The following is a 72,089-nucleotide window of genomic DNA, read 5'->3' as shown; positions in this document are numbered from 1 at the left end:
AAATAATAAAAAATGGTTACTACCTTAAAAGCTCCAAAAAAATATCAAACCGCCCAAGCCGGGACTCGAACCCGAGACCTCTCGTTAATAGACACAAAACCCCTAACCATTGAGCTGCCATGTTACTTCTGTTTTAATAAGGAACTTAAATTCTTTTAATCTATATATGTGACTGCCTTATAACCCAATTACAACATCGTTATCTCCTCATTATCTGTATCATTCATCCTACATAATCATCATCATCAAAGTTCAGTTGGGTTTCGGTCCAACTAATTAGTCCAAGAAAATAGATAGCTCGGCCCAAGAACTCTCGGTCTAGTTGAATAAGTATACGGCCCAACACTCCAACTGAATTATCTCGGCCCAATAAACAATTACGCCCCAACAGAAATACTGAAACATACCGACCCTTCTACAATTAATTCAAACCCGTTAAAGTAGGTGAAAAGGGTTCGGTTAAATAAAGGGACATAATAGAGTTAATCCACTTGTAGCAGCCATATACGACTCCCATTATTTTAATAGCCACAGCCATCATCATCGATATACAGTTGTTCATCATCATTTTCGCTGTATATCATCACTTGTCATTGTAGCAGGAACACAGAAAGGGAAACAAAGGAGCAGCAGCGAGAAGAAAAAAAATGATGTTGCTTGATAGTTTAAACAGACGCATACATTAAAACAGGAAAGAATAAATGGCGGTTTAGAGAAATTTTCGAACAGAACAGTACCAGGTTTAAAAGGTGGTTGATTCTTGGATGTTTCCCGATAATTAGCTGTAAACGGAAACAGGTTCACAAGTAACATAGGGTTCATATTAATGGTGATCCAGTCGGTTTACAGTTAGAAGTCGAAGGATTTTTGAGTGAGTGGGTTTTCGATGGTTCATGTTATGATTGTGAACGGGAGTAGTAGCAGAAAGAGAGTTTAAATGTTTGGTGATATTGGGGCTGTACAGGTAGTAATAACACAAGCAAGGGTCTCGATCATTGCCTTGTTGGGTCAAATAAATACAATAATAAATAAGATAAACGAGTAGTAACAGTTGAGTTTATAGGGAGGGGTATTGGATTGTGGTGTTGATCATGGATGATGGTTGAGGTTTGTGGGTTTCGTGATAGTTTGCAAGGGTGAACAGAAAAGTAACAGAAAAATAACGTAGAAGAGTGTTGGTTTGGTGAAGAAGTTGATGGAGGGTTGTGGTGGAAGCTCACGGTGGTTTCAATGATGGTTGGTGATCGGTGGCGAGGATTCTCGATGTCTGATTGTTGAAGATGAAGGTGGTATGGTTGATCTTGAATGTGTGGATATGTATATATATCTATATGTATATAATCAATACATCTATATATGGTTACGTATATATATATATATATATATATATATATATATATATATATATATATATATATATATATATATATATATATATATATATATATATATATATATATGTATAAAGAGTTTCTTTTAGATAGATAAGAGAAGAAGGAATTGTTGATGTTTGACAATCATAAAAAGAAGTTAAAAGCATAAAAACAAAATGTGGATGTCGATATATAGAAAAGAAATAAAGGAACGCAAGTGGGGTGGTGGGTTTGATTGTTGTCACATGTATATGTATATCTAATGTATATATAAAAAAAATGTGATATCATGAAATAACTAAAGATGTATAGATTCGGTGATGATAACATACAAACACATACACTAACTCAATAATGATAATTATCAAACACATATAAATCTTGATTTCAATCTTTTGAATATTATTAATAATATTTAAATCCATTGCTTCTATACTTGCAAGAAAGGTGTCAGCGTATAGACATAGTAATATTGTAAATAATTTAATAATAATAATAAAATAATAATACCAATCTACTCACTGAAAGAAATGGAACGTGAAGAAACAGTATTCGAAGTAGTGGAGCTTACCTTTACAACTCACATTCAACATTGTTGTCTCAATATCACGAATAGACAGGAAACGTAATCAGATAAAGATATGTAACAACCTACAACTCATTATTTATTTATTTTATTTTTTAATAATCAGTAAATATAGATATAGATATAGATATATTAATAATAATAATACAACAAATTAATATATAACACATATCTATTAACAATTAATTGTTAGTGAATCGTCGGAAATAGACAAAGGTCAAATGACTTCATGAATATAATTCTCAACTATTGAGATTCAATTAAATAGACTTTGCTTATCGTGTCGAAACCATATAAGATTCAAGTTTAAATTTGATCGGAAATTCTCGGGTCATCACAGTACCTACCCGTTAAAGAAATTTCGCCCCGAAATTTGAGTGAGGTCGTCATAGCAAACAATAAGAATGTTTTCATGATCAATATGAGTTGATAACTTGACTTTTATCATCGTTGAGTAATATGGATAAAAATAATTCGATTATTTGAAGAGTACGAATGAAACTATCATGAGAGAGGTCCCAACGGGCATCGTCCACCTTCGCCCAAAAAAACTTGCCCAAATTTTTAGCCGTTAAAAAAAATATATATATAAAAATTTCCAACGGCTATCCCAACGGTCACTTTTACACTATAAAAAAACCAACCATATACTTCTTTTTATACACTCAAACATATATTTCTTTTATATTTCCACTTTTCTCAAAATCAAAATCAAACACTCCCAAATTGCAAAAATGTTAACACTTCCCCCAATGATTGTTTCATTCAATGTTCATTACGGAGGTGATTTCCGTAATAAAAATGAAGGAATATAAGTGGGGCGACAGTATTTCGTTTGAAGATATCAACATTCGTGATGTTGGTTTACAAGACTTGCTATCCTTTCTGAAGGAAAAAGTTCCGTGTGAATTCACGTCTGTGTTCTTTTATAAAGACGATTATGATGCGGATTGTAGGGCAAGTTTTCTGTGTACCGATGATCAATGGTACTTTATAAAAGATACCATTGAAGATCGCGGTAAACGCATTTCTTTGTATGCGGCTCTTGAAGATGAAGAGACGTTGGGTTATCGTTACCTCGATGAATCAGCTGAAGCAGCAGTTGAGTCATCAAGAGAAATACCAATGTCTACAGAGTACCTCACGGATGGTGAAATGACTGGTGAACGCTACTTTGCAGATGACAATTGACGACGACGAGTAGTTTGATTGAAATCTTTTAATTTTTAATTGTCGTGATGTTTTAATTTTTAATTATTGTAATTTCAGTGTTGTTGTCGAGTTTTATATCTTCCTTTATGTTTCGGAGCTCTTCGTCTTTTTAATCTCCTCTCGATCTCTAGTAAAACAAGTAATGGTCTAGAATTTGTAAGTATGGAGTTTCGAATGAATTTAATGTTATAATCAAGAAAGAACATAATAGCACGATTTGATTCGTCAAATTACCAGAATCATTGAGAATAGAGCTATCAAGAATATACTTTCTTGATATGTTCAGAAGTTAATTAGAATGAAAGAGTTATGTAACATGACACATGATGGTGGTATGATCTACTGTGAACCATCATGTCCCATTAGAATTCAGCATGACTTACTATAATATAATCACGTTGATCAAGTGTCATTATATTATACTAACTCATGCATCAGTTCCCAACATTACTTCAATAACATTCATATTTTAAGCTCGAAAGTTTACAGAATATAGAAACTAACAGTTTCTATATGATGTAACACTGATAGTACGAAGAGATTAATGATTTCAGACAAGAGTAGTTATAAAAATATCTTCAGAAATATGGAGGATATTTATAATGAAAGATACGATAATATCTCGGAATATCTAAGATCAGCGGATGATAGAAACTATTGTCTGCAAGGGTTTAGAGTAAGGAGCAAGATATTCACTAAAGACTTTAGCAGACATTGAATCATTTGGATTCTTTGAAGTCAAATTTATTCTTTGTGATTTGTCCACGACTTTCTTCATAGTTTCGCATAATCTGCTTTTCGGTACTAAATTTTCTCTTGAATGTTTCCAATATAATGATACACAGGAAGCACGAAGAGGTATATAATTTCGGACAAGAATATTTATGAAAACATCCTCAGAAATATCGAAGATATTGATGATGATATTTTGGAATTTCTAGGTTCGATGGTTGATGGAGAAAGATTTTCCGCAATATTTTAACATGTCTTCGGAGCAAGATATTCTCTAAAGATTTCAACGGATCCATAATTACCTGAATCCTTTGAATATAGGGTATGATCCTTGTATTTGTCCTTGGTCTCCTTCGTGGTTAGCTCAATCCGTTTTCCAGTTCCAACTTTTCTGAGCTTTTCCAACATACTATTCTTTATCATCAAACTTCCGATGATTAAGGGCGTTTATAGTTGTCTATGGTTTCTGCTGCTTCATTCAGCTTTTTCAACATTCAGAGTATTGATTTGTGACTGAGTGCTTTTCAGAATTTCAGAATGAAAGATCATAATTCTAAGAGATAAATGTTATACATATAACTGTTGATGTAGATATGCTGTGAGTTTTCAAAGTACTGATTGCTAATTCCCGGTAATTGGTATGGCAGTTCTCGTTACAAGATGCGGATGATTATATGATAGGGTTTCAATGAATAAATATAGTGATTTATCAGAGAGAGATTTAAGCAAAGAAGCAACGAGGTTACTGGTACGTCTGCTGGTAATATGGCGGAATATAAAAGAATTCTCCGGTATCAAAAGGGTAATTGTATATATCAGGATTATAGTAAGGCTACTTCGAATGAAAAGTCGAAGTTGACTTGTTGGAGCTGTGACAAAATTTGCTACTTTGAAAGGGATTGCCAAATTATTTTGGGTAATAATAACACTAAAGAAATTAGCGCAACTACGTGTTAGACGTTTACTCAAGTTCCGAATGTTTTCAAGTGCATAACTATATGCATAAATCTTTTCTTCCGTAGATGGAGTGCGGTTGATTCATCCTCCCGATTGAGGTGTTTTCAAGAATCATGAAAGGTTTGAACGCTGATTGTAATCGTCAAGATACAAATGAAGTTTAAGATGAAATCAAGTGGCAAACTTGAAGAATTATTTAGTTTCATATGTTATAATCAATATGTTAATTCATTTTAATTGTCCAATGTTATTAGTTCACAGTTGATAGTCCATAGTTAGCAATTCAATAATTTATATATAGTTTAATATATAATATTCGAATTAATTAATACTTATCGTGACCCGTGTACATGTCTCAGACTCTATCACAACTCAAATTATATATATTATTGTAGAATCAACCTCAACCCTGTATAGAGAACTCGTTTATTACTGCATATAGAGTGTCTATGGTTATTCCAAATAATATATATAAATGCGTCGATATGATATGTCAAAACTTTGTATACGTGTCCCGTTATTTAAAGTGCATAAAATAAATAATAGAAATTAAATAACGATAAATAAAGTGCGTAAAGTAAATAACAGAAATTAAATGACGATAAATAAAATTGCGAGAATTAAAATTGCGATAAATAATTGTTATAAGGGATTAACAGTTAGCTAAGAACAGTTAGCTAGGATTTTGTTAGCGTGGATTCTTAACAAAATTTCTCATAGTTAATTTGTTTGTTTCTAACAAATTTTATTATGTCAAATGTTTTCTTCATTATGCCACTTGTTGGATTCTGGTAAGTCAAAATCCAAATATGAAATTGAATTTGAATGAAAATAGTTATTCTTTGGTGAACGGATACGTATATCGGTGGTTGTAAATAGGATAGTAAATGATCATTGAATCAAATTCGAAGTATGTACAGTGTAACTTATTAATGTGAAATCTAAATATTCCTTGGGTATTACCTACCCGTTAAAAATATTTTCATCATTAACAGTTTTGTACGAAAGAATTTTTAATTACAATCTTTATGAAAAGATATATAGATATATATTTCCTTCAGATGTAATCATGGATTTAATGAGTCAATATGATATTAAAATCATTTGATTTACCATTAGAACAAGAATATATAATCTCTAAAACAATAGAGATTACATAATCGCCATGTCGAACGAAGATAAAATAGATAGAACGATACATAGTACGATGTTTATACTCGAGGTACAGAATGAGATGTTGAGACATGAATTGTTAATGGTACTAGTGCTGTTATTGATGGTATTGTTGGTGCCGGTGATGTTGCCGAAGCTGGTACATTTTGCACCATATTCTCCGAATTGATTATTCGAGCGCGAAGTTCGTTGACTTATTACTCCAGGATGATTGTCGGTCGGAACGAGCGGATGAATAAGGTTCAGAATGGTGGATAGAATATAATCTTGTCGAGTTACCCTGAAAATGAGACTGAAAATGGTGTCTCGAACAGGTTCGCCGGTAAACGCTTCAGGTTCATTGTCAAGAGGTGAATTCGGTTGGTGGAAGGGATTGCCTTCTGCGCGTTTCCATTAATTAAGTCAACTACGAACCCATCAGATGAATTGATAATGGCTGATTGGTTGATTCATGCCGATGACGCTGTTTTCGGAGCTTAGGTGAACATCTATGTCGGAATAGCTGTCGGAATAACTATCGGAATAGTTATCGGAATCTGAGGGACTCGAACTGGTTGAGGGATTCATCTCGTACGATCAGATGAAGGATTTTCGATAAGAAAAAGAATAGGATGTAGATTAGTACCCTGCAATATATAATTTTACATATGCATATTTAATACTAAAATCCCATAAATTACGGAGGAATCTACGGAAGCTGTCAAACAAAGTCTACAGTAACAGCTACGCTAAGATGTGAATTTTGTCTATACACTATTCATGCAATCAATGCAGTAAGATGTGTCTAGACTAAGAGTGATAAGCATGTAATTTCCTAAGGATGAATAGCAGATAATTTCAGACGAAAATGATAAGCAAAACTTTTGACATGCAGACACGGTCGAAGTCCAGACTCACTAATGCATCCTAACGACTATCAGTTAGACATACTAATGCAAGACCTGGTTCGCTAAGACCACCGCTCTAATACCAACTGAAAGGACCCGTCCTAATCCATCTGGACGAAGTCTTCAACAGTTGGTCCCATTGCGAGGTTCTGGCCTCTATATGCCATGAACGACTCCATGTAATATGAGCAAATGCACAGCGGAAGATTTCTTTCGTACCTGAGAATAAACATGCTTTCAAGTGTCAACCAAAAGGTTGGTGAGTTCATTAGTTTAACATAAATAATCATTTCATAATTTTTAATAGACCACATGATTTCATATATCCCTTTCTCATAAACATACGTCCCATGCATAGAGACAAAAATATCATTCATATGGATTGAACACCTGGTAACCGACATTCACAATATGTATATTAGAATATCCCCATCATTCCGGGATCCTCCTTCGGACATGATATAAATTTCGAAGTACTAAAGCATCCGGTACTTTGGATGGGGCTTGTTGGGCCCGATAGATCTATCTTTAGAGTTCGCGTCAATTAGGGTGTCTGTTCCCTAATTCTTAGATTACCAGACTTAATAAAAAGGGCATATTCGATTTCGATAATTCAACCATAGAATGTAGTTTCACGTACTTGTGTCTATTTCGTAAAACATTTATAAAAGCAGCGCATGTATTCTCAGTCCCAAAAATATATATTGCAAAAGCATTTAAAAGGGAGTAATGAAACTCACGCATATAAATATTGTAAAACAGTTAATAAAGCATTTGCATGTATTCTCAGCCCAAAATGTATATAAAAAGTGAATAATGAAACTCACCTAATGTATTTTGTAGTAAAAATACATATGACGAAACTGAACAATGTAGGGGTGACCTCGGATTCACGAACCTATATCATGTATATATATTAACATCTATACTCGTAGTCGAACAATTTCATATATTATAACTTTATATATTATTTATTTAGTTTGCATATATATTTGAAAATGATTATTATTTATATAATTTTATATAACTATTATTTATCTTTAATAATAATAGAATTGTATATTAAGGTTTATATATGATACAAATATATATTCATATTTTAATTGATATCTTTTATATATAGCTTAATTTTTATCTTTTTAATAATAAAAATATAGTGTTATATATTTTTATAAAAATCTATTTGTAGTAGTTTTGATAATGATACAAATGATAGTAATAATATTGATAGTAATAATAGTAATAATAATGATAATGTTAACTTTTGAAAATAAAAATTTTAATAAGGATAATAACTTTACTACTAATACTAAAAATGATATTTTTACTAATAAAGATAACCATGGTAATAATAATAATAATAATGATAACTTTAACAATAATAATTATGTTGATGATAAAAATAATAATAATAGTATTAATAAAAATAATGAAATAATAATAAATAAATAAAAAATGGTTACTACCTTAAAAGCTCCAAAAAAAATATCAAACCGCCCAAGCCGGGACTCGAACCCGAGACCTCTCGTTAATAGACACAACACCCCTAACCATTGAGCTGCCATGTTACTTCTGTTTTAATAAGGAACTTAAATTCTTTTAATCTATATATGTGACTGCCTTATAACCCAATTACAACATCGTTATCTCCTCATTATCTGTATCATTCATCCTACATAATCATCATCATCAAAGTTCAGTTGGGTTTCGGTCCAACTAATTAGTCCAAGAAAATAGATAGCTCGGCCCAAGAACTCTCGGTCTAGTTGAATAAGTATACGGCCCAACACTCCAACTGAATTATCTCGGCCCAATAAACAATTACGGCCCAACAGAAATAAACATACCGAACCTTCTACAATTAATTCAAACCCGTTAAAGTAGGTGAAAAGGGTTCGGTTAAATAAAGGGACGTAATAGAGTTAATCCACTTGTAGCAGCCATATACGACTCCCATTATTTTAATAGCCACAACCATCATCATCGATATACAGTTGTTCATCATCATTTTCGCTGTATATCATCACTTGTCATTGTAGCAGGAACACAGAAAGGGAAACAAAGGAGCAGCAGCGAGAAGAAAAAAAATGATGTTGCTTGATAGTTTAAACAGACGCATACATTAAAACAGGAAAGAATAAATGGCGGTTTAGAGAAATTTTCGAATAGAACAGTACCAGGTTTAAAAGGTGGTTGATTCTTGGGTGTTTCACGATAATTAGTTGTAAACGGAAACAGGTTCACAAGTAACATAGGGTTCATATTGATGGTGATCCAGTCGCTTTACAGTTAGAAGTCGAAGGATTTTCGAGTGAGTGGGTTTTCGATGGTTCATGTTATGATTGTCAACGGGAGTAGTAGCAGAAAGAGAGTTTAAATGTTTGGTGATATTGGGGCTGTACAGGTAGTAATAACACAAGCAAGGGTCTCGATCATTGCCTTGTTGGGTCAAATAATACAATAATAAATAAGATAAACGAGTAGTAACAGTTGAGTTTATAGGGAGGGGTATTGGATTGTGGTGTTGATCATGGATGATGGTTGAGGTTTGTGGGTTTCGTGATAGTTTGCAAGGGTGAACAGAAAAGTAACAGAAAAATAACGTAGAAGAGTGTTGGTTTGGTGAAGAAGTTGATGGAGGGTTGTGGTGGAAGCTCACGGTGGTTTCAATGATGGTTGGTGATCGGTGGCGAGGATTCTCGGTGTCCGATTGTTGAAGATGAAGGTGGTATGGTTGATCTTGAATGTGTGGATATGTATATATATCTATATGTATATAATCTATACATCTATATATGGTTACGTATATATATATATATATATATATATATGTATAAAGAGTTTCTTTTAGATAGATAAGAGAAGAAGGAATTGTTGATGTTTGACAATCATAAAAAGAAGTTAAAAGCATAAAAACAAAATGTGGATGTCGATACATAGAAAAGAAATAAAGGAACGCAAGTGGGGTGGTAGGTTTGATTGTTGTCACATGTATATGTATATCTAATGTATATATAAAAAAAATGTGATATCATGAAATAACTAAAGATGTATAGATTCGGTGATGATAACATACAAACACATACACTAACTCAATAATGATAATTATCAAACACATATAAATCTTGATTTCAATCTTTTGAATATTATTAATAATATTTAAATCCATTGCTTCTATACTTGCAAGAAAGGTGTCAGCATATAGACATAGTAATATTGTAAATAATTTAATAATAATATTAAAATAATAATACCAATCTACTCACTGAAAGAAATGGAATGTGAAGAAACAGTATTCGAAGTAGTGGAGCTTACCTTTACAACTCACATTCAACATTGTTGTCTCAATATCACGAATAGACAGGAAACGTAATCAGATAAAGATATGTAACAACCTACAACTCATTATTTATTTTATTTTTTTTTATTTTTTTATTTTTTTTTAATAATCAGTAAATATAGATATAGATATATTAATAATAATAATACAACAAATTAATATATAACACATATCTATTAACAATTAATTGTTCGTGAATCGTCGGAAATAGACAAAGGTCAAATGACTTCATGAATATAATTCTCAACTATTGAGATTCAATTAAATAGACTTTGCTTATCGTGTCGAAACCATATAAGATTCAAGTTTAAATTTGATCGAAAATTCTCGGGTCATCACATTTGGTTCATACTTCTTTTGGCAAATCGTTCTCTGGTAAATTAATTTACAATTCTTCCTCAATCTCAAGTTCTAAATTATCTCCTATTTGGAAAGAATTGTTAAAAATTTACAATGATGAGGCATATATTAATGTTGTGGGAAAAAAATTCTTGGACTTGGAAATTAAGGGATGGCTCTTTAATATCCTTTTGGCATGATCATTGGGTCGGTAATTATTCGCTTCGGGTTCAATTTCCCAATCTTTTCAGAATTTGTTCATGCCAGTCAGGTTCTGTTGCTGCTTTTCGTGGGCCTGGTGGGCCTGGTAACAGCAGTTCAGCCCAAAACTGCTGGAATTTACAGCTTTATGGCCCGTTGACCGAGTTTGACTGGTTGACCACGGTTGACCTGCAGTCTGTTTTGTGCAATTTCAATCTTATCAATGGTGAGGACCTTGTTGTTTGGTCCCCTGATGTTAATGGTCAATACTCTGTATCCGAAGCAATGAGATTGTTAGCGGTTTCTTCTAATTCTCATGTTACAAAATGGAGACAGTTAATATGGAATAATAGGGGCCCTTCAAAAATTGCAATTTTCCATTGGCTTGCTTGTAAACGAAGCATTCCGGTAAGAGATGTTCTTATTCGAAGACACATTCTTCCTTCTAATCAGTCGGCACTTTGTGTTTGGTGTGAAGAGGCTACCGAATCAATTGAACATCTTTTAATTCATTGTCCGTGGTCTTTTAAAATTTGGACCGCCCTTTTTAAATGGTGGAGTATTAGGTGGGTTATTCCGGGTTCGATCTTGCAGTTCTCGGCCGATTGGTACTACGGGATGGGCATTGGTGATAGAAAGTTTTGGAGGCTCATCGGGCCGGCTACTATTTGGGCAATTTGGTTTGCAAGAAATGATTTCATCTTTAATGGCAATTACACTTGTTGGTCTTCTATTGTTCGTCAAATTAAAATCAAAGTCTTCAATTGGGCGACCACTTTCAAACTTTGTTATAGTCATCAATCTTATGTATGGGATTCAAATCCCGGACTTTTGTGTCGTTCGATTTAAATTCATTTGTAATAGGGTTCTGTTAGTTTATCGAACGATTCTTCTTTTGTAATTGTTGTGGTTTATTCATCGTTTTGATGAAATACCACCTTGTTAATGAATATCTTCCTTTAATTTTAATTTTTCACTCCTCTTTAATAAACGAACTAAAGTCCAAAATTACCGCAGATTTGAACCCCCAAAAAAAAAGAAAAAAAGAATTTCCATTGTTATAATCTTCTTTCTTCTTCTCTTTAAAATTGCATTCCGAAATCTCTCTAGGGTTTTAGTTTCCTACAGAATATAGATATAGATACATACATACAGATCTCTACTGCTTCTTGCACCGTTTTTAGGCATTTTCTTCGTCTCGCATCAATTTTTTCAAATATGTTTTGGCGTATGACCGGTTTATCCACCGAATCTCCTGTAAGTTCATGATTTATCTTTTCTTTTAATTAATTAATATTAAGTTGATTTTAAATTTTAATAATCATAATCATCTTAATTAATGACAAGTAGTTTTAGATTTATCAGCATTTGTAACTATCGGAGTAGTAAGTTTCTGCAAATGCTCATATTCAACTACCGAATCTTGTTCTCGTATTAAATGTGTTGAATATTAAACTATTTTTATGTTTTCAGGTACTTATGATGAATGTTTGATTGATATAAAAGATTTCAGTCATTATTATTTTTATTATTATTTATTATTTATTATGTATTTTATCCGTTAACTGTTAATTCACAAATGCTCATATTCAACTACCGAATCTTGTATTCGTATTCAATGTATACATGTAGATTGAATATTAAACTTTTATTATGTTTTCAGGTACTTATGATGAATGTTTGATTGATATAAAAGATTTCAGTCATTATTATTTTTATTATTTATTATTATTATTATTATTATTATTATTATTATTATTATTATTATTATTTATTCTATCTGTTAACTGTTGATTCACAAATGCAATATCTGTTCATGAGCAGTTTAAAATATCTAGGGTTATTAGTTTACAATATTGTTGAGTGATGCCTAGAATGATCAGTATGTGTCGAATTTAGTTCACCACTCGTTATGTGAGTATACTTCTTTTCTTGTAGTTAATGACAATGAATGAAATAGTATAAAATTAAGTTTATCATTGTTTTAGTCGTTTTGAGAGAACTGAAGAAATTTAACGATTTGTGATCTGTTACTGGTTTCTTAAGTATCAATAAGTGTGAATCCACATGTTTAACATCAATAAAATTCGAGCCGCTTTTACATCAATTGTTTAACGTGTATCATATAGTTCATTGAATGAAAACAAATTATATAAGATGCTGCTCTTATCTGCTTAATGTACTTGAAATTATGTCCATATAGTTGTTCGTGCAGTTGTTTATGTGAACGCTTGCGTCTTTATTGTGTCCTTTTGGTAAGAGGCTGATGTAATAGTGCAAGTAGGAACAAATAATAACGCCTGAATTTTGTTCAAATCAGAAGATTTAATTGGATTGAACTGAGTTAGAATAGGAACAAATGAAATTTGGATTGAACTGAAAAAAGAAGAAATCCTGTTATCTTTTGTTCCTTATTTATGTTCCAGGTTATCATATCAGAAGATTAAATTTGACTATCACTTCATCTTTAAATGGTAAAATGTAACTAACTTTTAATCAATCCAGGTGGATACGATCTTGGACAAGGAAAACTTCACATTAGAGGAGCTTCTTGTTGATGATGAAATAATCCAGGAATGTAAAGCTGCTAATAGCCGGCTTATTAATTTGTAAGCCCCGTGACTATAGTTAAATTTGTTTCTTATGTTTATAGATAGTTGTTCATATGGCATTAAACTTCAATGGTGAATTTGTTAAGCTTTAATCCTCTGCACTTAATGGTAGTTTGAAGGAAAGGGCTCAAGTTGAACAGCTTGTGCGGTACATAGTAGAAGAACCTCCTGAAGATGCTGTAGAAGGACGAAGGATTAAGTACGTGCGTTTATGATATTATTCTATATTTTCATATGGTTTTTTTTCCTATGCTTTAATCTTCAATTTCCTTCATATCTTACCTTAATGTAAAATGTAATTCTTATGTATTTCTGTACCAGGTTCCCTTTTATTGCGTGTGAGCTATTCACCTGTGAAGTTGATACCATACTTATAGCCTTGGTAGAGGATGAGGAGGTGAGAAATCAGATTTTTGTGTGTGTGTGTATTAATTTGGTTATCTGAATTATTTGGAGTTTAAATTTATTACTGGTTGCAGATGATGAACTTGCTGTTTTCCTTCTTGGAACCCGAACACCCTCACAATGCTCTACTGGCTGGTTACTTCAGTAAGGTAAAATTTATGTAGTTTTAGTTTTTGATCTTTATACGCGTTTTGTATATGGGTACATAATTGTACTTGTATGGTTCCAATATAATGTTTCTTTAGGGTTCATATTGATATTGATTTTGCTTGTTTAGATACTTGATGAAGGTTTGTTTTCATATATAGGTTGTTGTGTCCTTGTTGTTGCGACAGTCGGCTTCTTTAATGAGCTATATTCAAGTAAGTTTCTATATAAGTTGGATTTTTTGGTATTTATAGTAATTGGTATTTATAATTTTATCCTTTTGCGTGCATGCATGTTTAATGAATATTTATTTCTACATAATTACATAACTGAGTTGTTAATGGTTTGATAATCAGGCACATCCAGACATAATCCAAAAGCTGGTTGACCTAATAGGAGTTACATCTATCATGGAGGTATATTTTTTTAAATTCCCTGTACGTGTATTTATTTCTTTATTTAATTGTATCCATTGTTAATTATATCTTTCCTGAACAGGTGCTGATTCGTCTAATTGGTGCTGATGAATATCTTCATGCGAGTTATGAAGACTCAATGCAGTGGTTAGAAGATATCGATGTGTTAGAGATGATCGTTAATAAATTCAGCTCATCGGTATGTTGCACTATCTATTACAGATCATACTTTATCTAGTGTTGCAGAACTCGGAATTACTCGGCTGGTACTCGGTTTTAGGAACTCGGTCAAACTCAGTCAAAACTCAGCCAAAACTAGGGATTACTCGGAAAATCAGTCAAAATTGGTTAGAAACTAGGCCAAAATCGGTCAAAGTCAAACTTGGTCAACATCTGAGTACTCCCTAAAAAGTCCCGAGTAGCGTTTTTTGCAACTTTGACTGTATAAATGGAACAAAAATATTGCCTAAAATTAAAATTGTATTCAACTTTTTATAGGATTCACCTGAAGTGCATGCTAATGCAGCTGAAACACTTTGTGCTATAGTTAGATATGCTCCCCCAGTACTATCTGCTAAAATATCTAGCCAAAGGTTAGTATCAATTATACACTATTTTCTATTGACCATTTACAGTTCATCGTCCACTTGTCACATTTTTTTTTTTTTTTTTTTGCAGTTTTATTGCAAGGTTATTTCATCATGCGTTGGAGGATTCACGGCCTCGATCGGTTTTAGTTAACTCGTTGACTGTGTGTATATCTTTGCTAGACCCAAAGAGGCAAACTTCTGGGTCATATTACATGTATAATCAGCAAATGACTCATGAGTCATCAGTAAAAGCAAATCCTGAGATAGTGGAAATCATGTTGGAGAGCCTAGGTATTTATGTTATGAATAAGTTTACGGTTATATCCTCATTTGCAAAAAAAAAAAATTTTAAATACTTTTATCATCCCGTGATTATATGAAAGTTACAAGAAAAATCTAAAAGTTTAGAAACTTGTTAAACTAGAGCTTTGGTCCGAAAGTTGAACCGGGGATATTTTGTGTTAACTGCACATCACCTGTATGACATGTGTGATGTCCTTAGGAATATTATCATCCTAATCCACTTATTTCCTTTTTTAGAAAAAATAAAAATCATACAACTCAATAGCACATTCAAGTTAACAAATTAGAACCATCTTTTAACTTCGTTGTATTCAGGTAACTTGTTAAAGGTGTTGGATGTTGCGGCAGATAAAAATGTATTACCAACACCATATGGCAAGGTGCATCCGCCTCTTGGGAAACATCGTCTAATGGTATCTTTCGTCTCTTTTCATTTTATATAAGATTTGATGTTCTTTTCTTTACTATATTAGTTTAGATAAATATTTATTCCAAAGTAATATCTTTAAATTAGAAAACATTTGGTAAATATAACTTCATGGCACTTTGTTCTTTAAATCTTATTGCTTTGAGACTTGGAATTTCAGATTGTTGAATTCATCTCGGTGCTAATGAATGTTAGAAGTGGAGCTGCTGAAAAGGAGTTGATACGACTCGGTGTTTTAAGACGTATACTGGAATTATTCTTTGAGTAAGTTCATTTTTTATTTATTACTGTATAATATTTATTTATATATAATGATATTTATTATATGTATATATAATATATAATGATTATTTATTTTGATAAATTCAGGTATCCGTTCAATAACTTCCTTCATCACTACGTAGAACAAATAGTAGTTTCTTCCCTTGAGAGTGAGAATGCTTCACTAGTTGAGCATATACTTGAAGATTGTAATCTTGTCAAGAGTATAATTCATGCTGAAAGGAACAACACAATAAACACTGACAACAACAGTAATATGGTATGTATATGTATATGTATATATATGTTTCAGTAATGTATGTATAGATATACATGTAAGTATTTACTGTATAGTTGAATTTTGGTGTATGCATGTTGTAGCCAACTGTGTCTGCTGAAGGAAGAATGCCACCTAGGATTGGAAATGTTGGACACATGACACGTATAGCCAACAAACTCGTTAAACTGATGGATCATAACAGCTATATAAATGCACATTTGAAGGTCTCATCGTTTAGAAATTGAGTATTTTCTACCATCTTAGCAGTCTTTTTAATCGCTAATCTGTGAAGTTGTTACTTTTTTGATAGGGTAATAGCGAATGGGTCGAGTGGCATGCAAATGTACTTCAGGAACGCAATGCAGTTGAAAATGTTTCTGACTGGGTATGCGGGTATGTATTATTTATCTATTTATTTACTTTTTTGGTGAAATAACTAAACAAAAGGATAACTTTCATTATTGTTGCATCACAATGACATTAATATCAGGCCAACATTCATATTAAAATTAAAATTAAAATATACTTTAATTTAAATGCAGTTGACTACTTACTACTCCGTAGTATTTAATTTTCGGGTCAACAATGTCAAACTATACTTGTAGATACTGTTGAATTCTCATCATGTTAAACTATACCTGTGGATTATGCTGTTCAATATCATTATATTGACTTCTCGTCATATACTTTTAAAATTTGTTACCATAAAATATTAATTTAAATAATCATTGTTGTAAGTTGCTGTAATTTCAGTATTTCTTCAAATTTACAGGAGACCTGCTGTACTCAATGATCGGGCTATGTATAGTGATGATGATGATGATGATTATGTAGACAGAGACTATGATGTGGCAGCTTTAGCTAATAATCTGAGCCAGACATTTAGATATGGCATCTTTGAAAATGATGATAACAATGAGGTATCCAAATACTTTTATGTTTATCATGCTTGCTCAATTGTTCACTACATGTTTTATATGATGTTATTTGTTAGTGGAACTTTGTTGCAGGTAATATCAATATCAATAATCATAATAATCAGTATTTCAGTAATGATAATAACAAAATAAGTTTTTTGAACCATTATAATAAGTTTGTTAGCTTATATGTTGATTGTTATCTTTGAAGAAGGATCTCTTTAAGGCATTTGTTGATTATTATTTAGTTATACTTAAACTGTTACACTGTTATTTGTTGTTGATCTTTATATATGCTTATATGGTTCTTATAGAGTACATTTATTATTCTTCACAATGGATTATGATTATTCATGTAAAATTTTGTTTTTCTATGTCCAGGCACGTGGCTCACAGGAAATAGATGATGAGGTATGCGGTTAATCACCTATTTCACACCCCCAAAAAATAGTTATAGTTAATAAAAACTAAAAGAGAAGAAATTGAAAAGGAGTGAAATTTTGTGAATAAATGTATAATACATGGTATAATTAAGTTGCAAATATTAAGGGCTGGGATATGATAATAATTTATGTTAATTAGTAAATAATGTAAATGTGAATATGAAAGTTTACCTGATCACTTTTGCAGGATATGTATTTTGATGATGCTTCTGCTGAAGCAGTTGTATCTTCACTTCAATTAGGAGAGGATGATGAGCAACCAAGGTTTGTTACATATCTTACTCTTTTAGTTTATTATATTATATTATTAATAATTAATAATGATGAGCAATTGGGCAATCACCTTTAAAATGAAACAGAACATGCCAAAAAGTGAAATTCTTTTTTTTATTACCTATTAGTTAATTGAATTAATAGTTGAGTTAAAAGCATTTAACTAATCTTTCACACAGAATGAAAAGGTTCACACAATTATTAAACGGAAAGTTAATGCAGCAAAGTGGATTATTTTTTTCAAAAAGTTAATTCATATCAGCTCTAGCTTTTTGAATGCACCATAACGTTTTTATAAGTTTATCTGGCATTCTTATATGTTTCTTGTTGCTTGAAATGCATACAACTTGTATGATACAAGGTTTAAAAATTTTAAATTTTCATGTAATTCTTATTGTTGCAGTACGTCCTTTTTTGTAAATCCAAGTTGGAGTAGATATGAGCTAGAGAAATCTGTTGATGAACTATTATCTGATCAAGCCCCCAACACTGACATCACCAGTGAAGATGGTGATAATGAGTTTTCAGATGCTGCTACATTTCAAGTGCCCGATCCGCAAACTAGTTCAACTAATACTACTTCTGTAGTTAACTCAGCTGATAATAATTCAAAACGTGTAACCGATAAGCCACTTGAAGCCCCTTATTCTACTGAACCATTTGATGATACGGTTACAGAAGCTGCTGGACCATCTAAACCGTCATCAGATGACCTCCCAACCTTTGAGTCTGAACTCGAACCTAAACCTGAGCAAGAGGATGATACTGTAGGCAAACATGATGCAACCAGTGATGTGAAAGATGCTTTAAGTGATGGGACTGAAAAAGATTCGGTTGGTTCAGTTGACCATGAAGGTGAAAAGTAAACGGCGGTTTCGATTTTGAGATTAGTCTTGTGTACATTGCTGCTAACTGAGATAGGGATGTCGATTCTTTACTTGATATGCGTAAAGAGGTAGGTTTTTACTTAGGTGAAAAAGGTATGATGTTGATGGTAGTTTAATCGTTGGTGTAGTTTTTTTTTTTTTTTACATGAGAAATTGGTTTACTTTCGTTTGAGTCAAATTCATTGTTACAACGATGAAGAGATTTTGAGGTGATACGTTTACGTTAAAATGTACAATGAAGCGATCTTGTTATTTTTTGAAATGAGTAGGTGCTCTTAGAAGTTTAATGTTTGTTGGGAATGCTATGTTTCATTGTTTTGTGTTCCAGGCATTTGTTTAAAGTTGAGTTTTGAGTATCCTTCAAAACTATGAAATAGATTAGTAATCTGTTTAAAAGGAGTTTTGAATGAGTATCAAATTTAGTATCATATTTTCTTTAATAATCACTAGTCGAAAGCAAATGCCATCCTTAATGTTGTTTGTAAAGATTAAAATTTATGTTGTTTATATAATGAGGAAAATTATGAATTAAATGTCTTTATTTTCATTTTAATGTGTATATAGTTAACTGCTATAGTAAACTAGGATGCTACTATAGACGATGCAAGTTCTTCGATTTTGGATTTGGATGTTGCGGTGGAGGATACTTTTGTTTCACTTTCACAAGAGGAAAAGGGTTCGTTATTCGGATCAAGTTGTGGATCGTGAGCCTAAGCCTAAGGCTACTTATTCATCCGGTTTCTTTGAATCGGCCATGAAAGACTTGGGATGCGACCGGGTTGAAGCAAAACTCATCCATATAATGCCCGCCGACTAAGTCAAAAAAACCTAAGATGAAAAAGATCGTTCAAGGCGCCGAATTGAAGAACATCTCGGCTTTTGTGAAGGGTACTTGATTGGCTCCATAAACTCTCATCATCAATCTTAATCCCACCTCCCAAAACCCTAATCAAACCCCAACAAACAAAACCCAAAATTATTTATTCGCCTCTGCCCAACATCAGTGGGGCCTACTGATGTGATTTCCGGAAACCAATTTTTTCAACCTGCACTTATGGGTTTCACATCTTCAGTTGATGATGTTGGATATTTGCGTGATATATATAATTCTTAGATTTATAAATGTTAGCCTTTTGATTTCCAATATAAAAAACTTCAAGAAGTCGAAAGTTGGTCTTGAAATTGTTTTGTGCTACCAATGACAGAATGTTCTAGATAATGCAAGACATTTTTTGTAATGGCTATACAATCCCTAGTAGTTTATCCAAATAACATTACATAACGACTTCATTATCCCACAAATATGATCCAAACAAACATATGTAATTAACTTAGTATGCTAATTTGAACATTTACACATAAGAACCATTTGCAAAAACAGACCATTCTCAAGACTCAAAAACTGACATCCGAATCAGAAAAGAGTGCATCCCTAGACGTTAGTAATTTAATAAGCAGTTGGTCGTTGTAATTCATACTTGCCCCTTATTGGGACTTCAGCATCATCGTTGTAATCTGTTTGCTGTTGGTAGCAAGAAAACTGCTGATGATCGTCGATTTCCTCAATATCAGACTTGTGAAACATCAGATTGGCTACTGCTCGGTCGATAACGTTTGTTTTTGATTCTGTATCTTCTGTTTCTCCACCCCTAAATGTCATAAAACAAGATCTCAATTATTAGCAACCGTAGATTTTAATCTTTAGTGGTTTGTGTTCTTAACTTAGCGGTACTAAAAAGGTTAATGTGAATTGCGTTTTGCTATATAGATCTTTTTAGAAAGATTCCTCATTTAATCTATAGTTCTATTAAAATCTTATAATCTTATAATGATGATGTTATTATTATGCTAATTCTTTTGTTGAAAAATACCTAAAAACAAAAGAAAAAAATCTAAACATGGTGGGTGATGTCATTAATTTAAATAATTTTGAATTAAAATTAAATCTTATTAATTAATTAATTATTAATTATTATTATTAAATCCTATTAATAATTATTTTAATTATTAATATTAAATAATTTTGAATTATTTTAATTAATTATTTTAAATTGAGTACGAGAAGGTATAAAAGCTAAATAGAAGGAAACCAATTCTAAATTTATATTTTAATTTACACTTTTAAAATAGAATAACAACCAATATTATCTCTTATGATTGGATGTGGATTGTTTAATATGCATTTTAAGTGTTTGATGAAATGTTAAGCTGACGAGTTTCTTAGTCGAACTATGTGGTTCCACGGGTCATTAAACTAAATGACTTTAGCATTTACGTTCACTTAATACCTTAAACATATCACTAAACTGTTTCGTTTAAACAAACTCGTGGTTAACCGGGTCATTTCACTAGTAGAAAGAATAAAACTCTAAACGAAATGCTATGTTTTCAACATCATAGACTTTGTAATATAAATACACAAATTGTCTATTTAAAAACATAACTGTGAAGAATACAATGTTTAGACGTACCTTAATGTATCATCATTAGAAGTCATCATAGGTTCACCATCTTGGCATGAGTTTATTGACTCTTTCGAGCTTTCTGCAAGGCGATAGAAAGCATCTCGAAAACAGATTCGGGTTTTGTCTGTGAACTGTTAAATTTAAAACAACGAAAAATTATTAAGTAAAGGTATTCTTAAAATCACAAGTTTTAAAATTCCAATAATACCACCCCTATAAGTCTCACCTGCGCAGTGACCCTTTCAAGATCATTCAATACTGACTCCTCCATTGAGTTTTCATTGGTTGTATATTGCTAAGATTAAAAAAAAAATATATCAGGCACTATATAACAATTATTACACACAAAATAATGATGTAAACTTGATTGTAGAAGTCAAACAAACCACAAATCAACAGTTAACTAAATCAGAATATTCATCTCACCATTGGCATTTGATAAGTTGTTGAAACTTCTTCATTACCCCAATTAGTTGATGGAGAAAAGGCATGTGTTTTGAGATATTTTGAGCTCCCCATGCTCTGTCCATGATCGTAGATGTTATCATTGGGCTCATTTGAACGTTTAGTTGGATCTTCTTCAAGTAACGAGCTACTGCAAAAGTGACATGAGAATGCAAAAATTAGAAGCAAAAACTTACATTTCTTGAAGCAAATAGAAGATTCAATTTCAATGATCTGTTTGGATTTGCAATTTCAAATTTTAAACCAGAAATAGAATAGATACTCAGTTTAAAGGCGCATACAAATGCCCTACCAATTGGCATTCTTCTAAGTGATTATAGGTGACAAGTTCAACCCATTTACATGAGTTCAAAGGTGTCCAAAGTGAATTTTGAAGAATAAACTTGCTCAAAATATATTTGTTGACATATTAGATGTATTTAAGAAAAGAACCAATTTGACCTAGCTCATTTCACAAGCACCAAAAAACCACCCATTTCGACTGTGACCCACCCAATTTGCCTACTCTAATTATCATGAACAAAAAAAGTTCTGGTATTTTTTAAAATGGATCGGGTCACCAAATCCGTTTCATTTCTTACCATCCAAAAGACTGAATCTTGAGAACAAAATGGAGAACTTGATCCATTGTGTCACTCCAAAAATTCCCCTTCTTTTTCTTTAAATTAGTACATGTAATTAGATATTAAATCAAGAATCTTAATCCCAAAATTAGAACATGTACAAGAAAATGTCATCCATGTGATTGATCCTCGCTTCTTCTTCGGTAAATTGTTGAAAATCGGCTTGATCATTCCACAAAAGCGATCCACCATTATTGTAAAGTTCCTGGCTCATACTTGAATTGTTGGATTTCGATCTTTCGTTATTTGAATCATCAGCCATATCAATTGAAGTGTAAAAGTTTTTGCCTCCATTAAAAGTAAGTTCTTCACGGGTCATATTTGCGTTTGGATATAAACTTTTTTTGGGATAATATGACCCCCCAAAACCTGTCATCCCCCATTGTGACCAACTTTCGGGTGACGATATCATATCTTGTTGTTCGTAATCTTTTGGAACAACAAGATCATCAACTTCTTTACCGAAATACCACTCCATTGTTTCGATCACTACAAAACCATATATCAAAACAAAAAAAATTAAGATCAATTATTTTCTACCAAATGATGTGTTCAAACTCATTTTAAAGGCAACAAAATCATTGAATATGAAAAAACAGGGCAAGTATTATTATGATTCAGTAATGATATCAATCCTTTTGGCTCTTTAAATTCTGATATGAACATCTTTCAAGTTAAACAAATTTATTTACCCTTTTCAAACTCAAAAAAAAAAAAAAAAAAAGTAATACAAAAAAATCTTTTTGTTAAATTCAAGAATTAAGTAAACTACCCTTAGAAAATGAAACCTTTTAATTTGTATTTTCAGTTTAATCATCTTGGACTTATCCATGAGATATAAGATTTACTTGAACACCCTTTTGATGTAAGTTTTAGAACACCTAAGTCAAACTAAAATATTAACATAAAAGGATCCAAAAATGGAAAATTTGTAAAGCTATAAAAAAAATTCAACATTAATCTCAAATAAACAGATCATAATTATTACTCCATAGATCTGATTAATAAAAAAAATATCACAAATATCCATTTAAGCTGGTCTAAGAATATATCAGATTTACTAAATTTATAAATATGAATACAAAACAATCCAAAATCAGATCAAAACAATTAAATTAAACCAAGAAACATAAAGGGTTTATTAAGTCCAACTTAAAAATACATAAAAACTACAACTTTCACAAAATCTAACAACTGACCTGAATCAAGAAGATGAATATATTCAGATGAAATAGCAAAGCGGCTGCAAAATTTTACAGAAATTATAATATGCTTCTTAGAATTAAAGAGAGGCAGCTGAGGTTGAGTGTGAGAATATGTTTTGTGAATGAGAAAGACATAGAAGTGTTAGTTATATTTGTTTAATTGATTTTGATATATTTGTGTGGTGAAGAAAACAAAGATTTTGTGGCTGAAAATATTTGACAGAAACTAGTGGTTAATAATCGACCTCCATCTAAATCTGCTCTCTCCTTGAGCCACGTTGGTTTTTGTGGGTCCTTAATTACGACAACTCCCATTTATCACCTTTTAACTTTTTTGTGTATTAATGTTGATTGATACCTCTTCTGTTTCTCTAAAAGAAAAAAAAAGAACAGAAAAAATTTATGTTATACTCCTTCCATTTTAATTTTATTAACTTTTTAGTTTAACCAATTACTTTTTATCTACTTCTTTTACACGAATAAATGAAAACATAAATTTTTTTTTTTTTTACCTTATTAGAACATTTGTATCGGTAGCAAGAAACGCCACCCAATGTCGAGGTGGAGCTCAAGAAACGTCAAAAACAACCGTATCACTGCGTCACTTGGCGGCGTTTCTAGTGCTTCCGTTCGATTCCAATGGATGAAGAAACACTGTGCCATGTGTCCCCACTTGATTGGTGCGAATTTTTTTGACCATTGGAATTTAATAAAGAAAAAATTCTAATAATTATTTACCTATTTATATATCTACAAATTAACCAAAATACACACAACTCTTCCATTCATTCTTAATTCTTATCAAACAACACACAATCTTAATTTGTTTACAATGAATAAAATATTCAAGATGCTCGAATTTTTTATTGATGATTCTGATGATGAAAAAATCGTTAGTTTTGTTAATAGTTTAACGGAAGAAGAAGTTGAGGGAGAGACTAGTAGTTCGCGAGTCCCTCGAACCCGGGTTTATATTCCAAGGGATCATGAAGATGCAGGGTAACCCGAAAAAAATTTAAGAGACGTTTTCAAATGAGTTGTCAGTTATTTCTACGAATTGTCGAAGGTATATCTAACTTTACTAGTACCGATATTCCTGATTGTTTTATGTATTTTAGGGAACGTCCCGATGCAACCGCCCGTCAAAGTTTGACGATTCTCCAAAAGTGTACAGCGGCCAAAAATGGCGTATGGAACTACACCCGATTTGTTTGACGAATATATAAAAATTGGTGAGAAAACGGCTGCCTTATGTCTTGAAAATTTTTGTCAATGCGTATTTCATTTGTTTGCTAGACAGTATTTGCGAAAACCAACTGCCGAAGATATTGCTAGACTTTTATAATTTTCACGCACAAAGGCATGGTTTAATAGGTATGCTTGGTAGTATTGATTGTATGCATTGGGTGTGAAAGAATTATCCTGTTGCTTGGCAAGGAGCATACACAAGAGGTGATCAAAAAGGGCCGTCTGTTATGCTTGAAGCAGTCGCCTCACAAGATTTGTGGACATGGCATGCATTCTTTGGTATGACAGGTTTGAACAACAACATTACGTTTTAAATTATTCACCATTGTTCATGTAACAACCCAACCCGTTAACCAACCAAAAAGGCGGAATAAAAAAAAAAATTTAACTGGACAGGCAGTGGTGCGCGAGTGTGGTCCGTTTGGTTAAGTGACGAGGATCACGAGGACGTGATCGATTCTAAGTGGGGGAGAGTTGTAAGACCCTAATATTTATTATACGGAAGTGTAATTATGCTACATAAAGTGCAGGAAGTATTGTGTAATTAAACAAAGCTCAGATTCTGCCCAGACATGGGTGCGCGCCGCGCACACCCATGGGTGTGCGCCGCGCACGAGCCCAGCGACAGAATTCTGTTTTTTTCTATTTTGGGTTTAATGAGGGGCTTTTTGGTCTTTTCACTTGAGGCCGGATGTGAAGCCATATCAGCTGGTTAGATTCAATTTTGGATCACATTTCACATCCATTAACACTCTCAAATCATTCTAGAGAGAGAGGGAGATTTCTAGAGAGAGATTTGGGGTTTTGGAGAAGAAGGAGCTTGAATTGATCAAGTCTCGGGTTTTAAAGTTGTTCACCTCGTTCCTAGCTACGTTTTGGTGGTTGTGGTAAGTTCTAACTCCGAATTTCATTGTTTGATTTTGATAATCAAGTTAGGGTTTGAACTTAAATTGATGAGAAATCCATTTAAACTCTTGGAGTGAGTTTAGTGATGCTAGTAATCGGGTTTGTTGTTATTGTTGGTGGATTTTGGGTTGGTGAACTAATTGGCCATGATTAGGACTTGAAATTGGGTTCAATCACTTAAGTTAGTGATTATGGAAGTATTGAAACCCATTTAGGGTTATTTGGTTGACTAGTTTTGACTTTGGGTCAAAATTAGGGTTTAGTGATGATTATGACCCAATTGGCGATTTAATGAGGTTTATAAACTTAAAATGGATTAAGTTGAAGTATAAAACCGAGTTAAAGGTGTTTTGGTGTCAAAACTTGTAAATGGTGAGATTTTGACCTTATGGGTCAAAATTAGGGTTTATGGGCAATTTGGAGATTTGTAAGTGTTTAACACTTGTGTTCGGGTTTAATTGGCGTGTTAGGACCATTCTCACTTGTGTTAGTGATTATTGGTTAATTTTGGGAGCGGTTTGTACTTGGAAGTGCATTTGGGTCGAATTTGTATTAAGTGTCAAATTGGTTTGGTTTGTAAATCCAATCTAAGTGTGTTGTTAAATTTGTGATAATGGAATAGGTACTTTCCATTGGTGAGTTGCGGTTTACTTGGAAGCATTCATCAAGGCGACAAGGTGAGTGTTAATATCCTATGTGCATATGTATGTGTAGGATGGGTGCGGGTCGGGTGAAGTGATTCTCGGCTATAGAGCTCACTTCACATATAGATGGATTTGATGGGCTTTTGTATGAGTCCAATTGGCACGGTTGTGCGTTTTGGTTGACCATCTTTGGCGAAGTACGCGTTCGCGTGTACACTATCACACGTGGTTGTGATGTGGATGATATAACCCCAATGGCGAAGGGTTTTGAGTTGGAGAAGTGAATCGCGTGTAGTTCGAATTCACGATGACGCGTGTAGTTCGGTCATCTTATCAAAATGAATCTCGTGTAGTTCGGATTCATGGTGACTCGTGTAGTTCGGTCATCTTATTGAGGTAGTAATCTCGTGTGGTTTCGGATTACTAAGGCTCGTGTAGTTCGATCAACCTCGATGTTGTGAAGATAGTAATCTCGTGTGGTTTCGGTTTACTAAGGCTCGTGTAGTTCGGCCAATCTTCATTGTGGTACTTGGTTCTCAGTATTGGGTTAAGGGGTTAACCTTATGCGTTATATATATATATATTGTTATATATTAATGTATTGTTGTGGTGTAGCTAACCCTCCGGGTGTAGCTTCTTGGCTTTGTTCACATCGTCATTGGTAAACTTATAATTGTTGTTGTATCTTTAAGCTCGTTGCTTAGAGATCGTACGGTATGCTTAATGTAGTGCCTTATATATGGATGCTTCGGTATGCGGTATTTGTTATTTCGTGGCATGTCCATTTTATGCATATATATGTATGTAGTATATTTTCACTCACTAAGCGTTAGCTTACCCTCTCGTTGTTTACATTTTTATAGATTTGCATGGATGCGGTTGCTCGGGTAAGCGTGGGACTAGTGGACTCGCGTAGTTGCTTTAGAAGATCTTGCTTTTGGATTGATTAGGATTGGGTAGCGTATCCCCAATCGCCATGCTCGGTCTTTATTTTGTGTTAAAAATCATGTGGTCGAAACTTGTATTTTGTACGAAAGTCGTAAAACGGCTGATGTGGGCCCGGTCTCGTAAAACTCATTTTATTATTGGAACGTGTTAGTTTTAACTAATATAAATTGTTGTGAAAAGCGTTTGGTCTAAAAGTGTCGGGAAGTCGAAGATCTTTTCGCGAAAAATGGACATTTTGATCAGAACTGTCTCAGGCCTTGTGCGCGCCGCGCACAGGCAGTGGTGCGCGCCGCGCACCCTCCTGTCCAGTTTAATTTTTTTTTTATTCCGCCTTTTTGGTTGGTTAACGGGTTGGGTTGTTACAGTTCAATACTATAAAAAATGAAACTGCTCCACCTTCACCATTTAAGGTAAACGGGCGTCACTACGATAGAGGGTATTACCATTTGAGGTACATCTTCATTTTCACTTTCCTCAATGGCATAGCTTTCATCCCTAGATTAGATGTACAGCTTAACTGGTTCATAACGTACCAAGGCTCGCCCTACCAAACCAAACCAATCATGGTCATCTTCAAGTAGTGTGGCAGGAACGTTGAATTTTTTGAAGAACCAAACATGTTTGAAAAATTGAGGTAGGTTTTCCTTCAACATTTCAACCACCTTCGTTAATGTATTATATTCATGAACATCAAAGAAATACTCCTGTTGAGAGTAAGGTGTATAATTTATCACTTTCGATCAAATTCACCTCTGTAATTAACTTGAAGATGAACATTCAACGGACTCATTTTGAACAACTGAGAGAGATTTAGAAGTTTAGAAGTTGTAGAAAATGTGAAGTGTGTGTTGAAGTTGGTGAAATAGAGTATTTATAGGAGAAAAAAAATATACATGTTGGTAAATTTTAAAAAAATAGCTATTAGTCATTTAAATTAAAAAAACGTTATTATTAATCTGATTATTTTAATTTGTTAAAAACTATAAATAATATAAAACAAATAAATAAAACAGAAAAAGAAAATTAAAATGTCACATCAGCATTCCACTAAAAAAATACCAAAAACCAACACAACCACTACTCCACTCAAAAAAGAAACATTTCATACTCATCAAAAAGTGCAAAAAGGCAAGAAACACGAGCAAAAAACGCCTTAACCGTTACAAATGGTCTTATTTATATGGGTTAAGGCTACTAAAGGGTCATATACTTTTTTATTTGTTCCGATGTAGACCATATACGCAAAAAAATACTATTATAGGCCATAAACTTTAATAAAATGTGTTAATATAAACCAACTTAACTTGTTAACCTGATAAATAAGGTTGTTCGTTTGACTTTTTTCCCCGAAACTTTGACTTCGAAATTCAGATTCATTTCTTCGATTTAAGAGTTGTAAATTTACATATAGTTTCACGAAGAAATTTCGATCACATCTGTATTTTTACATTTCGCTATAACCTCTCAGATTGATCCGGTGCTCAAACCGGGCATGTTTTTTGGTGAAGGATGAACTCGAGATCAAACTCTATGAATTTGTTGTTGATTATCAGTTCTGATGATGTGCAAAACTTCGTTTGATGTTATGATTCAATAATCTGAAGTCAATTTGTTAAGAGAATCATCCTTGATCGATTTTGTAGATTGATCTTCAAAAAAGGTATACTTTTTTTTTTGTTCCAATGTAAGCTATATACCCAAAAAATATTAATGTAGGTCACATACTCTCAAAAAGTGTATCGATGTAAACAAAAGGTGACCTGCTTAGCCGGTAACAGGTTGCCTTTTGTTTACATTAACACTTTTTGAAAGTATGTGATCTACATTAATAATTTTTTGGGTACATGACCTACATCGGGACAAACAAAAAAGTATATGACCCTTGAGTAGCCTTAACCCTATTTATATCTATTTATCAAAGTAGACAATTAATTTATAACAACTTAAAAGGAATAATGAAATCTAATCATGATATATAGAGAGTAGTAACTATTGTGTGAAATTTTTTTTCGAAAAATAAAAAATATAGATTAAATAAAAATAGATCTAATGATCTACTACATTTTTCTTTACCAGCAAAAGTAGAATTTATTATTAAATCTTCCTAGCAAGACGCTAGAAAGAAATAACAAATAATTACAACGGCCTCATTAGTCACGAGTCATAATGCATACTATATTTACCTCTATTACATAGCCAATTATATAATAACTACGAATAGAGTCGAATAACAAATCTTTCTTCAACGAGCGGGATCCAAAAAAAACATCATTTCGGTACCTCCAAACATGCCACAGATAACACGCCATGATGACATATAGCTTGATCTTTGCGTCTGATGAACTCGGCCAAGCATCATACCATTCGATCCATGACTCCCACGAATCAAAGACAACTAAAGCATCCACGTCGATCCAACACTTGATCTTCCTCCATAAATCACAAGCGAGTGAACAACCAAACAATACGTGTGATAAGGATTCCACCCTATAGTCACAACTCACACACCCAATATCGTTAATTTCCAAACCACGCGAAGAAATATTTAGTCGAGTCGGTAATCTATCCCAAGCTACTCTCCAAATAAAAACGTTTACTTTTCGAGGTAGTTGCTTGAACCATCTTGTCTTTTTGTCTGACATAGGTAATATACCATTATCAATATACCTTCTAGTAGAACTAACAGTGAATAGACCGTCCGGTGCCAACGTCCATTCCCATCGATCCTCGACATTTGTACAAATGAGATTATCCAGATCTGAAATCAGAACCTGGAGTAAGGATTCATTGCGTGGTCCAATCTTAGGTCGGCACCAATTCCACCTCCATTCGCCATCTACGAATCTGTCAGCTAGAACACAATCCGCGTTTGTATCTAAATGAAATAGCCTACTATACCTCAAATAAAGTGGCCCATCACCTCTCCAATTGTCTTTCCAAAAACAAACCGAAGACCCATTGCCCACCTTAACCCGAAGTGTGTTACTCGGAATCAACGTGTCTTGTTTGGCCTTAAAAAAAAGCTTAACAATAACTAACCATGTACTTGATCCACTAGTAAAATACCCATCAAATCCTCCCTGTTGACCATATATACCTCGTATCACTTTGCACCATTTCGCATTAGGATAATTAACAAATCTCCACACCCATTTAAATAGCAAAGCATAGTTAAAAGCACTAATGCTACCAACATTTAAACCTCCATGATCATAAGAAGCCATCGTTTGTTCCCATCGGATCCAATGCATCTTTCGAGTATCAGAAGATGAACCCCAAAAAAACGGGATCTCAATCCTTCTAACTTGTTTAGAATTGTTTCCGGACATTTGAAAACAGATAAAAAAGTATATACCTAGCGAGCCCAATATTGATCGTATTAGAGTGACCGTCCTCCAATCAATAACAAGTTCGCCTTCCACCCCAAAAGTCTCTTTTTATTGAAGGTATTTCGTATGCCCGAGAGACATATTAAATTAACGTGGCTAATATGTTTTGATCCAAGTCGGGTCATACCCAATAACAAACTTACCGACACCTTATTCGTATTTGATCTTAGCGATTGGATCGTTGATTAAATACGCGACACTTGAACTTTAAGAAAAATGGTTTTTTGATATATTTTGATGTGTTTTGCAAGTGTGTCATGTTACTTGTATATGGAAATGGGAAAGCATGGGTCAAGGAATCTAAGCCTAAAGCATGTGTATCTCATTCCCTATGTCACTTCCCCATTTGTTTTATAAAATTAGTTTTATATAAGTTAAATTTTATAAAACTCTTTTATAAAACTTCCATATACATTTGTTATATACATTTATATATATAAAACCAAGTTTTCATAAAATGTAACATAACAAAGTCAATTATTTTACCTATAAATAATTAAACTCTTATTATATAAATTATTCCATAATTTATATATACCCATCAAGTAATATTTCAGAAAACCATTTTTTTTAAAGTTCAAGTGTCGCGTATTTAATCAACGATCCAATCGCTAAGATCAAATACGAATAAGGTGTCGGTAAGTTTATTATTGGGTATGACCCGACTTGGATCAAAACATATTAGCCACGTTAATTTAATATGTCTCTCGGGCATACGAAATACCTTCAATCTCCCACTTGCACGAGAAACATAAGAAATTAATGCAAGTGATGGATACCACCTAACGACCGTCCATCACCCCCAATACGTTATGACTTTGTGCCATTCAATAACATCATCCTTTTCGAGTTCCCATCTCAAATATGAATAGGTGAATCTTTCATCACATCCTTTTGTCCTAGATGTCATGTTTAATCCAAGAGACACAGAGTGATCACTCTCTTCTAGATTTAACTTTATCAGGCCTTAGATATCTGACTCTCAACGAATAGAGGGACAAATTCCATCTTGACTACATACGTCCTAAATATATATCTTGCATTATACCTGAGCTCTTCCTTATGAACTACCATATTTCAGAATAGCGAAGAAAAGAATCAAGGCACAATACTTGGTAAATATCTGAACCCAATATGTATCTCAGGTCAGAGGATACAATGATATTTGCCTTTACTCAAGATTACATGTGATCAACCACAAAGGCTCCATTTAGTAAATCTTGAGGGCGGGTCTTCCAATATTTGTATCCCACAAATATCTATGAACCTTGGTTGCAACCTTGCCCCACATTCATCCCGTGAATGTATACTAATCCAAGTTCATAATAGTCTAAACCTCACACTTGCTCCCACAAATGTGATCGACTACGAAATTTAGAATAATTTCTTATTCATGGATAAAATATGCAAAATAGGAACTTGACTCAAAATAAATTAATACCATAATTATATTAATGAGTCTGAACCACTTCGTTCCATTACAATACATAAAACAGATCACAACCAATCACTAGAATATCGAAGCCCTAATGCACTAACATGCCCTTGATGTTTTGCACCATGTAAGAGCTTCGTGAGTGGATCCGCTATATTAAGATCTGCATGAACTTTGAGGATTCATATCTTTCCCTTTTCAACTTCATCCCTTATGTAGTTGAATCTCCCCTCATTGTGACGAGTCTTTTGGTGAGCACGAGGTTCCTTAATTTGAGCAATCGCACCCTCGTTGTCACAAAAGATCTCAAGAGGGTCCTGAATGGAAGGGACCACTCCTAAGTCGTCGATGAATTTCTTCATCCATGCAGCTTCCTGAGCTGCCAATGAGGCGGGCAATGTACTCCGAATCTGTAGTGGATAATGCAACAACATCCTATTTTGAACTCTTCCAAGATACCGCACCTCCATTTAATGTGAAGACATAACCGGATTGTGATCGAGAATCATCTCGATCAGTTTCGAAACTCGCATCCACGTAACCCTTTACTGCGAGTTCCTCCTCACCAGACCCATATATTAGAAACATATCCTTAGTCCTCCTAAGGTATTTCAATATACTTTTGACAGCAATCCAACGGCTGTTTCCTGGGTTATTTTGGTATCTACTTGTCAGGCTAAGAGCGCATGACACATCCGGTCTAGTGCATATCATTGCATACATGATTGACCCAATGACAGACGCATATGGGACTTTCTTCATTCTCTCCTGCTCATCTTTCGTGGTAGGGCAATGAGATGAACTGAGAAGCGTTCCTCTTTGAATAGGTACCAAACCTTTCTTAGAGTTCTCCATCTTGAACCTTTTCAATGTATGCACTTTGATTCAAACCTATCAGTTTTTTAGATCTATCCCTGTAGATCCTAATCCCCAAAATGTATTGTGCTTCTCCAAGATCCTTAATGGAGAAGCATTTACTTAGCCAAGTTTTAACACCTTGCATTGCCGGAATATCATTTCCAAATAACAATATATCATCCACATATAGTACAAGGAACATGATAGTGCTCCCACTAGCTTTCTTGCATACACAAGCTTCATCACCATTTTTAATGAAGCCAAATTTCTTGGCCTCCTCATTAAAACGATGATTTCACATTCTAGATGCTTGTTTCAATCCGTAGATTGACTTCTTTAACTTTCATACCTTTTTAGGATATTTCGGATCAACAAAACCTTCAGGCTGAACCATATAGACATCTTCCTCAAGATGTCCATTTAGAAAAGCGGTCTTGACATCCATTTGCCATATTTCATAATCATAATGAGCAACAATGGCAAGTAATATCCTAATAGACTTCAGCATTGCCACAGGCGAAAAAGTTTCATCATAGTCAACCCCTTAAGTTTGAGTGAAACCTTTCGCTACAAGTCTAGCTTTATATGTATCCAAGTTTCCATGTATGTCGGTTTTCATTTTGAAAAGCCATTTACAATCAACTAGCCTTGAGCCAGTAGGTTGTGCAACAAGTTCCCAAAGTTGGTTGTCATACATGGATTGCATCTCAGCGTTCATGGCTTCCTGCCATTTATCTTTATCAATCCTTGATAAAGCATCTTGGTAGTTTGTTGGTTCATCCAAATCAACCACATAGCAACCGTCCATGAGAAACCCATATCTCTCAGGAGGATTACTAATCCTACCAGATCTACGAACGTCTTGTACACTTTGATCATCCATTTAATCATTCTCAACATTTTCATGTTGAGTGCTAGTGTTAACCAATTGTGTATCATCTATTTGATCTTGAACCTCTTCAAGATCTATCTTCCTTTTACTATTACCTTCCATTAGGAACTTAGTTTCAAGGAATTCAGCCTTCCGAGCAACAAATACATTCTGCTCGGATGGATCATAGAAATAATATCCCATATAATCCTTGGGATATCCTATGAAGATACACTTCGTGGATCGAGCATTCAACTTATTAGGGACGTAACGCTTAGGATAAGCTTCACATCCCCATACCTTTAAGTATGACAGATATGGAGGTTTTCCAAACCACATCTCATGAGGAGTTCGTTCCACTTTCTTGGTTAGGGCCATATTTAGAATACGAGCCGCGGAGCTTAGACAATAACCCCAAAATGATAGAGGTAACTAGCTTCTAGCCATCATAGATCAAACCATATCCATTAGGGTTCGGTTCCTCCTTTCGAAAACTCCATTAAGTTGGGGTGTTCCAGGAGGAGTGAGTTGTGAGATAATCCCACAATTTTTAAGATGATCTTGGAAAGCACCGCTTAGGTATTCACCTCCTCTATCGATACGAAGTACCTTGATTGTCTTATTGAGTTGATTTTGTACTTCGTTTTGATATTCCTTGAATGCTTCAAAAGTTTCGTCCTTATGTCTTAACATGTAGACATATCCGAAATGACTGAAGTCATCAATGAAAGTAACGAAGTATCTTTCACCATTCCTAATCATGGGCTTAAAGGGTCCACATACACCCGAATGTATTAATCCCAATAAGTCTTTAACCCTTTCATAGGTCCCTTTGAAAGGTGCTTTAGTCATTTTGCCTTGTAAACAAGATTCACATACATCAAACGAGTCTAGTTCATTTGATTTCAAAAGTCCATTCTTTTGAAGTGTATGCATTCGATTCTTGTTTATGTGACGAAGGCAACAATGCCATAAGCAGGAATCACTCAAATCCCTTTTGAGTTTCTCGGTGTTTGCATGGAACATTGAGCTATTGTATGATGTGTCATCATGAACCAATTCATAAATACCATTCGAAGGCGAAGCCTTAAAATAGAACACATTATATAAAGAAACATGGATATCATCATCAATGAAATTGAAATCAAAACCACATTGTCTTAAACGGGAAATAGAAATAATGTTTCGAGTCAAATCAGGAGCATACAAAACATTTTTCAAAACAAGCTCCAACCCAGTTTGTAGCTTTAAAACAAAGTCTCCTTGAGCTTCTACGTGCACCTTTGCACCATTTCCCATGAAGAGACTTGTTGTTCCCGCTCCTTGTTTACTTCTTTTGAACCCCTGCAAAGAATTGCAAATATGAGTTCCACATCCTGTGTCTAATACCCATGTATTAGAAGAAGTAATACTAAGCTCAATGTATACCATATATACATTACCTGAGGTTTACCCTGCATCCCTCTTTTCTTTCAACTCCTTAAGGTAGATCGGGCAGTTGCGTTTCAGTGACCCATCTCACCGCAACCAAAGCACGGATCTTCTTTAGGGTTTGCTTTACCAGCAACCTTTTGCTTCTTGTTATTATTGGTTGGGGTAACCATCTTCCCCTTTCCCTTGCCCTTGCCTTGGTAGGCGGGTCCTTTCCTCTTAGCCACCTTTGGCTTAGAAGTGTTATTGTTTTTGGACCTGCCTTCATTGATCATAAACACGGGTGAAACCCTTTTACCCATGCTTGCTTCGGCCGTATTAAGCATGACATGTAATTCGCCAATGCTCTTATCCCAACCATTCATATTGTAATTTAATACGAATGTGTCAAACCTTTTTGACAAAGAATTAAGGATAAGGTCCGTGGCTAATTCATTAGACACGTTGCAATTTAGACCGTTCGCTCGATCAATTAGGCTTTTCATCTTAAGGACATAAGATGAAACGGATTAGGAGTCGTCCATCCGACATGCATGAAGCTCTCGAACCGTTTCGAAGCGCTCGACACGAGCTTGTTGAAGGAACATCTTCTTCAATTGTGAGATCATGTCATATGCACTATGATGCTCGAAGTCTTTTTGGAGTTCGGGTATCATAGTCCCAAGCATAAGGCAAGCGACTTGCACAGAATCGGTGCAATACTTATCCCAATAAGCCATGCCTTCCGTATCATCCTCATTGGGTTGATCGGGAATGGGGTCTTCCAACACATACGCCCTATCCTCAAGTTTGAGGACAATTCTTAGATTGCGAAACCAATCCATGATATTCGTATGGTTGAGTTTTTCCTTTTCAAGGATTGACCTCAATGATAGGTTGTTAAAGTTGATTGGAGCGTTTGGAATATTGTTGTTATTGGCGGCCATCTACAAAATTTAACAAAGTTGTTTAAGTATTAATTTTAATTTAACAATCAATACCCTTTAAATCCAATTGATATTTATTAAATTATAGAATCCAACGGTAAACCAAATTTCGGTTAGGTGACCTTTATCTCGTCATTTGATTTAGCTAGGTAGTAATTATATGACAATTAAAATCCTTTTGCAACTTCTAAGTTATGGAATCATGCAATCCTTTTGCATGGCATATTTATTCCATCAACGCCTATTTGTTCCTCATGCTTCGGTGACCCTAAGTTCATGATTCCCAAATCAAGTCGTCCTTCTTGTGTAAACGTGTAAATTTAACATACAAGTGGTTAGGTGACCTTTATCCCACAAGTGTGCAAAATTCACCTTAATCATATTAGTTTGCTCATAACGGTTAGGTGACCTTTATCCAATTATGAGTTCCCTAATTATTTTTAAGTGTCACACAAAAGGATGGCGTTTAACTTGTTTGCCTTGTTAATAAGGGATTTTAAGTTTTCATTATTTCTAGTTTAAGAAAACTTTTATGCCATACACCAACATGCATTTAGTGTATGGTACATATGAAAAACCATTTTCATGTCTTGTAATTAAGCCAATTACTTGATATAAACCATTTTATATATATGATCCTTTTCATGTTCTTAATAACCGTTTATTAATGTCCTTTTGCCACTTTTAATTTAACCAATTAAATTGTCGTTTTGCATGTCGTTAATAATGTCTAATTTAACCAATTAAATTGTCATTTTGCTTGTTGTTTACTTGTGATTTACTTGTAGCAACCAAACATACAAACACAATAAACAACCATACATGCAAAACAAATATGTTCACAATCAAGCCAAAATTAAGCCAATTTGGTAGACATTTGTTTAGCCGAAAACAAATGCCACCGGTAAAGGGGTTTAAACACAAAGTAGGAGATTTTAAATCTCCCACTTAATCTTGCATCCAAATGCTTCTTCTTGTGTTCTTCCAAGTCTTCATCTTGTATCTTCATTTTATTACAAAATATATCCTAATACATTTTGTCTAGAAAACGAAATACAACCTAATCTATTTTACATACCAAATATAAAATAAATTACATAACCAAATGAATAAATATTACAAACCAAATGAATGAATTAATATTACATATCAAATGAATGAATTAAATTAACCAAACAGTCAACCATCCAAACACAAGGTCAAGGCTTGATTGTGAACAACAACATACAACAAATATGAACTAAATGGAAGAGCCCAAAACCCACTTTTAGGACTCAATAAATTCGGCAAAATGAAGAACCCACCCAAACAATTAATTTTTGCATTTTACTTTCATGCATGTACATAAAATGAAAAATATATAGTGAGTTTAATAACCATCTCGAAGCATATTTCAACAACTTCGGCTCTAGATACCATTGTTGGGATTTAACAAGTTCCATAATGTTAAAATCATTTTAAGAATCAAATGTTTCTGGCCGAGACTTTCAAGGGATAAGGGAGAAGTTTTGAGCTTATTTGGAAACTCATTTCAAGTGTCATTAAATCCTAACCATAAGCTAGGGTGTTGGTGCATAAGTTTAGGGTATAACTACTTGAGGTTTCATTCTTTTGGAGCTCCATTCATCATCATCATCTTCATCATTTACTACCTAGCTTGGAGAAGGTATAACCTCCTTTCTTACTTGTGGTTTGTAAGTATGTTTCACAACTTGATCCTATTTGGGATTTAACTTTAAATGGTTAAAGATTAACATGTTTTAAAATGGTAATTTAACTCAAACCCAATGTGTGTAGTGTTTATGTTTGTAGTAATGCGGAATGTAAAATATATAACATAAGCACAAGTAATTATAGTGGTACGGGTGGATGTTAACTAATCCACCTTAATCCACTCCCCGATTCACTAATTGAGAGTTTAGCTTCACTAAGCTTCTTTCTCCAAATTCAGTGGAGATCCTATTTACAAGCCTTGTACTCCATTGTAGATAATAAATCTAATCTTTCTATCCCTTTGAAAGATTAACTCTAACTTAGATCAACTTGTCTTCACCTTGGACAAGTATTAACCCCCAATGGAATTAATCAACTTCCTAGTTCCCTTTAAGGAAGATGATAGCTAAGCTAGTATATGCTTCTTGTTACAAAGTCCAAGACTCACCCTTTCTAGTGATGACAATTATAATACAATTCAAAGGATTAATACAACACTAGGTAAACTCACAAAGATAGTATTTTGATAGTAAGTTTACAACCCCCTTCTACAATCTATAAGATTATAGAACTTCTCTTACTAATCACAATCACATGTATATGAGTTATGCTCTTGTGATTCCCTGATGATTTTGAGTTGAAGCATGCAAGAGGGTCAAGTCTTCAAAGTTCTCCAAGTATTGCTATTTATATGGTAAAGGGTTGGGTCTTCAATGTTCTCCAGGGTGAAGGTTCCACAGTCTGACCTACGGTCGACCGTGGATCGAACCGTGAAGCCTGATATTTCATTCTAAGCTTTGTTTGGTTTTGGTCTTTTGCTAGAGTAAGTGTGGATTAGTGAACTTGTATATTTATGTCAAGATGTCTACCATCACATCTAGTTATGTGCATGTGTCATCATCAAAATACTTATTTTTATGGGTTAAGATTAGTATGATCATTAAGCATAAACCCAAATTCTCCCCTAACATTCTCCCCCAACATTCTCCCCCTTTTTGATGATGACAAAAACATAAGTGATTGTGGAAATTTATCTATAAATACACACAAGTGTTAATATCACTTATACCTAACTTTCTCCCCTTTTTGTCGAAGCAAAAAGGTTAGCTCTCCCTGGAACTAAGCTCGCCCTAAGACAAATGCTCCTCCTTGAACCGTACATGGTGGAAAATAACAACCACAACATATAGAACACCAAACACACATATTTTATTTATTCCTAAGAAAATAAGACAACACAAGATAGGAACATTCATAGTATCTCATACGAGATTTACATGAATATAGCAGAGATTTAAGTGTCATGATGAGAGGATTGACGATTGTCCCTGATGATGTCTTCAAGTTTGGTTAACTTCCAACCAATTTTCAGAATGTTTCCATGAATAACACTATATTGTCCTTGAGGTGAGAGGGAGCAAAACTTAGGAGGATTTTCTAGCGAAGGATCATGGACTTGTTTGGTCGAAGCTCTACAGATCGGGTATGAAGAGACTTGAGTAGCATGATGGAATGTAGATGTCATTCCAACATGTGAGAATAGTTTGGTCAAATGAAGACCATAAGGAAGAGATAGATGAAGGATTTGAGCCGCATGTTGCATTCTTGACGCCATAAGATATGCAACATTGACTTTGATTGAGTTTAAAAGACACCATAGGAGAGTAATCTCATTTACATCTACTCACCAAAGTTGTTCTCCCTTTTCATAAACATTAATTGCAATGATCTGTTGCCAAATATCATACGTTGATTAGAGATGGTTGATATCGGCTAAAAAGTCACGTTTTTACCCCGATATTAAGCCCTAAATCAATAAATTTTCAAAATTTTCGGCAAAATTATCACCTTTTCGGTTGGTTTTGTAGATTAAGTAATTATGAAGGCGATGCAAAAAGAATCAAGTAAAACGGAGCTAAAACGAAGATTCTAGAGCAAAAACGGTGAAAGACAAGAAATCAAGTTACGATCTAGTTAATTTCAGCTGACCAGGCAAAGCAAATGGCCTGCTAAACGGCTTGCCTGGCTTGCATGAAATGACCCGTTCATATTGATTATAAACGTTTCATATTAATTGATTTCGTTGCGAGGTTTTGACCTCTATATGAGACATTTTTCAAAGACTGCATTCGATTTTTAAAACAAACCATAACCTTTATTTTATCGATAAAGGTTTAAAAACATTATGACGATTATCAAATACTGATAATCTAAAATATAGCATTTTCACACGACCATTACATAATGGTTTACAATAATATTACACATCAACTTAAGTCTTCGAATGCAGTTTTAAAACAATATTATACAAGCACGCAGACTCCAATCTTTTTTTTATTTAGCATGCAACAGCGGAAGCTCTTAATAATCACCTGAGAATAAATATGCTTTAAATATCAACAAAAATATTGGTGAGTTATAGGTTTAACCTATGTATTTATTAGAACATAATAATAGACTACAAGATTTCATATTTTCATTTCTCATAAACAACATGCAATCTGCATAAAAATCATTCATATGATGAACACCTGGTAACCGACCTTAACAGGATGCATATAGAATATCCCCATCATTCCGGGATTCTCATCGGACATGATAAATCGAAGTACTAAAGCATCCGTAACTCGGATGAGGCTTGTTGGGCCAAATAGATATATCTTTAGGATTCACGTCAATTGGTGGCAATTATAATAAACACCAATTCTTAGGCTACCAAGCTAAAAAGGGGCATATTCAGTTCGATAATTCAATATAGAATGTAATTTTGATCACTTGTGTTTATTTCGTAAAACATTTAAAAAACTGCATGTATTCTCATCCCAAAAATAATAGATTTTAAAAGTAGGACTATAACTCACTTTCACGTATTTCACTTCATCGAAAAATAAGACTTGGCCACGGGTTGATTCACGAACCTATAACAATATATATATATATATATATATATATATATATATATATATATATATATATATATATATATATATATATATATATATATATATATATATATTAAAGTATGATCGAAATATAATTATACCGTATTTTATTACATTTTAACGATTTAAGTTTGTTAAGCTGACAGTCCAACGTTTGTAGTCCACAAATAATTGTCCACAGTTAGTAGTACATAAATAAATCAATATATATTATCTCGAATCAATCCACGACCCAGTGCATACAAGTCTCAGACTCAATCACAACTCAAAGTATATATATTATTTTGGAATCAACCTCAACCATGTATAGCTAACTCGATCATTACCGCATATAGAGTGTCTATGGTTGTTCCAAATAATATATATAGATGACGTCGATATGATATGTCAAAACATTGTATACGTATCTATGGTCTATCAAGATTACATAATATATGTTAGAATACATGTATAATACAATATAAGTTAGTTAAGTTATGATTAGTATAGATTTGTTACAAAGTTCACGTAGCTATAACAAGCAAAAATATCCAATTTTGTTTTACCCATAACTTCTTCGTTTTAAATCCGTTTTTAGTGAATCCAATTGCTATGGTTTCATAATGAACTGAAATTTATGAAACTAAATAGAAAAAGTATAATTTTATAGTCGGAAATACAAGTTACAAGTCGTTTTTGTAAGAGGTAGTCATTTCAGTTGAAAGAACGACGTCTTGATGACCATTTTGAAAAACATACTTCCACTTTGAGTTTAACCATGATTTTTGGATATAGTTTCATGTTCATAAGAAAAATCGTTTTCCATAAGGACAACTTTTAAATCAAAGTTTATCATAATTTTTAATTATCTAACCCAAAACAGCCTCCGGTTTCACTACGACGGTGTATGTCCGGTTTTACGGTGTTCTTCATGTTTCCAGGTTTTAAATCATTAAGTTAGCATATCATATAGATATAGAACATGTGTTTAGTTGATTTTAAAAGTTAAGTTAGAAGGATTAACTTTGTTTGCAAACAAGTTTAGAATTAACTAAACTATGTTCTAGTGATTACAAGTTATAATCTTCGAATAAGATAGTTTTATATATATGAATCGAATGATGTTATGAACACCATTACTACCTCAAGTATAGTAGGTAAACCTACTAGAAGTAACAAGAAATGATCTAGAGCTTCGAAGGATCTTGGATGGCTTGGAAGTTCTTGAAGTAGAATCATGACACAAAAACAAGTTCAAGTAAGATTTTCTACTCGAATTAAGATTGTTATAGTTATAGAAATTGAATCAAAGTTTGAATATGAGTATTACCTTGAATTAGAATGATAACCTACTGTATGTAACAAAGGTTTCTTGATCTTAGATGATTACTTGGAATGGATTAGAAAGTTTGGAAGTATACTTGCAAACTTGAAAGTATTCTTAATTTTATGAAACTAGAACTTATAGAATTTATGAAGAACACTTAGAACTTAAAGATAGAACTTGAGAGAGTTTAATTAGATGAAGAAAATTGAAGAATGAAGGTGTTTTTATGTGTCTTAGGTCATGATATATGGTTTAGATATAAAGGATACGTAAGTTTGTTTTCTTGTAAATATGTCATGAATGATTAATAATATTTTTTTAATCTTGTTAAATAATTCATACTAGATTACAAAGAATGGTTCCCACATGTTTGATGACTCATTAAGTGCTACTAACAGCTTATCATTGAAGTGTATATACTAATAGTATGTACATCTAGGAGTTGTGTATTGTACGACTACGAATACGGGTACATACGAGTAGAATTGTTGATGAAAATGAATGAGAATGTAATTGTAAGCATTTTTGTTAAGTAGAAGTACTTTGATATGTGTCATGAAGTCTTTTAAAAGTGTAACAATAAATCTTAATACATTACATGTATATACATTTTAACTGAGTCGTTAGGTCATCGTTAGTCGTTACATGTACATGTTGTTTCGGAACCTATAAGTTAACGGTTTCGTTAAATGTAATTAATCCCATTGTTATTATATCTAATGAGATGGTAAATTATTACATTATTATAATAACATGATGTACTAATATATCTTAATATTATATATAAATATTAAGACGTTATTACAACGATAGTCGTTACATATAGATATCGTTTTGAATTTCTTAGGTTAGTAGTCTTGTTTTATGTATAAGGTTCATTGTTAATATACATAATAAGATAATTACTTATCATTTCATCATGTTAAACATATATATATATATATATATATATATATATATATATATATATATATATATATATATATATATATATATATATATATATATATATATATATATATATATGTTCATATATATAATATCATGTCATATACAAGTTATAATGTTCATGAATCATCGGACAAACTGGGTGGTCAAATGTTAACACAAAATCCGTTTCAATTAATCAAGTCTTAACAAGTTTGATTGCTTAACATGTTGGAATCATTTAATTATGTAAATATAGTTTTCATTTAATATATAATCATGGAATATTTCGGGTCACTACAGTACCTACCTGTTAAATAAATTTCGTCCCGAAATTTTAGGTTGTTGAAGGTGTTGATGCATCTTCTTGAAATAGGTGCGGGTATTTCTTCTTCATCTGATCTTCATGCTCCCAGGTGAACTCGGGTCCTCTACGAACATTCCATCGAACCTTAACAATTAGTATATTGTTTTTCTTAAGTCTTTTAACCTCACGATCCATTATTTTGACGGGTTCTTCGATGAATTGAAGTTTTTCATTGATTTGGATTTTGTCTAACGGAATAGTGAGATCTTCTTTAGCAAAATATTTCTTCAGATTCGAGACATGAAAAGTTATATGTACCCTGGCGAGTTGTTGAGGTAAGTCAAGTCGGTAAGCTACTGGTCCGACACGATCTATAATCTTGAATGGCCTAATGTACCTTGGATTTAGTTTCCCCCATTTACCAAATCGAACAATGCCTTTCCAAGGTGAAACCTTAAGCATGACCATCTCTCCAATCTCAAATTTTATATCTTTTCTCTTAATGTCAGCGTAGCTCTTTTGTCGACTTTGGGCGGTTTTCAACCGTTGTTGAATTTGAATGATTTTCTCTGTAGTTTCTTGGAGAATTTCTGGACCCGTAATCTGTCTATCCCCACCTCGTTCTAACAAATCGGAGACCTGCACTTTCTGCCATAAAGTGCCTCAAACGGTGCCATCTCAATACTCGAGTGGTAACTGTTGTTGTAGGAAAATTCTGCTAACGGTAGATGTCGATCCCACTGTTCCCGAAATCAATAACACATGCTCGTAGCATGTCTTCAAGGGTCTGTATCGTCCTTTCACTCTGTCCATCGGTTTGTGGATGATAGGCAGTACTCATATCTAGACGAGTTCCCAATGCTTGTTGTAACGTTTGCCAAAACCTTGAAATAAATCTACCGTCCCTATCAGAGATAATAGAGATTGGTATTCCGTGTCTGGAGACGACTTCCTTCAAGTATAGTCGTGCTAACTTTTTCATTTTATCATCTTCTCACATTGGTAGAAAGTGTGATGATTTGGTGAGACGATCGACTATTACCCAAATAGTATCATAACCACTTGCAGTCCTTGGTAATTTAGTAATGAAATCCATGGTAATGTTTTCCCATTTCCACTCCGGGATTTCAGGTTGTTGAAGTAGACCTGTTGTTTTCTGATGTTCAGCTTTTACCTTAGAACACGTCAAACATTCTCCTACGTATTTAGCAATATCGGCTTTCATACCCGGCCATCAAAAATGTTTCTTGAGATCTTTGTACATCTTTCCCGCTCTGGGATGTATTGAATATATGTTTTTATGTGATTTCCTAAGTACCATTTATCTCACATCTCCAAACTTTGGTACCCAAATTCTTTCAGCCCTATATCGAGTTCCGTCTTCCTGAATATTAAGATGTTTCTCTGATCCTTTGGGTATTTCCTTATTTTAAAACTCCCTGTTGCGCCTCCTTTATTTGAGTAGTAATGTTAGTACGAATAATTATATTCATAGCTTTTACCCGTATAGGTTCTCTGTCCTTTCTACTCAAAGCGTCGGCTACCACATTCGCCTTCCCTGGGTGTAACGAATATCAAAATCGTAATCATTTAACAATTCAATCCACCTACGCTGCCTCATGTTTAGTTGTTTCTGATCAAATATATGTTGGAGACTTTTGTGGTCGGTATATATGATACTTTTGACCCCATATAAGTAGTGCCTCCAAGTTTTTAATGCAAAAACAACAACGCCCAATTCTAAATCTTGAGTCGTATAATTTTGCTCGTGAATCTTCAATTGTCTAGACGCATAGGCAATTACCTTCATTCGTTGCATTAATATACAACGGAGGCCTTGCTTTGAGGCGTCACAATATATCACAAAATCATCATTCCCTTCAGGAAATGACAATATAGGTGTCGTAGTTAACTTTTTCTTCAACAACTGAAATGCTTTCTCTTATTCATCCTTCCATTCAAATTTCTTCCATTTATGCGTTAATGCAGTCAAGGGTTTTGTTATTTTAGAAAAATCTTGGATGAATCTTCTGTAGTAACCAGCCAATCCTAAAAATTGGCGTATCTGCATTGGAGTTTTCGGTGTTTCTCACTTCTCAACGGTTTCAATCTTTGTCGGATCAACTTTAATACCTTCTTTGCTCACTATATGACCGAGGAATTGAACTTCTTTCAACCAAAATGCACAATTTGAAAATTTAGCGTACAATTTTTCCTTCCTCAACAATTCTAGCACTTTTCTCAAATGTTCTTCGTGCTCTTGATCATTCTTTGAGTAAATAAGTATGTCATCAATGAAAACAATGACAAACTTGTCAAGATATGGTCAACACACTCGGTTCATGAGGTCCATGAACATAGATGGTGCGTTAGTCAATCCAAACTGCATAACCATAAACTCATAATGACCGTAACGAGTTCTAAAAGCAGTCTTCAGAATATCATCCTCCTTCACCCTCATTTGATGATACCCAGAACGTAAATCAATCTTCGAATAAACCGACGAACCTTGTAGTTAAATAAGTCATCGATTCTCGGTAGTGGATAACGGTTCTTGATGGTAAGTTTGTTCAACTCTCGGTAGTCGATACATAACCTGAATGTACCATCCTTCTTTTTGACAAACAACACCTGATAATGCTAAAAACGAACATATATTTCATAGCATTATCCCTCAAGAAAGACAAGCTTTTAGTTGCAAGTGTTCTATTTACAAGTGATATTTGTTTAAATAATAAAAGGTGAAGACAAAAGACAGATTCGACGAATTGAAGACGCAAACGACCAAAAAGCTCAAAAGTACAAAGTACAATCAAAGTGGTTCAAATTATTGATGAGAAACGTCTCAAAATTACAAGAGTACAAGACGCGAAACGCAAAGTACAAGATATTAAATTATACGCAAGGATGTTCGAAAATCCGGAACCGGGACCAAAGTCAACTCTCAACGCTCGATGCAACGGACTAAAAATTATAAGTCAACTATGCACACGAATATAATATAATATTTAAATAATTCTATAAATTATTTATATATTATATTATTATTATAAACCGTCGGCAAAACAAGAAAACAAACTTATGTGAGCTGTTACCTACCTCCATGCGATCGCATGGCCTGGAGGCACAAAAGCCATGCGATCGCATGACACACTTTTTCAGCTCAGGCCCTATAAATTTCGCAGTTTGGTGATCCATATATCCATCTTTTTCCTTCTTCTTACTCATACGTAAATATATATATATATATATATATATATATATATATATATATATATATATATATATATATATATATATATATATATATATATATTAATTTTAATTTTAATAATAAGGGTATGTTAGCGAATGTTGTAAGGGTGTAAGTCGAAATTCTGTCCGTGTAACGCTACGCTATTTTTAATCATTGTAAGTTATGTTCAACCTTTTTAATTTAATGTCTCGTAGCTAAGTTATTAATATGCTTATTTAATGCTAAAGTAATCATGATGTTGGGCTAAAATATTAAAATTGGGTAATTGAGCTTTGTACCATAATTGGGGTTTGGACAAAAGAACGACACTTGTGAAAATTAGACTATGGGCTATTAATGGGCTTTATATTTGTTTAACTAAATGATATTTTGTTAATTTAATATAAAGATTTACAATTGGACGTACCTATAAATAACCACATACACTCGATCGGACACGATGGGCGGGATATTTATATGTACGAATAATCGTTCATTTAACCGGAAACGGGAATGAATTAATAGTTAATAGACTTATTAAAACAAGGGTGGATTATGTACAAGGACACTTGGCGTAATTGTTAACAAAGTATTAAAACCTTGTTACAGTTTAAGTCCCCAATTAGTTGGAATATTTGACTTCGGATATAAGGATAATTTGACGAGGACACTCGCACTTTAAATTTATGACCGATGGACTGTTATGGACAAAAACCAGACGGACATATTGAATAATCCAGGACAAAGGACAATTAACCCATGGGAATAAACTAAAATGAACACGTCAAACATCATGATTACAGAAGTTTAAATAAGCATAATTCCTTTATTTCATATTTAATTGCACTTTTAATTATCGCACTCTTTAATTATCGCAATTTTATTTTATCGCACTTTTATTTTATCGCACTTTTATTTTATCGCACTTTTATTTATCGCAATTTCATTATCGTTATTTAATTTACGCTTTAATTTAAGTTATATTTATTTTTAATATTTTACATTAGGTTTTAACTGCGACTAAAGTTTTAAAATCGACAAACCGGTCATTAAACGGTAAAAACCCCCTTTTATAATAATAATACTACTTATATATATTTTTATATTTTTACAATTATAAGTTAAAAATATAGCGTTAAGCTTGGTTAAAGATCCATGTGGAACGAACCGGACTTACCAAAAACTACAGTACTGTATGATTAGGTACACTGCCTATAAGTGTTGTAGCAAGGTTTAGGTATATCCACTCTATAAATAAATAAATCACTTGTGTAAAATTGTATCGTATTTAATAGTATTTCCTTGTAAAAATTAATAACTATTTTATACACCACCTCGCACACATCAAGTATTTTTGGCGCCGCTGCCGGGGAAAGCTAAAATGCCGAAAGCGCAACGCTAAATATATATAAAAAAAGATTTTTATTTTTCTTATAAAAATATACGTTTAAAAAAAAATATATTCAAAATTATAAAAAGAAAAAAAAATTATATATTTTTAAGAGTTTGTTAAATATTTAAGTTTTATAAAGTTTCTTTTTTTTTATTTTTAGTTTGTAAAAATATAAATTTTATTTAAATATTTTGTATTAATATAAAACAGAAAACTGAAAATATATATATATATATATATATATATATATATATATATATAAAATTATTCGGCCTGGTCACTGTAGCAGCCCAAAACAGAACCGGATCCGAGGCCCATGCGATCGCATGGCTCCATAACAGAAAACTCATGCGATCGCATGAGTTGACTGGACAGGTCTGAATCCTTGGACGTACGAATTAGGGTTAGGTTTTAATTATTATTATTATTAATTAAATTATAATTAGGGTTTAATTAATTTATAGTTTATTTTAGTTTTTATTATTAATTTGTATTATTTAGTTTTAATAAATTATAAATTAATAGTTTTATAAAATAAATAATATAAAAATAATATTTTTATAAAATTGTACTTTTTGCAACTTTAAGATTATTTTTTATATTTTGTATCTTTTTGTTTGTTTTAGCGTAATATTTGTATTTTTCGCCCGTATTTACTTTTAAGTGTAGTATTTTGCCATACTTATTTTTATTTCTAGATTTTTAGGCTTTGCCGTAAAATCTCTTAAGTGCTTTTTCTTTAGACTAAGATTTAGGTGCTTTAGAATTTTGCGACGCCGTTTTAAGATTTTAGTACCTTTTTAAGTAATTGCCGCTTTTGAATATAGAATTCCTTTTAAGCTTTAATATTTTTAGACGCAACTTTTAATTCTTAGTTTTTAGTTCCATTTTTAAGTTTTGACGCGCTACTTTCTTATTTTTATTTTTCGACGCCTATTATTTTTCGACCTTTTATTTTTTGACGCGCTCTTTTTCTTTCTTATTTCTCGACATTCTAGTTTTTAGGACATAGATTTTTTTTCTTTAAATTTCAACGAAAAATTATTTTAAGCGGTTAAATTGATAGACATCCAAATTTTCTACTTCGTAGTAATAGTTGGATTTGTTAGTGGCTGAGTTGTGGGCTTCCGATTTAAAGGGTCCTGGCTACCTGCTACATCTTTTGGCTATTCGAAACGTGGGCAAAAGCAGAAAAGTCTGTTAATTTGATAACTTTAATAATTTTTATCTTTTATAACTAATAGGATATTCAGTGAATGCACCGAGCAAAACGTTCACCACCTGTAACTCGATCAAGACATCTAGCAAATATTGTCGCCGTTGATTTTTCTTTAGAATCGTCATCCAGTCAACCAAGTACTCCAATTCAAATTTCCGATAATCCATTTTTTGAACCCGACCTCACAATTGAGAATCCGGAGGATATTCAAGGACAATTCAGAGATCCTGAACCACTAATCTTTCCTCCGGAACCACCAATCATTCAAACAAAGATTGTCAAAGAATCAACTATTAAATCAGAATCCTCTAGTGATTCAGATTCAACAAATTCAATTATGGAGAATCTGGAACCGTTAAGTATGGAAGACCGAATGCCAGCTAAACACACTGGCCAAGGTTACGCAATTACTCAAACTGACATTAATGCGCCAGATTATGAAATCAAAGGACAAATCCTACACATGGTGTAACAACCCGACATCGTTTTACCAAAAATACGCGTTAAAAAAAAAATTTGTATGGCAGTGTATCTGGACGGCGTCCAGTTATCTGGACGGCGTTCAGTATTGAAAGACAGGACGGTGTCCCAAGCATTTGGACGGCGTCCAAATGAACTAAAGTGGACTGATCAGTTTTTCAATTTCACGCGAGTGGAAAACCCGCTTCCCGACACTTTTAAAACGAAACGACTTTCACAACACATCATATTAAGTAAAATTAAGATATTTCCACAATAAACATAAGTTTTACAACACCGGGCCCATAATGACCCGTTTTACAAATAATGTAACGATTTCAACCCATTTAATTCTTTAGACGGATTAGGACTCTATAACCCAACCCAATACCAAGAGCATAATCCCGGAGACTACCAAATCCCCAATCCGCGTCCATATAACCAAAAGCTACCCCTTCGAGCCCAAGCGCTCCTATGCATCTAGTCTAACAACTAGCTAGCTTCATAACAAAATACCTGTAAAAAGGTAAACAACGAGAGGGGTAAGCCGAGGCTTAGTGAATGCAATAATTATACATATACATATATAATGTACCTACTTGCATACACTTACTCACATACCGCATACATGCTAGCAACATAATTAGCAAACCATCTCAAGTATCAAGCTAATAACCTCCAATATTGCAAGCTAGCATAACCAATAGCATATACTCAAACAATATAACATGCTACACTACAACACATACACAATACCATATGGTTAACCATAACGCTATGGTGCTACCGGCTCGTGGTTCACACCATACGCATTCGAGTCATACTCTTTTATAGTGCTACCGGCTCGTGGTTCACACTTCATTTTATAGTGCTACCGGCTCGTGGTTCACACTCGATGCTACCGGCTCGTGGTTCACATCTTAGTTTATAGTGCTACCGGCTCGTGGTTCACACTCGATGCTACCGGCTCGTGGTTCACATCTTATTTTATAGTGCTACCGGCTCGTGGTTCACACTCGTCACATACATGCTATGGTACTACCGGCTCGTGGTTCATACCATAACATTCACAAATAAATACACTATATACATACATGCATAATTATTCCACTCACCTTATCACATCGGTGGTGATTTAGCACTTCCGTATGCTTCGAGCAAGGTACCTAATACATAAGTACACATTCAATACACAACTTGTGAAATTAACCACAATACTCACTCACACCCAAAACCGCCCATAAAATGGCCAAGACTCATCTTTAATTACTAAAACTAGTGATGTAAGTCTACTAACACCAATTAGCACAAACTTAGGGTGTTTCATACCCATTTCACCCAATTAGGTCAAACTTAACTCATTTGACCTATTTCAACACTTATACATACCATTTTAGCCAAACATGACCCATTTACAATTCTTCCATCATTTACAAGTGTATTAATGACTAATCAACACAATTTAACACTTACAACTTCAATTCACATGGCCAAACCCTAAATCATAGCTATTAGGGTTTTCCTTATCTCAACATAACCCAAATTCACCCATTTTACCCCCAAATGGGTCTTACAAGTTCCAACACTCCTAAAATCACTAATACTAGTGATTATACCCCACTTACAAACCTTAAACATGCTTAAATCATTAACCAACCCAAAACCCGCAAAATATCAAAATAGCTAGTCACAATAAACCCACTTTGTCATCTAAACAGGTTTCACAACGTAAACAAACTCAAACCTTAACTTGATTATCAAATTAACACAATGAAATTCGGATTTGAGACTTACCAATACTACCAAAATGTAGCCGTGAACAAGGCGAACAACATTAACTCTCGCGACTTGACCCGATTCACCCTTCTTCCTCCTCAAATGGAGCTCTCTCTCTAAGCTCCTCACTCTCTCTCTCTAGATGGAAATGGGTGGAAGAGGTGAAATGAGGATAGAGATAAGCAATGGGTCAGTTTTAGAGGCTCAAAACCGACCCCCCAAGTGATAAGACACAAATACCCCTTTTAATTTGAGTAAAATAGAGCTGCTGGCCCGTCAGGCCTTCTGGACGGCATCCAAAAAGCTTGGACGGCGTCCTGACCTTCATTGTTGGACGGCGTCCCAAAGTCTGGACGGAGTCCCAATGCACTGAGTCTGAAACTGAACTTGTTTTGGTCGTAACTTTCAAACCGTAACTCCATTTTCGACGAATCAAATATCGTTGAAAACGTAATGAGATTTACTATCCAATGGTAAGGTTTTAGAACATCAACTCCAACTTTATTTGGGATCCAAATATACACTTACATGCCTCGTATTTCGAATGTCGTTCGAAATCACTCGTAACTGAAAACGGGTGTTACAACTCTCCCCCACTTAAATTGGATCACGTCCTCGTGATCCGCACCTATAATAGAAGTTAAGCAGTTCTACCTCGAACATCTCCGCTTCCAATGCGGAGTCACACAAGTAGTACTTGCATCCGCACTCTCGCTTCGTGCACTAATGCATCATAATACAATAATATTGGGTAATTAACCCACGAGTCGAAACAACTGTAACCGTTGCTCCTACGCCGAGTATCCTTACTCATACCATACACTTCACAATCGTTCTAAGAGTAGAACAATTTGCCGACAAACATTGTCGTCACGCCTCACGATCTTACGAAACATAACCAAGCCCGTCATCCATAACATCATCCGTGAATTCTAAGATCCCACCACACGCTAATGATCACTAGCGTGCACTACCTCAATAAACGATATCTCATACACTCAACGTCCAGAATTTCCATTTAGGAAATACGAAAAATACCACATTTTCCTTCAAGTTCTCACGGCTGCAACACGCAACAAGCGTCATCCATAACTATATCGCCCTATGCAATCTTCTAAATTCACTACGCCGCGAACCAAGTCTTACATTAATCCAAATCGAGAAGGATTCATGCTTCCTTAAAATTTCGTACTCATTCGATTCATAACCGTACTACTCGACCGATCATTCCTGAATATTCTTTAGGCCAAGAACCAAACTCCCTCCGGCTCTACACCGGATCATTCCTTCAACGAAAATTTTTTTTAATAACCCCGCAATAACACTTAAGAAGCACCACTTTCCCGTCGATCGATCCACACACGACTATACGTCACTGGATTAATCCAGGACGACAATAATACACCACGAATTAGACGAAACATCAACACATCGTCATAGAGTTTCTCCTCTGAACCATACAATACGGCTTCCTAGTACTAGCATAGAAGCTATTCGTATACCAAAATCCCGTCAACGGCGAATCATCATCACAAAATTTCCGCAATTCGCCACACGACTCACAAAAATATTCACCACGCCGGGTGAACTTTCCTACCTAGACCGTCCGTTAAGGATGGTCTCAACATTTCTATGCAACTAACAGTCACATCACTCGGGAGCACACTCTCGCAAACAAACAAATCTGCGTGTCTCGATGTGAGACAGTCAAAATCGACACTCTCCGCCTCACATTCGTCCATAAAGTGGAATAATCCACTGACAATCTTCACGATTACGTTTCCCGACAGGGAAAATACGATATTCGCCACTATATCGAACTCGTTCTCATTCAATTATACTGTCCGGGTTTCATGACAACCCAGATTTTTCACTACGGGAGCACTCGCAACGACACTTCATTCTCTCACGCCGGGATCTCAAACTTCACATTTGGTCTCATATCGCACATTGGTACTACACGACCACCTTACATAGGAAGTCTTACACTTCCTTCGATCCCATCATCACAATCTTCACGCATAACATTCCAGAGTTGTAACTCACAATCGTAAAGCACGATCTCGAGTCGACATTAGCAACCCGTCACTCTTCCTCGTTAGGAACTCCGAATACCTATTGAGGCTTAGCACGGTATGCTCTGACATTTCACTATACACAACACCACTGGAGTTTTCCTCGGGCGACAGTAAAAACTCCCCCACTTAGGATTTATCTCCCTATTCTCATCGCCAAGATGATAACATCCCGCGGAATTGAAATTCCACGTCACACCTGACCATTGTCACCGTTGGTCATAAACATCAATTCACCGCAAATTCACTTTAAGCTCTCAGAGCCGACATGCACAATCACTTGAGACGTCGTACACGCGATGAAATCGCACCTTCATACCACAATTCACAACTAACTACCTTAATCGTTCGAAAAGCAAACTCCACCAAAGTCCCACATACATCTCTATGACTAGGCATATGCCACTCCGCTTAATCAGTCGTGCATCACAGTCGAGATCACCCGACCTTCTACGCAACGAGCCTTATCAATAATTGCTCACTCTCATGGAGAAGAGTGACCAATTCCGACACCATAATTGTGTCCACCACAATATTAACACTTCATCATACCCTTCGGACTAACCGACCCTTAAATCCGTCACCGGCTCACCGGTCATCTTTACCCGTCTATCACTTAAGAGCAACAAGATTCGCGCACTCGTCTCTTCATAAGAAGTATTCATCACAATGCTCTTAAACTTCGACTTTCGCAACCGTCGAATTACCATCACCCGTCGATCACTATTATAATCTCCGATGCTTCCAAGGGTATCTCACGGGCACCCTAAGCACAAAGTGATCACACCACTACCGGAGTTGAACATTACACTAGCAGGTATAAAAAGGCACCTGACGCAGTGTCATGCAGACTCCCACCACAATCAAATGAATTTTAGAAAATCGATCTTTAGGTTCCATACACCCGATATCACCCATCTCTCTATAATAATGACCCGAAGTCATACCTACCCGACAACCTTACGGTTTATTGTCTTATCGAAAGTTCCTAGCGATCACACGCTACCCGCAGTTTCCACAAGGCCAAACGATATAGCCTAATGAGGCCCTTCATCTAACACAAGGAGATGCTCGGGGATACCAAGTCTTACACCCTTCTACATCTCTATAAAACCACTACTACAAGGGATATTCCATTAGGAATGTTGCCCTATAATCTACAACACACTAACGCAATCAACATTACACGGGTCCCACTCCCATGAGTTTAACGACCCGAAGACTCCTCGATTCGCCAATTCCAAGGCGACTCACAACAAGAATCCTAACACGATTCTCTAACCACACACTCTACCGAGTGTAACTCAAAACTACAATAATTAGACTTGTCGCATTCCATTACAGAATTCAAGTCCTCGTCGCACACACACAAACGTAAATCGATCTTCCTAGTTACGATGGGTAACTAAAACCAATAACAATCTCAATAATGCACCCACTACTTAGGGTGGCTAAGCATGCACCAAACTCGTGAGTTGGCTCACTCACTTAACTAATCGAATCCATCATAACACTTCACGACTCGCAACGAACCCGATGCGACTACAAGCACATCACCCGAGACAACTATCACTTAGGAACCAATAAAGATTCCTCATTTATCCCGAATCTACCCCAACCATGCCACGTTTCCTCCGTTCGGTACTCGTCATGTCATGCTTGGTGTCAAGATACACTTTCGTAATAATGGTGATCGGTCACTATTACAAATGCGTACCTTACCATTTCCACATGGTCATGCAAAGTACTTTACCCGGACTGAGGCAACATTCACACAAAATAACACGCGATAACTCTTAGTACCCGAATGACCAAAGTCCTTACCGTGAACTTGATCACTCAAAACCGCCAAACATACGAATCTCTCCAATAGATTCGTCCCTAGGATACCGCACAAAAGATACCTATATATATACACCTATGTACAATATAATAATAAATGTACACAAATACACCGCAACAACAAGTCAACCTGCATCCTAGGTGACTATCACTAAAACAACGTCCAAGTTCGCCTACTTACCTTAGGCAATAGCAATCTAAGGCACTAATTTACTCACGAAATAAGGCCCCACATAATCCCACATTGGACAAGCACTAGTCCTAGTTAGTCACCTACTCTAAGGCACAAACAAATCTCAATCCGACCCGTACTCCTACAAGCCCCGCAAATAACGCACAATCGCCAATAAGTCTAACACTAGGCACCTATCCCAAGGTCACCTAATTCCCTTAGACTATGCTCTGATACCACTTGTAACAACCCGACATCGATTTACCAAAAATACGCGTTAAAAAAAAAATTTGTATGGCAGTGTATCTGGACGGCGTCCAGTTATCTGGACGGCGTCCAGTATTGAAAGACAGGACGGCGTCCCAAGCATTTGGACGGCGTCCAAATGAACTAAAGTGGACTGATCAGTTTTTCAATTTCACGCGAGTGGAAAACCCGCTTCCCGACACTTTTAAAACGAAACGACTTTCACAACACATCATATTAAGTAAAATTAAGATATTTCCACAATAAACATAAGTTTTACAACACCGGGCCCACAATGACCCGTTTTACAAATAATGTAACGATTTCAACCCATTTAATTCTTTAGACGGATTAGGACTCTATAACCCAACCCAATACCAAGAGCATAAACCCGGAGACTACCAAATCCCCAATCCGCGTCCATATAACCAAAAGCTACCCCTTCGAGCCCAAGCGCTCCTATGCATCTAGTCTAACAACTAGCTAGCTTCATAACAAAATACCTGTAAAAAGGTAAACAACGAGAGGGGTAAGCTGAGGCTTAGTGAATGCAATAATTATACATATACATATATAATGTACCTACTTGCATACACTTACTCACATACCGCATACATGCTAGCAACATAATTAGCAAACCATCTCAAGTATCAAGCTAATAACCTCCAATATTGCAAGCTAGCATAACCAATAGCATATACTCAAACAATATAACATGCTACACTACAACACATACACAATACCATATGGTTAACCATAACGCTATGGTGCTACCGGCTCGTGGTTCACACCATACGCATTCGAGTCATACTCTTTTATAGTGCTACCGGATTGTGGTTCACACTTCATTTTATAGTGCTACCGGCTCGTGGTTCACACTCGATGCTACCGGCTCGTGGTTCACATCTTAGTTTATAGTGCTACCGGCTCGTGGTTCACACTCGATGCTACCGGCTCGTGGTTCACATCTTATTTTATAGTGCTACCGGCTCGTGGTTCACACTCGTCGCATACATGATATGGTACTACCGGCTCGTGGTTCATACCATAACATTCACAAATAAATACACTATATACATACATGCATAATTATTCCACTCACCTTATCACGTCGGTGGTGATTTAGCACTTCCGTATGCTTCGAGCAAGGTACCTAATACATAAGTACACATTCAATACACAACTTGTGAAATTAACCACAATACTCACTCACACCCAAAACCGCCCATAAAATGGCCAAGACTCATCTTTAATTACTAAAACTAGTGATGTAAGTCTACTAACACCAATTAGCACAAACTTAGGGTGTTTCATACCCATTTCACCCAATTAGGTCAACCTTAACTCATTTGACCTATTTCAACACTTATACATACCATTTTAGCCAAACATGACCCATTTACAATTCTTCCATCATTTACAAGTGTATTAATGACTAATCAACACAATTTAACACTTACAACTTCAATTCACATGGCCAAACCCTAAATCATAGCTATTAGGGTTTTCCTTATCTCAACATAACCCAAATTCACCCATTTTACCCCCAAATGGGTCTTACAAGTTCCAACACTCCTAAAATCACTAATACTAGTGATTATACCCCACTTACAAACCTTAAACATGCTTAAATCATTAACCAACCCAAAACCCGCAAAATATCAAAATAGCTAGTCACAATAAACCCACTTTGTCATCTAAACGGGTTTCACAACTTAAACAAACTCAAACCTTAACTTGATTATCAAATTAACACAATGAAATTCGGATTTGAGACTTACCAATACTACCAAAATGTAGCCGTGAACAAGGCGAACAACATTAACTCTCGCGACTTGACCCGATTCACCCTTCTTCCTCCTCAAATGGAGCTCTCTCTCTAAGCTCCTCACTCTCTCTCTCTAGATGGAAATGGGTGGAAGAGGTGAAATGAGGATAGAGATAAGCATTGGGTCAGTTTTAGAGGTTCAAAACCGACCCCCCAAGTGATAAGACACAAATACCCCTTTTAATTTGAGTAAAATAGAGCTGCTGGCCCGTCAGGCCTTCTGGACGGCGTCCAAAAAGCTTGGACGGCGTCCTGACCTTCATTGTTGGACGGCGTCCCAAAGTCTGGACGGAGTCCCAATGCACTGAGTCTGAAACTGAACTTGTTTTGGTCGTAACTTTCAAACCGTAACTCCGTTTTCGACGAATCAAATATCGTTGGAAACGTAATGAGATTTACTATCCAATGGTAAGGTTTTAGAACATCAACTCCAACTTTATTTGGGATCCAAATATACACTTACATGCCTCGTATTTCGAATGTCGTTCGAAATCACTCGTAACTGAAAACGGGTGTTACACATGGTAACTAATCAATGCCAATTTAGTGGTGCGCCGAAGGAAGATCCAAACGAACATCTTCGTACCTTTAATAGGATCTGTACACTATTTAAAATCCGAGAAGTGGAGGATGAACAGATATATCTCATGTTATTTCCCTAGACTTTAAAGGGAGAAACCAAAGATTGGTTGGAATCGTTACCTGAAGGGGCGATTGATACATGGGACATCTTAGTTGAAAAATTTCTTAAACAATTCATTCCGGCATCTAAAGCTGTAAGACTTCAAGGAGAAATTGTTACGTTCACGCAAAAGCCAAATGAAACTTTATATGAAGCTTGGACCAGATTTGGAAAATTATTGAGAGGATGTCCGCAACATGGTTTAGAAACCTGTCAAATAGTACAAATATTCTACCAAGGATGCGACATCACTACAAGAAAAGATATCGATATAGCAGCTGGTGGTTCCATTATGAAGAAAACCGCAACTGATGCTTACAAAATTATTGATAACACTGCTTCCCACTCACATGAGTGGCATCAAGAAAACGATATCGTTAGATCATCTAAAGCAGCTAGAGCCGATTCTATCCATGAATTTGATTCCATTTCTGCAAAGATAGATGCTGTCGAGAGATGAATGGAAAAGATGACTAAAGATATTCACTCAATATGAATTAGTTGTGAGCAATGTGGAGGACCACATTTGACAAAAGATTGTCTCAGTATTGAACTAACAATGGAACAAAGAGAGAATGTTTCATACATAAACCAAAGGCCGGGAAATAATTATCAGAATAATTATCAACCGCCGAGACCGATCTAGAATCAAAACCAGAATTATAACCGAAATGTTCCATACAATAATCAACAAGGTCCTAGTAATCAGCAAGTATCTAACAATACTTACAATCAGCAAAGACCTAATTTTCAAAATAAACCACCACAAACCGATGATAAAAAGCCAAATTTAGAAGACATGATGTCGAAGCTAGTTGAATCTCAAACACAGTTTTTCACATCTCAGAAACAAACCAATGAACAAAATGCTCAAGCATTTAGAAATCAACAAGCTTCTATTCAAAATCTGGAACAAGAAGTGAGCAACCTAGCAAGGTTGATAGGTGAAAGAAAACCGGGAAGTCTACCTAGTGATACAAATGCTAACCCCCGAAATGAAACAGCTAAAGCTATTACCACAAGAAGTGGTGTTACACTTAAACCACCTGAAATACCTGTAATTTCTGATGAAGCTATTCCTACTCCACAAGAACCACAATCTGAACAAGATAAGGAAACAGAACCGGTAGTTGAAAAGGTTAATGAAGATAACACAATTAAGGCTAAACCTTATGTTAAACCATACCAACCACCACTTCCTTACCCGAGTAAAATGAGAAAAGAAAGACTTGAAGCCGAGCAATCCAAATTCTTGGATATGTTTAAACAGATAAATGTCAATCTTCCTTTCATTGATGTAATTTCAGGAATGCCTAGATATGCTAAATTCTTGAAAGATCTAATCACAAATAGAAAGAAAATGGAAGAACTCTAGGCTGTTACTATGAATGCTAATTGCTCTGCAGTACTATTGAATAAGATACCAGAAAAATTATCAGATCCAGGAAGTTTCACAATTCCATGTTTTTTGGGTAGTCTTAGTTCAATAGAAGCATTGGCAGACTTAGGTGCTAGTATAAATTTAATGCCGTATTCACTATACGCTAAACTAGACCTTGGAGAATTAAAACCAACACGAATAAGCATACAACTAGCCGATCGATCAGTAAAATATCCTAGAGGGATAATGGAAAACATGCTAGTTAAAGTTGGTACTTTAGTATTTCCAGTAGATTTTGTTATTCTGGACATGGAAGAAGATTCTCGAGTTCCTCTCATATTAGGAAGACCATTCTTAAACACGGCCAAAGCAATAATAGACGTGTTTGGTAAGAAACTGACCCTAAGTATAGAGGATGAGAGTGTTACCTTTTCAGTTGATAGAGCCATGCAACAACCGCAATCTGCAGATGATACATGTTATTATACTCAAACTATAGATTCACATGTAGAATTGTTAGAAGAATTTCCAGAATTACAAGGAACATGAGAATGTTCTTTAGGAGAAGGAACTGAACCAATTGATGAAATTGAAATGTTAGCTACACTTATGGCTAATGGATATGAACCAACAATAGAAGAAATTCAAATGCTAAAAGAGGAAGACAGATATCGATATAAATCATTGATAGAAGAACCACCGACATTAGAGTTAAAGCTACTTCCAAACCATTTAGAATACGCTTATTTACATGGTGAATCTGAATTACCTGTAACAATATCATCTTCTCTTACGGAAAATAAAAAATCTCAACTCATTACTGTGCTAAAAGCTCATAAACCAGCTATTGCATGGAAAATTCATGATATTAAAGGAATAAGTCCTTCGTATTGCACACATAAAATCCTTATGGAAGAAGGTCATAAAACGTATGTGCAACGCCAACGAAGACTAATCCAAACATGCAAGATGTTGTTAAGAAAGAAATTATTAAACTGCTAGATGCAGGTTTAATTTATCCAATCTCTGATAGTCCATGGGTAAGCCCAGTTCAATGCGTACCTAAGAAGGGTGGCATGACTGTCATCACAAATGAGAAAAATGAGCTTATTCCTACTAGGACTGTAACAGGATGGTGTGTTTGTATTGATTATAGAAAATTAAATGACGCCACCAGAAAAGATCACTTTCCCTTACCTTTTATTGATCAAATGTTGGAAAGATTAGCCGGAAATAGTTACTATTGTTTTCTTGATGGTTTTTCCGGATATTTTCAAATTCCAATAGCACCCGAGGACCAAGAGAAAACCACATTCACGTGCCCTTATGGTACTTTTTCTTATAAACGCATGCCATTTGGACTTTGCAATGCCCCTGCAACCTTTCAAAGGTGCATGATGGTGATTTTTCACGACATGATAGATGAATGCATGGAAGTTTTCATGGATGACTTTTCAGTCTTCGGTGATACTTTTGAAACATGTCTAGTTAATCTTGAACGAATGCTTATTAGATGCAAACAATCAAATCTAGTTCTTAATTGGGAAAAATGCCATTTCATGGTTAAAGAAGGCATCGTTCTTGTTCATAAAATTTCAAAGGAAGGAATTGAAGTGGATAGAGCCAAAGTAGATGTAATTGGTAAACTTCCACATCCCACCAATGTTAGAGGAGTTAGGAGTTTTCTAGGGCATGCCGGTTTTTACCGACGTTTCATAAAAGATTTTTCTAAAATTGCCACTCCTATGAATAAACTCCTAGAAAAGGATGCTCCATTCATCTTTTCAGATGAATGCATTAAATCTTTTAATATTCTTAAAGAAAAACTCACTAATGCACCGATCATGATAACTCCAAATTAGAATCTACCGTTTGAACTAATGTGCGATGCAAGTGATTTTGCAATGGGAGCCGTTTTAGGACAAAGGATTGAAAAACGATTTCAACCTATTTATTATGCTAGTAAGATGTTACAAGGAGCACAAACGAATTATACAACTACTGAAAAAGAACTCCTTGCTATTGTCTTTGCTTTTGACAAATTTCATTCATATCTCGTTCTAGCTAAAACGGTGGTCTATACCGACCATTCTGCTCTTAGATACCTATTTTCGAAATAAGATGCTAAACCAAGATTAATCCGTTGGATCTTACTTTTACAAGAGTTCGATATTGAAATCCGAGACAAAAAGGGAGCAGAAAATCTCGCAGCTGATCATCTTTCTCGTCTTGAAAATCCTGAATTTGAAGTTCTAAATGAATCAGCCATACAAGACAACTTTCCTGATGAATATCTATTGAAGATAGATTATAATGAAATTCCATGGGTTGCAGACTATGTAAACTACTTAGTATGTGGATTCCTTGAAAAAGGATTATCGAACCAAAAACAAAAGAAATTCTTTGGTGATATAAAACACTATTTCTAGGAAGATCCACATTTGTTTAAAAGTTGTCCTGATGGAATAATACGCCGATGTGTATTCAGGGATGAAGCTAGTCAAATCTTAAACCATTGTCACACGGGACCAACATGAGGGCATTATGGGCCTCAACTCACAACAAGAAAAGTTTACGATGCTGGATTCTATTGGCCTACAATTTTCAAAGACGCACACCTTCTTTGCAAATCCTGTGATGCTTGTCAAAGGGCCGGAAAAATAAGTCAACGTGATGAAATGCCACAAAATGTCATTCAAGTATGTGAAGTATTTGACATTTGGGGTATTGACTTTATGGGTCCATTTCCAAAATCTCATAATAATCTCTAAATTCTCGTTGCCATTGATTATGTATCTAAATGGGCGAAAGTACAAGCTCTCCCAACTAACGATGCACGAGTTGTAGTCAACTTCTTAAAATGTCTTTTTGCTAGGTTTGGAACACCGAAAGCTTTAATAAGTGATCGGAGTACTCATTTTTGTAATAATCAACTTGAGAAAGTTCTTAAAAGATATGGAGTAACTCATAAAATCTCCACTGCTTATCATCCACAAACAAGTGGACAAGTTGAAAATACCAACCGAGCTTTAAAACGTATTCTAGAGAAAACCGTAGGATCAAATCCGAAGGAATGGTCCATTAAATTAGAGGATGCACTCTGGGCTTTTAGAACAGCCTACAAAACTCCAATTGGAACCACACCTTTTAAACTCGTTTACGGAAAAGCATGTCATCTTCCAGTAGAAATTGAACGCAAAGCATTTTGGGCTTTGAAGACATGTAATCTTGATTTACATGAAGCTGGACGTCTACGGTTAAGTCAACTAAACGAATTAGAAGAATTGAGACATGAAGCATACGAAAATTCGTTAATCTATAAGGAAAGAATGAAGAAATGGCATGATAAAAGAATCAGAAGTTCAAAAGAATTTAAGGAAGGAGATAAAGTTCTTCTTTTCAATTCACGATTCAAGCTATTTCCTGGAAAATTGAAATCAAGATGGTCTGGACCATTCTTAGTCAAAAGAGTTTTCCCATATGGAACAGTAGAATTAATAAATTCAAATGGGATTGAATTTAAGGTTAATGGTCACAGAGTCAAACATTACATAGATAGTCCGATGGAAGTTGACAACGAAGTTAATCACAATTTCAACACCACAGCTAACTAAGTGTGGGGAGAATCAAGTCTTTTAAGGATAATATGTATTTCTGTTAGAGTTAGATATTCTGTTTTCGTGTAGTTCTCGAGAATGGAATCCGAATGGTCTTTCCCTAGTAGACCCTAAAGAACTAGTCTTCTCCCCCTATTCTGAATTTTTATTTTTTTAGGTTTTACAAGATGAAGACTTCCTGTGAACTAAACCATGGTCTAATGCTACACGCTTTGATCACTAAACGTAATAATGACACCCTTCCAAGTGAATTGGTATCATTAATCAGAGGCAAATTGGACGGAGTAAGAAAAGAATCCAGGAACGAAAATAATAAGTTACATTTTGGTAAAGGAAAATCAAAATCCGCAGCGAAAAGAAGAGCACGATACCTTGAAAGATGTCACAAATGCGGAAAATGGTCACACGAAGAAAAATGCTCGACGAATCAGACATATTCCAATACCGAGTTCGTTACTTTATGTAGAGAAGGACCGTTCATATGTTTCGAAGAAAAATCGTTGAATGCTCAAGGTTACGCCTATGTAGCTATGGAAAACCAATTAGTCCGACTATCTTATGAGTGGGCTAAAGCAGGTCACTGAGAATTCTATCTTACAGGTAAGTATGTACAGTTTTTATTTTTATTTTATTGCTTTTAAACTTTTGATAATAAACGCTAAATCGTTCACTATAAAGTATTAAATTGGTATTCAATAAAATTAGGTTTTGCGACCGAAATTATTGATATCATACAAAAATTTATTACATCACTGCTAAATTTACCGTTTATTCTTAAGGTATAAATATCTTTAATCGATCAAACCAAAATATTTCAAAAATTCGTCATGAGTTAAACTAGGTTATGGAACCGAAATTACTTTACCGAAAAGAGGGGCGTATATTTTTGATAATATTTGATTGATTAAAGTGGGATAAAAGACCAAAAAGATTTTTAATTTTATTTTTACTTTGTTTTTAAAATTAATATTAAAATAATATTGTAAAATTTTTTAAATCAATATATTTAAGTTTGTAAATATTTAAAAAAATTAATATTTTTAATATAAGTTTGTATGTATAAAAATAAAAATATAATATAAATTTGGTGTGAATTTTTAAAATTTTTAATAATATGAATTTTTAATTTTATGCATTTTAAACTTAAATTTGGTGTGAATTTAAAAAAAAAATGTACTTTATTTCGCTAAATTAAAAATTGATTTCTAAAAATTCGTCGTGAGTTGAAAACTAGGTCGTTGAACCGAAATTGCTCTACCCAAGGGAGGGACGAGAACTTTTATTATCATTATTTTTAATCTTATTGAATTAAAGTATGCCAAAAAATTAAAAAACCCAAAAATCTTTATTTTTAAAACCGCGCTTAAAAATGACAAATTTTAAAATTTTGTCGTGGGACGGACTAGGACATCATTCCGAAACACCCTCACTCCTAAAAAAGAAAAAAATTTTAAAAATTAATTTAAATATATGTTTTATTAAGTAAGGGTTTAAAAAAAAAAAAAAAAAAAAAACAAAAATGGTACTGTACCCGGACCCTATGCGATCGCATGGGGTTTGCACTGGAGCCTCATGTGATCGCATGAAGCTGGAATTCAGGCCAGGAACAAAAGAACCAGCGAGCTCTCTGTATTCTCACAAACACACACACACATACGAGCATACTCTTCAAAACACCCCTAATTTCATCATTTTTCCACCAAAATTCACTAAATTTCTTGCTACAATCCGCTCTAAACATGAAATTGTTCAGAAGTTTATCAAGAAAGGTAACAATTTTAACCCTAAACCTCTTTAAATTTGATTTTAAGTGTTCTTGAGCTATATTTTTCCTAATTTGATTTTGTTAATTTCTAGTGTAATTAGAGTTAAATTGTTAGTATTTTATGCATGTATAACCTAGATTGATGCTATTTAATATGATTTGAAGCAAAAAACTTCAAAATTTTTAGGAATCTAGGGTTTGTGTTCTTGAGCAATTTGGGGCTTTTTGATATAAACAGGTTATGGCCGATTTTTTTCATGAATTATTGCTAAATTAAGTAGTGTAACATGTTTAGGTAGCTAAATGATTTAAACTTTGATCCTAAACATGATTTTTGAGAATTAAAGTGGACTTTTTAGGTCCAAAATTCATGAACTTGATTAATTTGATATAATTGCCATTTGAGACTTGTTTAATTGTTAGTAATGGATGTTTTAACATGTTATTTGAGTTGAATGCTTATGAACTTTGTATACATTTTCATATATGCTTATTTAAAAAAGTGTAGAATTGTAAAAATTGTGAAAATGTGTATAAGTTTAATTTTGATTTAACATGTTATTGTAATTGTTTCAATTTGTTATTTTGCTAACACTAATGCATATTTGGATGCACAAATTTTGTGTTTAATGTGTTTTGCAGAGATTTACAGATACTGATGGTGCAACATCATCATCCAGGCAACGTGCTCCAGAACCTGAACCTGAAATGCAATATGAACCTGAACAAGAACCACAACAGGAACCATAACAACAGCCTAATCAACACGTACCTTATTATGATCCGCTATAATTTGTTGATGCCTTCACAATATTTCCGATGCATCCACCAGTAGAATACCCAACGATTCCTGAACACACGTTGCATCCTAATCTGAGATTCGATAGAAGCTGGAGAGATTACCCATCATATTAAAGTAACAAATTCAAACTGCTACTGAAAAATGTAGAGGTGACAAGGGTAATCGATTGGGATCCTTTGGAAAGGGTCCAACTAGCTAACTCAGTTAGAGAGCATCTGATCCAAAGGTATGGCAGTTCTTCTTTTACCGATTGGGAACATCTATTCACCATTCGTAGACCTGTATATAAGGAATGGTGTGTTGAGCTGATGAGTACTATAGAATTAAATGTAGATGTAGATAGATTAGATGATAAAAGTTTTCTTAGATTTATACTTGGCTGTAGGATGTACAGGATGTCCATGCTGAACATGGCCAGGGCTTTACAGATATATAGTCCCGGTGAATTACTACTACCCGATTGTATGAATTTGATTTATCGTGGTGAAAGGGTAGATAGGAATTTTGACGCGAACGCCGTCTGGAGGCGTATGTCAAACTATAATGTTTTTACGCTGGGAGGAAAGCACTCCTACTTACATATTAACAAAGCCGAACTTCGTATAATTCATAGATTTCTGGCTAACTCAATTACACAGAGAGGTCACAACAAGGAGAAAATGACCTTACATGATTTATTTTACCTAAAGTGTATTCAAGACCCAAGAAGCTTTGTTAATATCCCCTACTGTGTTGGCTTTTATTTGTCTAAGATGGTGGAAGGAATACAGGAAGGGGGAATTATAGGAGGAGGTATTTTTGTTATTCTCATTGGAGAATATTTGGGTGTAGATAGGGACCAAGGGGGTCCACTTTTGGAATGTAGGGAACATGTTGAGCCTTTAGGATTAAAGGTCTATCAGGGTGCTAAGGTATTAAAGAGCAGACGCAACCAGCCAGTACCCTATGAAGGTAGTCATCCTTAGGTAGAGAGAGTTTCAGATGAGGAAATGGAGGAAGCAGATGACATTAGGGATGTCATTAGGGAGGCTATGACTGACGTCTACCAGCGTGTAGATGAGGTAGATATGACAAACGGGGAGAGATTTAGTCGGATGGAGCAGTGGAAAGCCCGGAATGATTATGAGCATTCCAGGCAACGACAGCATGATAGATGGGACTATCATCAATGTCAGATTATGAGACGGCTGTCACCTCAGGATCACTACGTCCTGACCCAACCTGCTTACTATCCTCCACACCAGCCCAAGATGAGACCACCATATACTCTCTACGACCCTAACCAGGCCTACCAGTACACCTATCACCAACCATGGAACCCGGACGACGACATGATCTGAAACCCCTATCCAGATTGATATAGTTCCAGTTGGTGATTTCTATGATTTTTATCTTTTTATTATTTTTATTTATTTATGTTTAAACATATGATATTGTGATACATTAATGTATTGTTTAATATTTTTTTTATTTGGTACTAATATTTCATATTTGATTTGAAAGTAGGATTTTAAGTCCCATTTCAAATTACTATTTATGTTTATATTTGTATGTATGTATATTGTCAATTGTACACAACAGGGTAAAACAGCGCATTTTCAAAGACTGGCATTAAGTTCAGTAAAAGCTACTAATTTTGACGACAAAACGAAAAACAAATGTGATGTAACAACAAGACGGAATAAACAAATGATGTGCACCATTTATCATTCAGCAAACAAACGCCAATATGTTTGGAAACTTTGGTAAAATTTAATCATTTTTCTACGCTAATCACCCTCAATAATTTAAATTGTTACTGATTTCTTGCAAATGAGGGCATTGCAAGATCTTAAGTGTGGGAAGGGGTTAAATTCTTTCGGATATTTAAAATTTTAACTTATACACTTGGTTACCATTAAAAATACTAGTAACGCAGTAGTTGTATTAGAATCTAGTGCTCTCTGATAATAAAGAACAGCCCTAGTCTTATATACTGACTACCCAATTCTAGTAAAATTTTTCAAAATTTTCAAATTAAATGAACTCAAAATCATGTTTATACATATTTATGAACGATAAAACTAGGTGTTAACACCGAAATTATTGTTACCTCGGAAAGGACATAAATTGAGAAACAACCCAAAATGTTAGAATTCATTTAAAATGGAATAGAGGACAATAAAAAGGCAATAAAAAGGAAAATAAAAGCCAAGTGTGGAAAAAATTTTCAAGTTATTTAAAAACATATATCACATATTTTTGTACAAATAACTGAGGATACTTTTGTTTTGGACAAAATTAACCGTTTTACCCGGAAAACTGTAAGATATTTGAAAGAAAGATGGATCTACACGATGAATGAATTCTATCATTAAAAGGAAGTAAAGTCTTCCGAAAAAGAAACGCGCTTCTTGATTTAGGTCAGGAAGTTGTCGTCCAGATCAGTTGTAGAGTCTACGAAAAACCTTGAAAAGTTTTCTCGAAAATCAGCTGGAAATCCACTGATCTCAGCATCAAACAGGGTCGCCAAGTGGTCAGACTTATCATAACCATGAGAGGATCTGTCTCGTAAAATGGGGAGGGCGCCATGCAAATTAGCTTGATAAGACTAATGAATCAGACCCCCAGAAAGGATAATCTCCTTAAAGATTAAAAATCAGCTTTTAAACCTGATATTACTCAATCCTTAAGATTGACTTTAAAGATTGAGAATTACAAACTCATGGAATTCGATGATATCTAAACTCGAGCTTGAACGAGAAAATATTTTGATCAAAATTACAAAACGATTTGTTTTCTGAAAACCCATTTTCAATCGTTCATTACCATTGAACGTAAAATCCTAGGAATTCACCTGGAATTCATTAGGTCACCTGAACCAAATCGGGTGTCAACCGTAAGAACGTTGGTTGCATAGCATGGTCGAAGACAGGATCTTGTGCCAGACCGAAAAATTATAAGGGTGAGCTTTACTATTGCTCCTACAAAGGATAGTAATTGCATCTGACACGTTATAGACCATAATTAAAAGCATGTCAGGGGACATTGCCTTAACAGTTGCTTGTTCAACGCTTTCCTTTACAACCGGACGGTAGTTTACCGAAAGGTAATATACGGAGCAAGTATACTAGACGTGTTGCTTTCCCAATACAAGGTTAGCAAGTGGGTGACACAAAACCGCAAGTTTTGAGCTAAAATTTTCAAATCTGAAACCCACCAAACCCACAAAAATAATTTGCAAACACCGGTGAAGGATTATTCCAGAAAACTTATCTAGGGTAAAAACTAGATTTAATTTTCAAAAGATCAAATGTTTTCATAAAGATCCAATTTCCTTAAGGATCTAAATTTTTATAGTCATGTTTGACTGTAAACCACATCGTTACTACCATTGTTCATACCGCCGTATAGAAATCACTGATGTACAAAGTGTGAAGAATAAAGAAGTGATTCTAGTATTTCAAGACTATATTGCTTGAGGACAAGCAACGCTCAAGTGTGAGAATATTTGATAATGCTAAAAACGAACATATATTTCATAGCATTATCCCTCAAGAAAGACAAGCTTTTAGTTGCAAGTGTTCTATTTACAAGTGATATTTGTTTAAATAATAAAAGGTGAAGACAAAAGACAGATTCGACGAATTGAAGACGCAAACGACCAAAAAGCTCAAAAGTACAAAGTACAATCAAAGTGGTTCAAATTATTGATGAGAAACGTCTCAAAATTACAAGAGTACAAGATGCGAAACGCAAAGTACAAGATATTAAATTATAGGCAAGGACGGTCGAAAATCCGGAACCGGGACCAAAGTCAACTCTCAACGCTCGACGCAACGGACTAAAAATTACAAGTCAACTATGCACACGAATATAATATAATATTTAAATAATTCTATAAATTATTTATATATTATATTATTATTATAAACCGTCGGCAAAATAAGAAAACAAACTTATGTGAGCTGTTACCTACCTCCATGCGATCGCATGGCCTGGAGGCACAAAAGCCATGCGATCGCATGGCATACTTTTTCAGCTCAGGCCCTATAAATTTCACAGTTTGGTGATCCATATATCCATCATTTTCCTTCTTCTTACTCATACGTAAAAATATATATATATATATATATATATATATATATATATATATATATATATATATATATATATATATATATATATATTATAATTTTAATTTTAATTTTAATTTTAATAATAAGGATATGTTAGCGAATGTTGTAAGGGTGTAAGTCGAAATTCTGTCCGTGTAACGCTACGCTATTTTTAATCATTGTAAGTTATATTCAACCTTTTTAATTTAATGTCTCGTAGCTAAGTTATTATTATGCTTATTTAATGCTGAAGTAATCACGATGTTGGGCTAAAATATTAAAATTGGGTAATGGAGCTTTGTACCATAATTGGGGTTTGGACAAAAGAACGACACTTGTGGAAATTAGACTATGGGCTATTAATGGGCTTTATATTTGTTTAACTAAATGATAGTTTATTAATTTAATATAAAGATTTACAATTGGATGTACCTATAAATAACCACATACACTCGATCGGACACGATGGGCGGGATATTTATATGTACGAATAATCGTTCATTTAATCAGACACGGGAATGAATTAATAGTTAATGGACTTATTAAAACAAGGGTGGATTATGTACAAGGACACTTGGCGTAATTGTTAACAAAGTATTAAAACCTTGTTACAGTTTAAGTCCCCAATTAGTTGGAATATTTGACTTTGGATATAAGGATAATTTGACGAGGACACTCGCACTTTAAATTTATGACCGATGGACTGTTATGAACAAAAACCAGACGAACATATTGAATAATCCAGGACAAAGGACAATTAACCCATGAGAATAAACTAAAATCAACACGTCAAACATCATGATTACGAAAGTTTAAATAAGCATAATTCCTTTATTTCATATTTAATTGCACTTTTAATTATCGCACTCTTTAATTATCACAATTTTATTTTATCGCACTTTTATTTATCACAATTTCATTATCGTTATTTAATTTACGCTTTAATTTAAGTTATATTTATTTTTAATATTTTACATTAGGTTTTAACTGCGACTGAAGTTTTAAAATCGACAAACCGGTCATTAAACGGTAAAAACCCCCTTTTATAATAATAATACTACTTATATATATTTTTGTATTTTTACAATTATAAGTTAAAAATATAGCGTTAAGCTTGGCTAAAGATCCATGTGGAACGAACCGGACTTACTAAAAACTACACTACCATATGATTAGGTACACTGCCTATAAGTGTTGTAGCAAAGTTTAGGTATATCCATTCTATAAATAAATAAATCACTTGTGTAAAATTGTATCGTATTTAATAGTATTTCCTTGTAAAAATTAATAACTATTTTATACACCACCTCGCACACATCAACACCGGAGGTCCCCATGGTGATGTACTTGGTCGAATGAAACTACGCTCTAAAAGTTCTTGTAATTGACTTTGTAATTCCTTCATTTCGCTAGGTGCGAGTCTGTAAGGAGCACGAGCTATTGGTGCAGCTCCTGGTACAAGATCTATTTGAAATTCAACAGATCGGTGTGGAGGTAGTCCTGTTAATTCTTTTGGAAATACATCGGGAAATTATTTTGCGACGGGAACATCATTGATGTTCTTTTCTTCGGGTTTGACTTCTTCGATGTGTGCTAGAACGGTATAGCAACCTTTTCTTATTAGCTTTTGCGCCTTCAAATTACTAATAAGATTTAACTTTGCGTTGCTCTTCTCTCCGTACACCATTAAGGGTTTTCTCTTTTCGCACATAATGCGAATCACATTTTTGTAACAAACGATCTCTGCTTTCACCTCTTTTAACCAGTCCATGCCAATTATCACATCAAAACTCCCTAACTCTACTGGTATCAAATCAATCTTAAACGTTTCGCTAACCAGTTTAATTTCTCGATTCCGACATATTTTATCAGCTGTAATTAATTTACCTTTTGCTAATTTGAGTAAAAACTTATTATCCAATGGCATTAATGAGTAGCTTAATTTAGCACAAAAATTTCTACTCATATAGCTTCTATCCGCCCCCGAATCAAATAAAACATAAGAAGGTTTATCGTCAATAAGAAACGTACCCGTAACAAGCTCTGAGTCTTCCTGCGCTTCAACCGCATTAATGTTGAAGACTCTTCCATGGTTTGGCCCATTATTAGTTTCCTGATTTGGGCATGTAG

The 72,089-nt window shown here is 34.4% G+C and overlaps 2 protein-coding genes across 2 annotated transcripts; one reads left to right on the top strand and one right to left on the bottom strand.

The window, feature by feature from the left end:
• Positions 1-11,932: 11,932 nt before the first annotated feature.
• Positions 11,933-18,997, top strand: LOC139876350 (uncharacterized). Its single transcript, XM_071863659.1, has 19 exons — positions 11,933-12,057; positions 13,306-13,409; positions 13,525-13,611; positions 13,734-13,809; positions 13,892-13,966; positions 14,126-14,179; positions 14,321-14,380; positions 14,463-14,579; positions 14,879-14,973; positions 15,059-15,261; positions 15,589-15,686; positions 15,861-15,964; positions 16,070-16,241; positions 16,343-16,465; positions 16,552-16,634; positions 17,014-17,161; positions 17,540-17,569; positions 17,789-17,865; positions 18,278-18,997. The coding sequence occupies exons 1-19, from the start codon at positions 12,019-12,021 to the stop codon at positions 18,738-18,740; spliced, it is 2,208 nt and encodes a 735-aa protein (XP_071719760.1). The 5' UTR covers positions 11,933-12,018; the 3' UTR covers positions 18,741-18,997.
• Positions 18,998-19,968: 971 nt separating this feature from the next.
• Positions 19,969-23,638, bottom strand: LOC139877604 (protein LNK3). The gene is made up of 6 exons (XM_071865032.1): positions 23,514-23,638; positions 22,416-22,803; positions 21,653-21,821; positions 21,453-21,521; positions 21,233-21,357; positions 19,969-20,410 (listed from the first exon to the last, which is right to left on the bottom strand). The coding sequence occupies exons 2-6, from the start codon at positions 22,790-22,792 to the stop codon at positions 20,209-20,211; spliced, it is 942 nt and encodes a 313-aa protein (XP_071721133.1). The 5' UTR covers positions 22,793-22,803; positions 23,514-23,638; the 3' UTR covers positions 19,969-20,208.
• Between the last annotated feature and the right edge of the window lie 48,451 nt (positions 23,639-72,089).

The sequence above is a fragment of the Rutidosis leptorrhynchoides genome, chromosome 11, assembly GCF_046630445.1.
Source record: "Rutidosis leptorrhynchoides isolate AG116_Rl617_1_P2 chromosome 11, CSIRO_AGI_Rlap_v1, whole genome shotgun sequence".
NCBI lineage: Eukaryota > Viridiplantae > Streptophyta > Magnoliopsida > Asterales > Asteraceae > Rutidosis > Rutidosis leptorrhynchoides.
Note: the sequence above shows the minus strand (reverse complement) of the source record. Positions and strands in the feature narration are given on the sequence as shown.

What these genes read in the sequence shown, in the direction of transcription:
- LOC139876350 (XM_071863659.1), top strand. Translation starts at nt 12,019, where the DNA reads ATGTTTTGGCGTATGACCGGTTTATCCACCGAATCTCCT. An exon ending in TGGCTGGTTACTTCAGTAAG is followed by an intron (nt 13,967 to 14,125) that starts GTAAAATTTATG and finishes TTTCATATATAG; the next exon opens with GTTGTTGTGTCCTTGTTGTT. An exon ending in ATACTGGAATTATTCTTTGA is followed by an intron (nt 15,965 to 16,069) that starts GTAAGTTCATTT and finishes TGATAAATTCAG; the next exon opens with GTATCCGTTCAATAACTTCC.
- LOC139877604 (XM_071865032.1), bottom strand. Translation starts at nt 22,792, where the DNA reads ATGGAGTGGTATTTCGGTAAAGAAGTTGATGATCTTGTTGTTCCAAAA. An exon ending in CACATGGATGACATTTTCTT is followed by an intron (nt 21,822 to 22,415) that starts GTACATGTTCTA and finishes TCACTTTTGCAG; the next exon opens with TAGCTCGTTACTTGAAGAAG. An exon ending in CAACTTATCAAATGCCAATG is followed by an intron (nt 21,522 to 21,652) that starts GTGAGATGAATA and finishes TTTTAATCTTAG; the next exon opens with CAATATACAACCAATGAAAA.